The sequence below is a fragment of the Pongo abelii genome, chromosome 3, assembly GCF_028885655.2.
Source record: "Pongo abelii isolate AG06213 chromosome 3, NHGRI_mPonAbe1-v2.0_pri, whole genome shotgun sequence".
NCBI lineage: Eukaryota > Metazoa > Chordata > Mammalia > Primates > Hominidae > Pongo > Pongo abelii.
In genome coordinates, this window is record NC_071988.2 from 22101248 (window position 1) to 22173336 (window position 72089).

General features: G+C 36.2%; 1 long non-coding RNA gene across 1 annotated transcript; it reads left to right on the plus strand.

The window, feature by feature from the left end:
* The first annotated feature begins 5070 nt into the window (after positions 1-5070).
* Positions 5071-48298, plus strand: LOC129058925 (uncharacterized). The gene is made up of 3 exons (XR_008524375.2): positions 5071-5158; positions 10653-10746; positions 48050-48298. It is a non-coding gene; the product is annotated as an uncharacterized LOC129058925 (long non-coding RNA).
* Positions 48299-72089: the final 23791 nt, after the last annotated feature.

A 72089-nucleotide genomic window follows, 5' to 3' on the forward strand; every position in this document is an offset into this window, starting at 1 on the left:
GGTAGACTTCAGAGGCAATGACTTCTAACCTAAGAAACTCCTCTGGATTGAGGTTACCATGGTTTGCCTGAGGGTCCACTTGGCAAAAATCATCAGTCACAGAGATCTTTAGTGTTTAAAGGGATCATTGAGACCATGGGTCCCCAGAGATATTACCATTTCTTTATAGGCAGTTCTTCTCAGTCAGGAGAATCTCCTCAGGCACTGATGGGATGAAGAAGTATAAGCATACAGTACAACACTTTCTCTTACATATTCAAATGAAGAAGCAAAAAAAAAAAAAAACCACTAAATTGGCCCAAAGGCATTATCCACAAGGTCATGTTCACTTTCCTTCCTCACTCTTAACCCAACTCAAATTCAATCATTTGAATCCAGGTAGGCCCTCTTGCCATGGGACTGGATTGGATGGTGAATTTAGCACCTTTAGCCAAAAAAAGCCGTGAAAGTTTGTGACAGTCTTCTCCCCGAAGTTTTACTACATACTCAATGGATATGACTTTCAGTCTCCTTTGGGAACAGGGAGAGCTTTGATCTACCCCAATCATCTTTATGTTTAGAGTAGTTAAGATCAGGGTGGAAGGTGATGGAGGGCTAGGGGTCCATGGAGAGGAAATGCTTCTGTGCCAGCTAACAAGGCTTCGCATTACTTTCAATTTTGAGTGACATAGCAGCAGCTCTTGCTTCAGTTAAACAAATTTTCAATGTTTCCAGCCCATATAGTACTTTAGGTGATGAGGTCAACATTATTGACATCATCTACTTCAGCTTTGGTGACTGCTTTTCTTAGCAGCCACAACCACATTGCTTTCTCAGTGGATCTACCGGTTTGCACACTGTGGCTGACTTGGGCTTGACTCCTACAACCCTTATCTTTTATTTATTTTATTTTATTTATTTATTTATTTAGAGGCGTTCACCTTAATCTGAGGCACTTGCTAACCCATTAGCAAGATAACATCTTGTAAGTTCTTGCCCAGTTTCAACATAAGAACTACAGGGAGCTTTCTAGGGCAGTGATGCTAACTGCAAGAATTTAATCTATGTTTTTTGGGGTCAGTGTCTCATTTTCCAATAGGCCATCTTTATCAGCACTGTAACCCCAGTCTGATCAATAAGAGCCCTACTGTTAGTGCTTCATCTACGGTTTTCCACAGGACTTTGTCTGTTTCATGGAAATCTGCCTGAGAGGGACAAAGCTCTCTTATGCAAGCCAGGATCCATTAAAAAAATCTGAGCATTTTTACTATCAGCTCTGATGGATCTCAGATGGCATGAAGATAAATTGCATCAGGCAATGAACTATAATATTTCCTATCTGTTACCATCCTTCCTTGTCAAGCACTACATACTCTATTCCCTTATCTCCCAAGACAAGCAGCCAAAGTTCTCATGAAATGCCAGTTTTCTGCCTTCAGTGGTGAAGAATTCCCTCTTTTACCCCTCAGTGTAAGTGCATGTCTCTGTAATCCTTGTCTAAAAGGGGACAGAACCTTCTTCCGAGGTAGGGCAAACCTTAGACTGGTTGCTACAGTGTTACAATAGGGTGGACCTGACCCTGATCATCAGATTGGTCCTTCTCAAGCCTAGGGGACAGATGGCAACAACAAAGGCACTTTACAGGAAGTTCCAGGGTTTTTATTTATTCATTCATTCATTTACAAACACTTAGTGTGTATCTACTAATGCTAGGCACTTTTCTATGTGCTAGGAATTTAGCAGGAAACAAAATAGATAAAAATCTATTTGCAGAATAAAAGCTCCAAGTAAGTAAATTACAACATATATTGGAAGGTAGCAAATGCTGTGAAGAAGAAGCAGAAGGAGGAAAGAAAGGGAGAAGGGGAGGAGAAGAAGAAGAAGGACAAGAACAAAAGGAGGAGGAGTAGGGAGGACAGAATGAGATGGAAGAAGAGGAGAAGAAGGAGAAGAGAAAGTGGGAAGAGGAGCGAAAACGAGAATAGTATACTAGAATTCAGGTGTGGAGGGGGGTGGGGGCATGATGTGGTGAGAGCAGGGTGTAGCTTAGTTGAGGTCTGGACAGCTTGGTTGACAAGGCGAGAATTCAGTCAAGAATTGAAGGATTGGTAATTAGGCAAACTGAATTGTATGGAAAGAACATTTCATTTCCTATCATCTACCCACCACCTAGAACAGTGCCTGATACACAGTAGCTCAATGAAAACTCACTGAATGAATGGAAGTGCAGGCACCATCTGTTGAGTCCTGTTCTTTGTTCACAGACTGACGTGAAAATTCCACATTTTATCTTTGTTCAGTTTCCAACTCTCCTGTGAGCAAATCGATAAACACGAACACATAAACCCAATGATCAAATACTTTTTAGTTGTAAGCAGAACATTTAATGGTTCAATCTGGAATATTTTAACTAATCTGGTTTCCCTTAGGAACAAGAAGCAGATTCTCGTCTTGCACCTACATGACTAAAGGAACTCACTAGCGGGATTCTCTCCCTGAACAAAAGGGGGATCTGTTCCAAAAACAAATTTCATTTTGTAACTAGAATGCAAAAATTGCTGGCAGACCCAAATTGCAGATTTCTAATTTCAAAAAAATGTGATTGAGACTCCATCTACTATCTATTACATTAAGCCAACATATGTCTCCCTAAATTTTGCCCATGGTCCCAATCCTACTTTTGGGGCCATAAAAATGAGTAGAATCCCTCTTTTATATATTGATGCTAAAATGTTTGAGGCAGACTGATGTCTTCCCTGCGTTTTCTCTTCTCCTAGAGTAAGTAACTTCATCTTAAAAAAAATGATTTCATTTAAGACATTGGAATTTCTCCACTATCTTATAAAATGTCCTCTAAAAATGTTCTAATTTGCATTAAATTGTGGTACTTACAATTGAATAAGTACACTAGGTGTGTTTTGAGCAGCACAGAGAAAAAATATTTCCATCTCATTTGTTCAAGATATATTTTTATTCATGTAGCTTAAGATCACATTCGCTCTTTTAGGGTAGTTTCATCTCCTCATAAGTAATTATTGAAACTATTTCCAGCTAAAACAATTGTTGTTTTCAGCTGTGCTCTGCTAAGCCAAGTTGTCCCTGTATTCTACTTGTGTAAGTTGTTTATAAGAGAACCCCAATAGTAACTTTACACTATTTCATATTAAATTTTAACTCACTAGATTTAATTACAATGCTTCGTTCTGTCAAAATATTTTTAATTTTGGTTTCATCACCCAATGTATTTGTTATTTTACCCAAGTTTCATCTTATTGTCATATCAGATCACTTGGTCTTTCTAATGATTATTCAAGGTAGTGAATTTAAAATTTACATGAACAGAAAGCTTTTTGAAGTAAACTGTTACACAGTATTGTAATATATAAAGATTGCACTTGTCAGTATAATTTTATTTTGCAAGTTAAATTATTAATATTTATTTATTATGAAGTCCTTCATATTAGCTAAATGAGGCAGTTATTGTTGAACACAAAATTTTCAAATCAGTGTTTATGGATGACAGCTGATATCAGATCAATCTCATTATCTAATGTACTTGAATATTTTATTTTGGTTGCACAGTATTGTGAATATTGTCACTGAAACAGAAGTAGTTGCAGTAGTCTGTTTGGTTGGTTGATTTTTAACTCCATTGTCTTTGCAATCTCAAGATACCTTTTTTAAATGAAATATGATGTTTGAGAGAATATTAGAAATTTTTGTCTAAAGAAAAGTACAAATAATTTTTACAACTGTTCTCAATGACTTATTCAACAAATATTTTTTGAGAATCTCCTATATGACCAGCACTATTTTACCTGCTGTGGGCAGAGTGATGTATAATGGAAAAAAGTAACTGGCTCTTGGTACCTACATTCTAACGATGTGAGACAGAAAATAAACAATGCACATATAGATATGTGTGTATATGTGCACATAAATTGATGTAGTTCAGTGTGTGTATATATATATGCATATTGTATGTGTGTGTATGGGGATGTTATATTATAAAACCCAAACCTGCATCTGTGCAGTAGGATAGGGCTGGAGAAAAAATACACAGTTTATGGACTCTTCTCACTTTATACTCATGTCCACTAACTTGAACAATACTACTTGGTGGTTATACCACATTTCCCCAGTCCACTCTTCTACTTTTCTTGAGGACTATTTTTTGCACCTTCTTTTCTCTTCTCAATTGTGAACTGTTTTCCCATTCTCACTTGTAGCCAAGGACTGTGCTTCCTACTTCTCTGAGAAAATAGAAGTTATCAGATGACAGAATGTGTAGTGTGTCAATATCTGCTCACCTTTCAATTTTTGTTGTCACTATAGCCTGCGTATTTCATAGATGAAGCAGCCATGCTCCTATTTAATGCCAACCTATCTACTTGTTCCCTAGATTCCATCCCCTTTTGCCTATTCAAATACCTGTTTGCAGCAATCCTCCTTTATTTTTCCTGCGTTTGCTTTCTACTGGATTAGTTTCTCCCATCAGTCCTCCTTTTGATATCACTTCCTCAAATAGCTACTGCTTCATTTCTTAGCTCTCCTTTGAAACAGAATTCCTCAGAAGTATTTTCTATTCTCATAATCTCTAGTTCTTCTTCAATTTTTTAATTGCTTGATACCTTAGTCTTTTTCTAATGACTTTGGTTTTTTCGTTATGAAATATAACACAAGCAAAAAATTACCTAAAATAAAAGTTGATATTAATAGCTTAATAAATTATTAAAAACTCATATGAAAACCACCAAAATCAACAAATTGGATATTTCCAGCATCTCAAAAGCCCTACATTGGCTTCTTCCAAATTACTACCTACCTCATCTCTTCCAATAGGTAATCATTCTCTTGATCTTTTATATTATTTCTTCATTATATAGCTTATATACCAGTTATGCATCTGATATGGTTTGGCTGTGTCTCCACCCAAGTCTCACCTTGAATTGTAACTCCCATAACCCCCATGTGTTGTGAGAGGGACTCAGTGGGAGGTAACTGAATCATGGGGGCGGGTTGTTCGTATGCTGTTCTCGTGATAGTGAATAAGTCTCAGGATTTCGTTATAAAAGGCAGTTCCCCTGCACATGCTCTCTTGCCTGCTGCCATGCAACGTGTCTTTGCTCCTCCTTCACCTTCCGCCATGATTGTGAGGCTTCCCCAGCCATGTGGAAACGTGAGTCCATTAAACCTCCTTTCTTTTATGCATAACCCAGTCCCGGGTATTTCTTCATAGCTGTATGAAAAGGGACTAATACAGCATCTCTAAGCAGTTCAGTTTTATGTGTTCCTGAACTTCGTTTAAATGGAATTATGTAGTCTTTGTGTCTGTGCATTCTTTGTATCTGGTTTCTTTTACTCCACATAATGTTTGCGTGATTACCTGTGTTATGTGTACTAGTAGTTTGTTCATTTTCATTGCTGTGCATGGTATAAATGTACTACAGTTTGTTTTTCCATTCTGTCATTGATGGGATTTGGTTTGCTTTTATATTTTATTTTGAAAAATGCTATTATGAATGTTCTTGTACATGTCTCTTGATTTTTATGTATACACAGTTCAATGGCATATATGAGACGTAAAATTGCTGACTTATAGGGACACATATCTTCAGCTGTAATAATGTCACATTATTTTCCAAAATGTATTAATTTACAGTCTCACCCTCAGTACCTGAGAATTCCAGTTGTTCCACATGCTTGAAAAATTCTTAGCATTTTTAACCTTTTTAATTTTTTGTCATTCTGGTGGGCCTGTGGTAGTAATCCATTCATTTTAAGTTTACATTTATTTTATGACAAGGATAAACACTTTTTTTTTTTTTTTTTTTTTTTTTGAGACGGAGTCTGGCTCTGTTACCCAGGCTGGTGTGCAGTGGCGCGATCTCGGCTCACTGCAAGCTCCGCCTCCCGGGTTCACGTCATTTTCCTGCCTCAGCCTCCCGAGTTGCTGAGACTACAGGAGCCCGGCTAATTTTTTTTATTTTTAGTAGAGACGGGGTTTCACTGTGTTAGCCAGGATGGTCTCGATTTCCTGACCTCATGATCCACCCGCCTCGGCCTCCCAAAGTGCTGGGATTACAGGCGTGAGCCACCTCGCCTGGCCGGATAAACACCTTTTCAAATGGCAACTGGCTGTTGGGACACCACTTTTGTGAAGTAGCTGTTCAAGTCTCTTGCTTGTTATTTTTTGGTTGTCACTATTTCTTACTGTTTTGTGGAGGTTCTTTTACGTTATTCTGGATATTAGTTCTATGTCAGCTATATAGATGAAAATATCTTTTTCCAACTCATGCTGTCTTTTAACTTTCTTAATGATAATTTTCGTGAACGAAATATAGTTAAATTTATTAATACTTCTTTTACAAATAGAGCTTCTATATCTTATTAAAAACCTCCCAACTCAATGTTATGAAGTTATTCTCCTATATTATTTTCTACAAACATTATTTATTTTGCATTTTATATTTAGATCTTTATCCAAAAATTTATATTTGTTGATCATGTGAAGCATATGTTAGCTTATATTTTTTTTCTCCATGTAGGCATCCAATAATCTTTCCCCAGATATCCACCTGGCTAACTCCCTCTCTTGTTTCAAGTCTCTGGTCTCATGTCATCTTATCAATAAGGCCTTCCCTGACCACCCTAATCAAAATTGCAGCCTATATCCATCCTTCAAACACTGCCCCAGTCTCTGGCACTGTATTCTCTTATGATAAACTGTACAATTTGTTTATTATCTGTTTCTTCATTCACATGTAAGCTCCATGAAGGAAAAAAATCTGTGTCTGTTTTGTTCACTGATATATGTCAAGTACCTAGATGGTGCCTGGACCGGAAAAGGTGCTTAACTGATACTTGAACTATGTGAGTGAATAAAACAATGCACAAAAATAGGAGAAAATACTTTGTTCAAGTCAGTGCCTACACTTGTTCATGTAACTGTATGATTTATTGTATTGATGGTATCCAATATATGAAATTTTGAAATATGGTGCATTTGAGCATGTGCACTATTTTATTTATTTATTTAAAGCCTTTAAAATAATTAAATATTTTAAATGAATGTTTAATAAAATATTTTGGAAACTCTGAAGCTGCTCTGTGGACATCTAGGTTCCTTTGAAATATCCATTCATTCAACAAATATTCACAGAGCACCCACTAGGTGCCAGGAAATGTATGAAAAGCCCTGTGGAATAAGACTGAAGTTGTCCTTGCCTTCAGGCAACTTGCAATTTCCTAAGAACACAGTTTAAAACCACAAAACTAAGGTATTTAAATTTAATTCCAATCTTTGTGATTCAGGTTAAGTGGCTCCAGCAATGTAAGATTAGTGTCAGAGAAGGCCTAAAGAAATCATCAATGAAAGTTATTTTGACCATGAGATGAGGCCCTGGATCAGGTCAAGATCCACCCAGGACTGGACTTAGTGTCTAGGTCAGCCTGTGACCTACATGGCTTTAAGTAAGTTTCCTGAGGGTGGGTTTTACAGGACTTAAAGGTCTCCTGGGTAACCTTTAAGAGAAGGTCATAGAAGGAGCATTCACATGGAAGCAAAGACTTATTTTGAGTTTTAATTCACTCAATTGTTATATTATTCATTCATTCATCAAATATATATTGCATCTGCATCTTTTCAGGGTGAGGTAGGCTCTATTGTTACTCTCATAAATACTCAGAGATGTTTAAAAAAACTTGCCCAAATCTATAACATTTTTAGGTGGCAGACCTGGGCTTCATTCTTTGGCACTCTGGTCAGAGATCAAAATCTGGGCCCCTCCTTTATTCATTAACTCATTAACTGACCAATTAATTCCTTTGTCTAGCAGCTACTTAGTGAGTGCCTACTATGTTCCAGGAATTATGCTAAGAGCTGGGATAATGGGTGAACAGGGCAAAGGCTTTTCTGATCTTTTATGAGCTGATGGCCAAGCGATTACCCAGATGCAATGTGTTTTATAATTATGCTTGGACTTTCTTTATGACAGGTTTATTTTGAGCATCTAAATGACATACAAATTTGGGAGCATTTTTGTAAGCCACAAAGTTCTCTACAGTCAGCAGTTTATCATAATTATTATTTATTCAAAGGTTATATGATTCAATAATAATATTAAAAATTATTCTCACAATTTGACATTCCTTCTATAATTTTTGTTTGCTCTCTTCCTTTCTCCTTTATGTGAGTAAAAACAAATATTTACAAGGTGACATAATTTAAATGAGCCCCAGCTATAGGAATTTGAATTTCTAAAATTTATTTAGAAAAGTAAATTTAACAATAGTTCTCTTAGTTTACTTAAAACATCATTTAATGTATAAAAGTATTGGATTTGCACATATGTTTTCAAGGATATACTGTATATGTTTGCACTAACTGGTTGCGGTGCTTATATTGAAGCCATTTTTAAAAAATGAAACAACAGACCAAAAATACCACTTTATCCCAAAAGACTCAGGCATTTCTGTCCTGAGTTTTGATTTCTTGATTGCTGCCACATTAAAAATTTTTGAAAAAATTAGGAATATGTATTTTAGTAAATTATGTATCAAGTACATAAAATCTGGAAACAGATGGTAAGGCTTATTAGCTATATGACCTTGGGTGGGTCATTCAACTTCCCTGTTGTTGATTCTCCTTATTTGTAAAGTGGGAATGATCATAACAAACTATTTCTCAGTGTTGTTGTGAAGCTCAAGTGAGTCAGTATAAATCAACTGCTTATAACTAGGTCTGCTGTCTGGTAAGTTGTTGTTTCTATTTCTGCTAAAAAGAAACCTTAAATCTTTTTGAAAAAGAAAGAAAGGAGGGAAAGGAGGAAGGGAGGAAGGGAGGGAGGAAGGGAGGGAGGGAGGGAGGAAGAAAAGAATCATTATTAGATTTGGAAAACCTGACTGTAGTCAATTCTTTTCTCAGAGTTTTGATTGTTAAATGTCATTTCTGTTGTCAGAAAAAGAGCGAGCGAGAGAAAGAATAGCTACATGTGATTATCCAAAGCTGAAAGCCAAGCGTAAGTTAGATAGCAGCCATAAATGCAATGCCCAGTTTTGAAGAGGAGCTTAAAACATAAGTCAGTGTCTGGACACATTTGTTAAATTGTCCTCAGCATTTCCATGTAGATCCTATTATTTCTACAAATTCCTTCATAATATTGCACTTTTTGTCATGATGAACACAAACCTCTCTTATCTCAGAAGTGGGGTTTTCCAGCTGTTGGACTGAGGAAGCTCTATTCTTATGAGTTTCATATGGAAGCAGTGATAAGAAAGACAACACTGTGGTATTTTAACTAGCTGCTCTGATGAAAAGCTTCCATTGTCAGGTGGTGTAACACCAATTGTTAATTTTAATCAAAGGGAATCTAATAGCTTAATGAAATCATTGACATTAGATGTTCCTGGCCCTCCAGCAAATTGCTGACCATATTATGGAAGTTTATTTTTCACATATTAAAGTAATTTTACTGCAGAACCCAGCAAACTTATTTATCAATTTTTTTGTTTTGTATTAAAGAAGCCCTTAATTCCTATTTCATTATGCTCTATGTAGCTGCTTTGTAGGTGAGAGAAATACCATGTTTTTAACCTCTTAATTGATGTAAATCTTTGGCAAAATTCTATGGTCATACTGTTTCCTGCATTTTCCATCTGAGGGGACAAAATGTATTTTTGTTTCCTAATATTTAGATATTTGTGAAGAGTCTTGATCAAACCACCTTTTGTTTTACATGATAATTATATAAAATTATTGGTTATTGATTGATCACTCTATCAGCTCTCATCCTGTGTGGTATCTTACAAATCACTCCTAGGATAGTTTCCATAACCTCAAAATGTAAAGTGGTTACTAATGAGCCTTCTAGCAGTCAAACAATAGGAGATTTTGAAATTCTGCTGTAAGAATTAAAGACCATAAAATGTAATTCTTAATTTTTAAACATAATTTAAAACATATTTATATTCATCTGCTTCTATATTCTATGCATGTGTGTGTGTATATATATATATATATATCACAATTTTCAGTTATAGGAAATTGTGGGCAGCTGATCAACTGTTATTAATCATAGCTATTTCTTGAACCAGATAATTTAGCCTCTGTTAATAGCATATAGTGTATTGATCTCTTAGTTAATTAATGATACATTTTGAGTGACAACTATATTAAAGGAAATGTGTTTGCTTTATTTGTGTTATTATTATCTTTCCAATAAAATTATGAAGTCTTTGTAACCGGGAAAATGGCATTTATTATTTTTATATTCCTCCTCCTAAGAACTACATGCTTATGAAATCCCTGATGATTGTATTAGTTATTTATTGATGTGTAGCAACTTACCTCAAAACTTAGTAGCTTAAAACAACTATAATTGTTTATTATGTCTGTGGTTCAGAATTCAGGAATGGTTTCACTGGTGTTTCTAACTCAGGATTCTCACAAGGTTGCGGTCACAAGTAGCGGGGGGGTTTCAGTCTAAAGGCTTGACTGGGACTAGAATTTGCTTCCAAGGTAGGTTAATTATATTACTGACAAGTTAATACTGGGTTAGTGGCCGGACTCAGTTCTTCATGTAAGGCAGTCCATAGGGATGTTTAAATCTTCATGGTGAAGGTAAAGAATCCCAAGAGACTGAAGTTGAACTTTTATGTCTTTTATGACCTAGCCTTGGAAATCACATGCTGTCATTTCTGCGATTGGTCATAACCAGTTCTGATTCCATGTTAGAGGAGACTACATAAGGACACAGGTACCAGAAGGTAAGGACCACTGGGGGTTCCCTGAAAGGATGGCTACCTTACTGATTGATAGAGTTGTCTCCACTACTCAGAAGTCAACAATCTGTACTTGCTAACTCTTACCTGACATCCATTACCATAAAAATGATTCAGATAAAGATATCAGAAAAACTGATTATTTTAACATAGATGACTTAAGGTTTCATAACTCTCAACCATATTTGTTGTCTGTAAGAGAAAATTCAAATTATATTGGCTTAAACAAGGAGGGAAGTTGTTGATTTACACAATGCAAAAGATTAGAAATAAAGTGGACTTAATGTAGGTACTCAACAATGCCATGAAATACCTACTACATGTTTTGTCTCCTTGTTACACCCTCATCCTAAAATGGATTCCTTTCATGGTAGTGAAATGGCTGCCAAATACTCCTGGTAGTTTCTTTTGTATCCATGTTATTAGTTTAACAGTAGTTTTCTGACTGAACCATCCTTATGGCCATGGCAAAGGAACTATCCTGAATGCATAGGTCATTTGAGACCCACCCAAAAAGCAACGGTGCTACAAGATAGGGAAAGGATGAAAAAAAGAAAATACTGGGAGGAACTACAGTGTCTTCTACAGGGACAGATATTCATATTTGTTAAAATTGGTAGCCCTGATTAAGCTAACCAGATATATATGCTGTACCAAAATAAGGATATTTTATACTGCCCTTCTCTTCTTTCTGTAAAAACAAAGCAAATTCTTCAAAATTTTGATGTCTCTCCTAAATATCTCCTAAAGGATACATTGTTCTTTTTAGTCACTTTATTAAAATTCAGATATAACTTTATATATTTGCAATGCTAATACCTCGCTTTCAAAGTAAGTCACCACTTAAATAAGGTTTCAGTTATTTGAGATTTGCATATTTGGGCAGCAGTGATTCTGGTTACTTGCCAATGAACAAGAAAGTTTGAAAATAGACTCAATATTTGGGCCATAATTGTAATTAATTAATTCACTTGTCGTTCTCTACCAATAGACTATAAGCTTCTTAAAGTCCTGTACTATACCTTTTCTTTTTCTCTTCCCAGTATCTATTGTGTGCCTGGAACACAGATGAAAGTCAATAAATAATTAAAGAGTAGATGGGTGAAATTTGAGGCTACATTAATACTATTCTAGCACCCAGTCCAGTGTTTGATGCTTCAGGTAGTCAGTAAATGATGTCCATCTGCTTTAGAGAATTTCATACACATCACATTAAAGACTAACAATTGCAATTTCAACCTGCATCACTTTTCATTTTCTAGGCCATATGAGAATCTCTGTCAACAGCTTGCAGATTTCTCTGATTGAAAATCCCATATGTTAGAATAAAATAGACCTGAGTTCAAATCTTTACTTTGCTCCTTAGTAGCTGTATGACTTTTTGACTAATTTGATAACCTCCATAACTCAGAGTTTTCTCTAGAACAGATAATGATTATAGTGTCTACCTCATAGAAGTGCCAAAAAGTTAAATGAGATAATGGACTGTGTTAGTTTGTTTTTGCATTTCTATAAAGAAATACCTGAGACTGAATAATTCATAAAGAGAAAAGGTTTAATTGGCTCATGGTACCACAGGCTGTACAGGAAGCAAGATGCTGGCCATCTGCTCAGCTTCTGGGGAGGCCTCAGGAAACTTTCAGTCATGGCAGAAAGCAAAGGGGAAGCAGGTATGTTTTACTTGGCAGGAGCAGGAGGAAGACAGAAAGGGGGAGAGGTGCTACATACTTTTAAACAAAAGTAAAGATCTCATGAGAATTCTATTACTAGAACAGCACTAGGGGGATGTTCTAAACCATTAGAAACTGCCTCTATGATCCAATCACCTCTCACTAGGCCCTGCCTTCAGCATTGAGAATGACAGTTCAGCAAGAGATTTGGGTAGGGACACAGATCCAAACCATAGTATGGACATAAATCTCCAAGAGCAAAGTTCCTCATACATAGTATGCTAATTAAGCATCAGCTATTGTTATTCATATGTGGAGATTTTGCCCCTATCTCCCATAAAATACAAGGAGATTTCACATCAAAATTCAAAGTTTCGTGAAACTTAGAATCGCATTGGAAACCTTCTTGGCATCACCAGTATTTTACTCATGGGAAATTGGGTACTGCAGAGCAGAGGAGTGGAATGTAGTATAAAATATTAGTAAAGAGCAAGCACTTTGAATTCAAATAGGTCTGATTTGGTTACTGATGTTGCCACTTCTTACCTGTGTGACCTTGAGCAACTTACCTTACCTCTTGTGTTGGTTATCTATTGTCACATAACAAATAAACAAATTTAGTGGCTTAAGAAAACATACATTTATTATCTTGCAGTTTCTCTGGGTCAAAGAGTTGGGGCATTTTTACTGGGTCCTCCGCCTAGTGCCTCAGAAAGCTGCAACTCACGTTTAAATCAAGTTTGGGTTCTCATGAGAGGCTCAGCTGGGAAACACTCCATTTCCAAGCTCCCTCAGGTTGTTGGCAAAATTAATTTTCTCATGCCTGTAGTATTTATGGCAACTTGCATCTACAAAGCCACCAGTAGAGAAATTGAGTATGTTAGCAAGATGGAGCATTATGTAATAAATTGTAATCATGGGAATGATTCATTACGTTTGACGTGTTCTGTTGGTTAAAAACAAGTCACAGGTCTCGATCACAATGAAAAGGAGGGGATTATACAAGATACAGGCACCAGGAAGCAGGGAAGGAATGTAAGGGCCACCCTAAGATTTATCCACTGCTCCCTAAGCTTTCATTTCTTCTTTTGTATAATGAGTAAAAATAGTACCAACCATGTACAGTAATCCATACAAAGTGCTTAGCATTCTGCTTGGCACTTGATGACAGCTTATATATTGGTACAATCTATTAGTTGCTTATTAGGTAAGGGTAAAAATGAATAATTAGCCAGAGTGAGCTATCGAAAATCAGGACTACTTGCAGGTAATTCATCCTCATTGCTCCTACAAGCGCCTAAATTTAAGGTATTTCTGTTTCTGTTACGTGACACTTCTCAACATTGCTGTTATTTTTGATGCCACAAAGCCCTTTTCTTCACACTTCAGTGATACAGGCTTGACTTTTATTCCCTCAGAATCAGATTTTCTAGGCTAATAACTATATTGATAAATTAATTTTTGATAATAGGTAAAAGCCAGAGAAATACTTTGTCTTTTCTCCATCCCTTCCTCTCAAATGTAAAGCATACTTTAAACAGTGCCGTATATGAAACAAACACTTTTAGGGTAGAATTTGACAATTCACAAATTGCTGTAGCATACTTTACTGAGCTTTTGAGACGCTAAGTAGTCTTCTCTCTTTTCTGCAACTATACTACTGTAACACTCACTTGGAGATTCTCAAAAATATATGCCAAATTAAATTTTAACTAATGTCTATTTCAGAGTTTGTCCCTATGCTAACTTTAACATTTAAATAAATTAGTATAATAAGAATTTTGAACCAAGGGGGAAAATATCAAGAAGTTTCATTCATCACAGTTGGGTAAAAGATTATTTAGAGATAAGCATTTGGGCTAATTCGAATCATACTAAGTAGGTAGAATCATTACATTGACTCCCAAGTTTAGCCTGGTTTGTGGTATAAAGGAGGTTCACAGCCTTATTCACAAGCATGAATAATCTACATTGGAATTTATTTATTTAAAAGCCAGACTAAAAATATAATGAAGTACTAGACTACATCATTACACCATAATCAACCACAAACAATAATAAAACTGAACAAAACATATAAATTACTGGGTTTGAGGCTTTGCACAATAGGCAGCACAAGACAATGATCCCTGAAAAGTAAAAATGTATAAAGGGAACTGCATGATTTCTGTGGTTATTTGCCGGAAACAAATCCCCAACAATGGTATGAGGAGGGAGAATCCAAGAAAAGAAGAACAGTTTCTGCTGAGCTAAAGAAGCTAAGATCTAAGTATAGGAACCCTCCCTGAAGCAGTTGAAGTCTGAAAGAAAAGACATTGGGGCAAAGAGGCTGTTTATGATAAATACAAATCTGTGAAGGCAAGGGCTCCTCATGAGTTCCTGATTGAGGCTCATTTGCACATACACAGAAGAAAACTACCCAGGTCTACCAGGGAGCAGCTGCTATGGATTTTATAGCAAAACAGAGATATCAAAGTTTGAATAGTGCTAAGGAATATTAGAGTTCTGGCCTATGTAGAGTAGAAAAATCTCATTAACACTTTTGAATATAACTGAGATACCAAAGTAAGGCCCCTTAGGAGAGACTTCCCCTCAAAAATAAAGTCCACACATTAGAGTTAGTTCTACTCTGTAGCAGCCTTAAACAACCCCAAATCAAGTTCTGATGACAACTTTAGAATTGATAGTTTGGAGGTAGGATCTAATTTAGAAGGACTAAATAAATGTCTTTAGTTTTTTACAGATCCATCTAAAAACACACAAAATCAAGCCTACACAGTTTACAGGGGGGGGAAAGCCTATACAATTTCAGCCTCTAATTGAAATGCTTATTAAAACAAAAACAAAACAAAAATAAATACCCTTCAGAGGAAAGTAATAGAAACCAGAATCTCTACAGCATTACTGACAATGTCTAGTATGCAATAAAAATAGCTAGACATGCAAAGAAACAGAAAAATGCAGCTCAGCTTTAAGTAAAGAAAAACAAACAAGACATTAGAAATCAAATTCAAGATGTCCAGGCCGGGCACAGTGGCTCACGCCTGTAATCCCAGTGCTTTGGGAGGCTAAGGTGGGCGGATCATGAGGTCAGGAGTTCAAGACCATCCTGGCCAACATGGTAAAACCCCGTCTCTACTAAAAATACAAAAATTAACTGGGCATGGTGGCGCGTGTCTCTAATCCCAGCTCCTCGGGAGACTGAAGCAGGAGAATTATTTGAACCAGGACCCAGGAGGCAGAGATTGCAGTGAGCCGAAATGGTGCCACTGCACTCCAGCCTGGGCTACAGAGTGAGACTCCATCTCAAAAAAAAAAAAAAAAAAAAATCAAATTCAAGATGTCTTGATATTGGAGTTAGCAGACAAATACTGTAAAGCAACTAATATATTTTCAAAGAATTAATGAAATATGTTCAAATAAGTAATAGAAAATATGCCTAAATGCATAAATATATAGGCAATCTTAGCAGAGAATTGAAACTACGCAAAAAACAAAACCAAAATTCTGGAACAAAAAAATACATTAACTGAAGTGAAAAATTAACTGGATGGGTTGATAGCAAATAGGATATGGAAGAATACACAGTCAATAAATTTGGAGACAATTAAATAGAAGTTGTTTAATTTGGAAAAGAAAGGGGAAAATTTAAAGAACGTTGAAAGATGTACAAGGATCTGATGGACAATATTAATTGGAGTCACAAGCATTACAGTTTTCTAAATATGATGAAAGACCTCACTGAGGCACATCAGATTTACTAAAATCCAAACAGAAAGAAAAAGTTTTGAAATCAGCTAGAGATCAAAGATGTATAACACACAGGGAACAATTATAAAAATAATTATTAGCTTTTCACAGGAAACAACAGACTCTAGAAGACCATGAATGACATATTTAAAATGTTAAAAAATGCAAAAACAAAAATAGACTCTTAATGTATACTTGAATTGGCAAAAATACACTTTAAAAATAAGGATAAAATAAAGACATTTTCAGATTAATAAAAACCTGAGACTGTGTATCACCAGCAGACTAACACTACAAGAAATGCTAGAGAATATTCTTCAGGGAGAAGAAAATAATATCAAATGTAAAAATTACCTCTAGAGGTAGGAAAGAGAACCAAAATGGGAAAATATAAAAGAAAATATTATTTTTCTTGTCATAAGTTAATGTAAAAATAATATTAAAGGCAGAGTTAAAATGCACATCAAGGTAAATAAATGACAGCAATGGTACAAGGAAGCAAGGGTTACATTTGTGAAGTAGAAACTGTGAAGTGTAAAATGCAAAATGGGAAGTTTATTAGTTATTAGTAGTAATTAGTGATGTAATGAAGGGTGTGAAGTATGTGGGAAGTGTGAGGTGTGAAGTGAGAAAATATTAACTCTAAATACATTTTGATATGTAAAGAATGGATACTATAAATACATTAACTAAAAATAAAATAATTGTAGCTAATAAGCCAAAGAGGTCATGAAACATAACCAAATAATTCAAAAGAAGGCACACAGGAAGAAAATAGAATCAAAGGTCAGGTGAGAGAAACAGAAAAATAATAGCATGAATGTATAGACTTAAACCTAACCGTATTTATGAATACACTAAATCAAATTATTTAAATATTCTAATTAAAAGCAAAGTTTATCAGAGGGGATAAAAAATAAGTCTCAGCCAGAGTTTATCTGTCGGAAATGTACTTTAAATACAAAGATGTACATAGATTAAAAATCAAAAGACAGAAAAAATATACTCTGGGAACACAAATCAAAAGAAAGCTATGCTGGGTATATTAACATCAGACAATAAAGGCTTAAGGACTATAAATATTAATAGAGATAAAGAGGAACATTTTACATTAATGAAAGGGGCAGATGTACATCAGGAAGACATAATACTAAAGATGTATACACCAAATAATAGAACTTTAAAATTAATGAAGCAAAAATTGACAGAAGCAAATGGAAAAATAAGAAATACATAATAATAGTTGGAAATGTAAACAACACTCTCTCATGATGATGAAACAAGTAGAAAAAGTTTTGGAAGAATATAGAAAATTTGAGCAACACTGTTCACCAAGTTAATTGACATTTACCGAGCACTATACACACAACTGCAGAATAAACATTCTTTTCATATTGATATATAATGTTCATAAAAATGTACCACACAATGAGCCACAAACTGCTTCTCAATACATTTCAAACAATTGAAATCTTATGATATTTGATGTTAGACAACAGTAAAATTAAATTCAATACCAGTAAAAAGAATATATCAAAAAATCTTGAAATATCTGAAAATTAAATAGCAAACTTCTAAATATCTCATGGAGAGCAGAAGAAATCAGAAGATAAATCAGAACATATTTTAAACTGAATGATAATAAAACAAATCAAAACTTGAGGGAATGCTCTAAGCAGAGCTTAGAGTAGAACTTTAAGTATTAAATGTGTAGTTGAATGAAGAAAATTTTAAGTTAATGATCTAATTTTCTACTTTGAAAAGTTAGAAACAACAATAAATTCAACACAATAAGCAAATTAAAAAAATCAATGAATTAGAACAGGCAAACAATAGAGAAGATTAATAGCCAAGCATTAGTTCTTTGAAAAGGTTCCTAAAATTGAGAAATACCTGACTGGAATTATCAAGACAAAAAGGAATAAAATACAAGTCATCAATGTTATAAATGAAAAACGAGATATTATTACGCATCATACAGACATTAAAAGGAATATGGGAAATAAATAATATGAAGAATTTTATGCTGATAAATTCAATAACTTGGTTGAAATGGTCACATACCTTAAAAAATACATTTTACCTTAACTGATATAAGATGAACTAAAAAATCTGAGTAATTGTATATCTGAATGTATAATAAGATATATTATATATGTAATAAGATATATAAAATTTGAATCTATAATAAGAAATATAAACCCAAGGAAAATTTAGGGTCCAAGTAATTTTACTGGTAAATAGTATAAACTGTTTATAGAATAAATAATACCAATTTTATGGAACAATAATAACAAAACTTTCAGAAAACAGAGATAAGTAGAATGCTTTTCAACAAATTTTATAAGGTGAGCATAAGCGTGATATCCCAATTTGACAATATATTACTAAAAAAGAAAAGTACATATTAATATCACTCATGAACATAGGCACAAATATTCTCAACAAAATATTATCAAATTGAAAATAGCAATCTTTTAAAAAAGGATAATATATCATGACCAAGCGGAGGCAAGTTTGGTTTAAGCATTAAAAAGAATATCAATCAATGCAATCCCCCATAACAGATAAAAAAGAAAAAAATATAATTATATCAGATGTTTATGTTATATAAATACAGATATATAAATGTGTAATTATAACGATGCAAAAATAATAGTTAATAAAATTCAACACCTATTCAAGTTTAAATATATCAGTCAACTAAGGATAGAAGAAAATTTTCTGAGTTAATAAGAAGCACTTCAAAATTCTAAAACTGCTGTCATGCATAATGGTACAACACAAAAAAAATTTCTCTCTACAAATGAGAACAAGACAAGAATGTCTGTTCCGTTAAATATAATGCTGGAAGTCCTTGCCAGTATGACAAGAAAAAGCTAAAGTGACATACGTGTACCAGTTTGGAAGGAGAAATGTAAAATTGCCTTCATTTACAGACTATGTAAGCAAAAGAAAATATTAGGGAATCTTAAGCAATCTATAAAAAATTTTCTGGACTTGACAAATGAATTTAGCAAGGTTTAGGATACAAAATTTATAACAAAATCAATTAAATGTCTATTATATTTAAAAAATAAAATAATGACATAACAACAATAGCAACAGCATGAAAATACCTAGAAATGAATGTAACAAAAGGCTTGAAAGATGACAATATTGAAACTGACAAAGAAATTAGAAAATGGAGAGGGACATCATATTAATGAATTGGAAGATTCTGTATTTTTAAGATGTCAGTTCTTCCCAAATTGAACTCTAGTTTGAATGCAATCCCCATCAAAATCCCAGAAAAATTTTTTAAAAATAGGCATTGTTAGGTTGATTCTGCAATTTATTTCAAGAAGTCAAACGCTAATACTTCTAGAAGAAAATATAGAAGAGAATGTTCATAACCTTGGGAAAGGCAAAGATTTCGTGGATAGTAAATAAAAAGCACTCACTATAAAGCATGTTGCATGAAGCTTAATCTAAAGTAAAACTTGTTTTTAAAAATACAGTATTAAGAATAAAAATTAAGCTACAGACTGGGAGAATAATTAAAATGAATAATTCTGACAAAAACTTCTATCCAGGATATATGAAAGCCTTTTACAACTTATTAATAAGAAGCTAGCAAATTAATTAAAAATGAGTAAAAGGACTTGAATAAGCTTTTTATATAAACTCTTTAAACACCTTTGTATACAAAGGTATCCAAATAGCCAGTAAGTCATGAAAAGTTGCCCAGTATTACCAGGCATCATAAAACACAAATTAAACCATTATAAGAGAACATTTCACTTAGTAGTGTGGCTAAAATTCAAATGAACATGAATATCAAGTATTGGCAAGAATGTGAAGCAAATGGAATTCTCATTCTTTGTTGATTAGATTGTAAGATATTATTGAGAAATAATTATTCAGTTTTTATAATAGAAAGCAAACATTACCTTGTGACCTACCAATTTCACCCTTAGGTGTTTATTTTTGAAAGCATAGGCCCACAAAAAGACTTGTACACCAATGTTCACAGTAATTTTATTCATAGTTGTCAAAACTGGAAGGTAATATTCATTAATAGGTAAATATATAAACAAGTTGTGGTATTTTAATACAATGAAATTTTGCCCAGACACATACAGGAACAGGTTACAGATGTAACAAATCTGAGAAATGACACACCACCACCTCTCTCCTGTTCCACTGGTCACAGAGATTGAACTTGTTGTGTGGGAGCAAACTACAAACAAAAGAATGAAGGCTGTGAATACCAGGAGGTTGTGATGATTTTGTCGGTTGGTTGCCATAGACATTTTTAAGAGGCAGTTATCTGATGAATATCTGGCGGTGAATTGGACTATGGGATGTCTGGAGTGAGATAGGCAGGAAACTTAACTTGCATGTGGCAGAAATCAAACTATCATTTTATCCAAAATAAATTGTAAAGCAACTCATCTGCAGCAATGAAACTGAAAATAATGTTGGATAAAACTCCTTCAAAAGGACTCAGTTTTGGAATCAAGACTAGGAAATACATGGTCCTCTTGTGTCCAAAGGTATCCAATTGGCTTGGCTCATTGCTGTATGTCTGTTGATGTTGATAGATAATTTGCAAATTGTGTTGTCAACACAACATTTAATCTGCTCTGAGCAGCTCATAAACAACAGTTTGATTAATTCTTTCAGTCCATGTCTTCTGGACAAGATTTACAGGGCTCTGCTCATTTGGATGAAAAATAGAGAAAGACAAGCTGTCAGTAGAAGGGGAGGGGAAAATGAGAAGATTTCCTTTTCTCTTATTTTGGTTGAAGTTTAGAAGTGTTTTGAAATCATGATTCTTTAAATGTTTGGTTTTTGAAAGGAAGGATTTCAAAGTGAAATGCAGCAATTGGCATGAGACAAGACTCGGTGTCGAGGTGGCAAAAGTTAGGACAGACAGAGGCAGGTTGGCTGTGGAATATTGTAGGGAGGGAAGAGTAAGTCAAGCCTAAGGCAGGAGATGACTTTCTGAATTACCCAATTAATTCCAGAAACCTGTTGGATGATTATAACTCAGAGAGCTTGCCATCTATGCTCTCTATGGAATAATAAAGTATTGTGATGAGAATTTTGTTCAACAAGCACATCTTGGAAAAAATAGAATTAAAAAGAGGCTATCAATCAGTGACATGAATATAAAGGTAAATGTTGTATTATTAATAGTACTGAACAGTAATGAGAGACAGAGAGAAAGAGATTGAGTCCGTTGTCTTTTTCTTGTATTATTACATGCCAGTTTTGTTCCTAAGTCCCCAAATCTGTTTAGTTGAGTGGTTTCTATTAATTTTGGCTTTGAAATAACTTTCCATTGAAGCATGGCTTTTAATCAGCACCTCTCTACCTGTGTTGATTTATCCTAGCCAAGATAAGTGAATAGAGTTCTAAAACGCTGTTTATGAATACCCTTATATCACTTTGAAACATGAGGATCATCCAGGAGCTTAGGCATAAAAACCTGGAAATAAATGTCATTTGGAATAAGGTCCTTTCATAGCAATTATGACACAAGATGTACAGACAGTCTGTGGCTGATAGGGAAAAAAGATCCAAGAAAATAGCTATCTAATAATTTCAGGACTATCAGAAATGTAAATAACCCAACACCACAATTCCTCCTTGTATTTGTCCCCTTTTATGCCTGTCTCCTCTCAAAGGGATAAATATGATTTTTATGAGCTGTATTTTGGAATGCACACATTTGCAGTGATCATGCCAAGTGTTTCTTTTGTTGTTCACATCTGCATCTTTCGATATGATGAAGAGTCAACAAGAAAGTAGATTTGGTTTTGTTCCTTTGACAAATAAAGTTCACTTTGGGACACCATTGGAGACAAGGGAGAGAAAACAACATTGCATCCATACCAGAAAAACCAAAGCTGAATTTTCTATTAGTGGCGGTTATAAGTTGTAACTTATATGTGACGGTCTTTGGAAATATTAACCCAGATTCAGAAATGAGTAATTATATTGACCTTGACATCTGTCCTCATTACCTTGTTCCCAGCTCACACAATTAGTTTAGCTGAGAATGTCATCAAAACCCTGCGTTTTAGATCTATTTCTAGCAAGAAACTCCTTCAAATCATTGCCCCATGAAAATTACAATATTAAGGACACAAAGGTATATGTGTATCTAATTGCAGTAATTGTGTTGAGAAAGAATTCACATAAATCTCCTTTAGGGGCTTCATTCTGTTTGATGGACTTCATGTACTCTCTTAAAACTGAAATAATTTCAAAGCATTGTTCCACAAAAGATTATCAGCAATTATTGTATGTGAAAAGAGAAAGGGCAAAAGAGAACACTTGGAGAGGTTCATATTGTGAAATAAACTTCAGGCTTTTAACTTGAGGATGGCAGAGGCTGACTAAACCCTTGTAATTCTGGAACTCCCTGTTCACTGTGCTCACTCCCACTCCCACCCCTCAGACCTCAATTTCTTGGGAGCATTGTTGTTGTACAAGCAATATGCTGACAGAGTTTAAATGTAACACTACCCTCCTGAAAAATGAGGGAACCACGTACTCATACAAAGAAGAAAATACCTAGTAATTTTCAATCTCCTAAAAATAGTAATAATAGTCTATTGGGTTTATTTCATGATTATAAAAGCCTAATAATCTATAATAGCTGAAAGCAAGCGTGATTTATTAGGGTCTCTCACAGACAGAAGATAAACCCATAATGTGCAGGCAAACATTTTTTTAAAGGATTGTGCTAAAAAGAAAATAGACAACAGCTTGCTTACTCTGTAGCTCCAGAAAGTGATGATTTGAGGCTCCGAAATATCAGAGTTGATGAATGGGAGAAGCAAAATTATAACTGTTGTTCCATGGTGAGATAAACTTTCACCTCCGTGAAGAAAATATAGATTGCTGAAACGGATTGCAAGCAATCAGCACTGTAGATTCTTCTTCCCTAACTGAGCAATGTTTGAATTTGCGCCTTTCAGACAAATACATTAATAACATTTAGCCACTAGGTATTTGTGGAAGACATTGGAAATTGTTTTTAATTTGTTGGTTTGGTGAAGCGATAATATATTGAGCCATAAGGGAGGGGGTTAAAAAAAAAACAAACTATTGGTATTTGATTTCTATTTGCATATGTAAATATATAAATGCAAACAAAGCCATGTTGTTCTTATATACTCTCTCACACAAAGAAAAGGGTTAATAGACAGGAAGATTTTTTTTAAAAAAATGCATGACCATGTTGTGAAATATGAATTTAACACATAACTCATTGGAGGTTCCAATGAGTTATGGGCCTCATTTACTGCATATTACAGACATTTTTTTCATACTCCTTTTCAGCAAGGCATATGGTTTAAATTAGTTTCATCTTGGATTTTCTAGGGTCTTTTGTGGACTATTTCCTGCAACAAACTGTAATACTCTTGCTCTTTTAATTCTATAGTAAGATGCTATTAAATGCAGTTCTTTAATTACCATGTAAGGCAGTGCCTCAGGAACATATTCTGTAATAGCCACAAGCAGAGTAAGAGTTTAAATTACAAATTTATACTCAGTTGATTAACTTAAAGAAGCTGCAAATTCTTTATGGATGCCGGTGAATGGGTAAAAGGTCAGTGTTAGTTGAGGGTAGCAGTAGGGGCCATTTGGGATGAAAGTGTTCAGCCCCACCTTCAGTTGAATCAGGCAAGGAGACTGTGATAGGTAACAACATCCTGAAGGGTTAAGAATATTAAAGGACCCCATTTCCCATAACTTAGCTCATAAATCATATTTTCAGGTACTTTACATGATTTATGAGAGGCTGGCTGTCTGCATGATTAGGAAGTTGCATTAAAATGGCAATTGGTGCTTCCAAAACAGAGCCTTATGATAAGAATCCAAATCTCAGCAGAGATGTCTCCATGTCTAACACTCAGAATGTGAAATCGAAATATTAAGTGGGAGAAACACTGACTGAAGTGATGATGCTTGGGTTTTTGATTTTTTCCTCGCTGTGACCTTAAGCCATTTATTTTCTTTGGATCTCAGTTGCTTCTTTAGCAAAATAAAGGATTGAGGGCACTCCTATCCCTGAATATGCATGCCTTGCACATAGCTTCCTTTTTGGGGCATATATTTATATTCTGTTTATTATCTATGTGCATATTATATGTTGTGTGATATGTATGTATGTATGCATATATATATTATGTATAGGATGGTGTTTCCTTAAAAATAAAATATGTGAAAGGAGCTAGAATGAATATATACATCTTTACATATACATACATATAAAAGAATTCTATATTTGCATGCATTCATATGCATATATGTATAAAGTATATATTATAAAATGATGCATACATATGATACATGAGACAACTGGTCACTATTCAGCACTATCAGCTTAAGGGTCTTGTTACCTAGTTTTACCTATTGTTCTGAAAATAATAAATGCTGACTCCTAAAAATATAAAATTTATGAATGGGATTATAAAATATAATCAAGCACTCTATTCAATATTATAATTAGATAAGGATAGTATGTTGTTATCCTTTAGAAATGAAAACTTATAGGAAATTGGTATTTGACATTGATAGTAGGTAAATAAAAGATCAAAATAGAAGCTTCTAACGGATGTCTTGTCACTTTATGTTAGTGAGAATAAATTCCATTTCAAGGGTGAATTAAAATTCATAGCTTCGTTATTAGACCTTTATTTGAATGCAACTCATCCATATTTGGATTTTATAATGGAGGACTGGTACATCTTTTGAAGCTTTCTTAACAGGATCAAATTCAGTATACATTGATCTCTTTGCAAAAGACATTTTATCCCATTAGGTTATCTGGAAGTTGTATTTTCAAACACACCAGCCATGAGTAAGGCTCAACAGGTCACTGAGAAGCCAATAAGTAGAATGTGTTTGAGTTCAGAATTATTTGACATATTGAATCAGTTCAGACCTATGAAACCTAAACTTTTCATTATTAACAGGAATTTAGATAAAGGTTTTTTTCCCTAATAAACTATCCATAGTCACTGTACTCAAAAACACCACTGACCTCTGGTGTTTGCGCTCATTACTTAGAGCCATTACCTCTATCTCAAGCTCTTAATCAGCCACAGAAGAAATCAACAGTCCTTCAGATTTGGTCATTTGGGCTGCTGGCCCCTTTTTCAGTGAGACAAATTCTACTGTTCCATTTAGTTTCCCATGGCTTCCTTCCCCACTGCTCCTGGATCCAGTTACTTTCAGTTAAGAATCTTCAATGTGCTTTGGACCAAGGATCCTGTTGGTCATGATGCTAATCATATCTGTGTCTCTGACTCAAACATGCATCACTTTCTTCCCTTGAAGCCTGGGCAGCACATATGGGAGCCAAATTTGAGTTTTCTACATGAAACCAGCAGCTTTTTTTTTTTTTTCCACACCCAGCTAATCTTTTGTATTTGTAGTAGAGACGGGGTTTCACCGTGTTAGCCAGGATGGTCTCGATCTCCTAATCTCGTGATCCGCCCTCCTCAGCCTCTCAAAGTGCTGGGATTACAGGCGTGAGCCGCCTCACCCGACCCCAGCAGCTTTTAACATTAAAATTTTGGAAATATTTTTCAAAAAGTTCATTTGATTATTTTCTCTCTCTCTCAGTAAAATTGAGACTCTGCTAGGTCAACAAGTTATTTTGTTCACTGCCGTATTTCCAGAGGCTTGAACAGAGACCAGCATGTAATAACCATTCAATAAATATTTCTGAATAAATGAAAGTGAGGATGCACAAGAGTTCTTTGATTTAATTTCAGTGATTTGCAAATAAAGCTGTATAGAAATAATATGTAAAAATGTTTTTAAAATAACAATTCTGGATGCCATCCCTGAAGATGATAAATCAGGTTTAGATAAGGCCCAAGAAAGTAGGTGTACACATATATACATACAAGCATGCATACATGTGAATGTATATAATAGATTTTGTAATATTTAAAAACAGTTATTAGCATTTGAAATATACTAGTATTTCTGTAGAATAGCTCTTAGAAAGTGAATTGCTGATTAAAAGGTAATGAATTTTATATATTTGTAAAATAAGATATTGTCAAATTTCCCTCCAAAAGAATCCTATACTAATGAGAATTTTTATTCTCAATACTCTAACCTACATTGAATATTAACAATTAATTTTTGTGTCACGTTATTCTAATTATTCTAAGATTCAGCTTTTTCTGTTTTTTAATCATGTATGTTTCCTGTTCTATAAATTTTTTATCCAAATATTTTGCTCATTTTTCTATCGAATTATTTGGTTTTATTTATTTAAAGACAGATTCTTTAAAATTATTTCAACTTTATTTATTTAATAATGTTGAACTGTATTTCAAGTATATCAGGTTTAACATAGCACATTCACATATGTACATGAGTTTATTTCTCTAGACTATTTATAATTTTCCCTCAATCTACTGAGGTATGGTATTGGCCCACACCGATACCGTATTATTTTAATTTCTGTAAATGTATAATATATTTTGTTACCTGGTAAAACAAGTCGCCATCATTGTTCTGCCTTTATAAAATTATCCTGGCAAGTCTTGCATATTTTCTTTTATAGAAATAGTTAAGATTACCTTATCAAGTTCTATGAAAAAATCTTGTTGGGATTTTGATAGGTATTTAACCAGAATTCCAGATTAATGTTGGTGAAATGAATATCATTTTTGTTGTTGTTGTTGTTTTTGTTTTGTTTCTGTGTTTGTTTTTTGAGACAAGGTCTAGCTCTGTCGCCCAAGCTGGAGTGCAGTGGCATGATCATGGTTCACTACAACCTCGGCCTCCTGGGCTTAAGCGACTCTCCCACCTCAGACTCCTGAGTGGCTGAAACTACAGGTGTGCACCACCATGCCCAGCTAATTTTTTTTTTTCAAGAAATGAGTATCTTCACAATATTATGTCTTCTTTTTGAGGAACATGGCATATCTTTGCCTTTATTCAGATATTTTATGTCTCATCTAGTACTCGAAGATATAGTGACAATTAGATCCAATTTGACTTTTGATTTATTGGAAAAAAAAAAGTGTCCATATCTTCATCTTGCTATTTGTAAATTGCTTGCAAAAAGCAACTTGGAACACTTATATCCTATCATATAGTCAAAAAACACAAACATATTAAAAAATAAATCAATGGTTTCTTTAAAATGCAGTTTTTAAAGATCCCAAATTATAAGCGCCAAAAAGTTTTTTGTCTTATGTTTTGATGGTACGAGCTACACTTAAAATTTAATCTACATTTTAATACTCATTAGTTCTACAAACAAAAAACAATATATGTTATTTTTGAATTTGTTTGTTAACAATTCATGCTTTTATTACATAATTAATTTAAAGTCAGTGAAACAGTATGCATCACTTGTTAAATGGGAAAAGTAAAAATTTGTCTTTATATTGTATGAATAATATTAATGGTTCTATTAGCATCTTTATAATATGATATTTAATAATGTATGAATCCAAAACCACTTTTTTCTTAAATCACTTATTATACCCACAGAAAATGATAAAATGATACAAAATAATAAGAGGGGGCTCTCAAGGTTCTATGTGACAGGAATGGCTGTTTTTAAAGACAAGCAAGATTGCAGTATATTTCAGGATATGTGATACGGTTTGGCTGCGTCCCCATCCAAATCTCGTCTTGAATTCCCACGTGCTGTGGGAGGGCTCTGGTGGGAGGTAGTTGAATCATGGGGCAGGTCTTTCCCATGCTGTTCTTGTGATAGTGAATAAGTCTCACAAGATCTGATGGTTTTAAAAAGGGGAGTTTCCCTGCCCAGGCTCTCTTCTCTTGTCTGCTGCCATGTGAGACAAGCTTTTAACCTTCTGCCATGATTTTGAAGCCTCCTCAGCCACGTGGAACTGTAAGTCCATTAAACCTCTTTCTTTTGTAAGTTACCCACTCTTGGGTATGCCTTTATCAGCAGTGTGAAAACGGACTAATACAATATGTTTCTATGAATGTGGTTCCTATTCCCTAATTTGGAGTAAGTGCCCTGTGTGCTTTGTTTTTTGCCCTGGCTTGTCTTTTGCTTTTCATCCAAGATCTCCAATCATAACCAGACTGCTGAGACAGTGGATAGGGGCTGGAGAGAAGTTGAGGAACATAGCAGTCAAATACTTGCTCTTCATTTTACGATCATTGCTGTTTTTCTTTCAGAGCTTAAAACTATCGGGCTAAACATAATAATAATAACTTGGGTAACTTTGCATTCCTGTCTAGGACTTAATTTGAGGAACATTAATATTTTATCAGGAAATCAGCATTTGTCTTTTAAATATGTATTTTAAAAGGTTTATTGTACCCTAAGGTGTGATTTATGATATCTCGAGGCTCAGATATTTTCTATTGGAATGCTCTTCCCACTCATTCACAAAAGTCAACTGGCCAATGGAATTCAATATATAGAGCTTGCTTTTAGAGGTATTCGGGTCACGGTTGCTGTTTAGAGATTCAGAAACTATTCCCTGGATACAATGGTATGAAAAACCTGTTATTTCCATGAAACCTTCCTTATTTTATTTTTTGAGACAGAGTCTTGCTCTGTCACCCAGGCTAGAGTGCAGTGGTGTGATAATAGCTCACTGCAGCCTTGATTTCTGGGGCTTAAGCAATTCTGCCACCTCAGCCTCTCGAGTAGCTGGGACCACAGGCACACACTGCCACGCCTGGCTAATTTTTAAATTTTTTGTAGAGACAAGGTCTTGCTATGTTGCCCAGGCTGGTCTCAAACTCCTGGGCTCAAGCAATCCTCCTGCCTTGGCTTCCCAAAGTTCTGGGAATTATAGGCATGAGCCACCACACCTGGCCCTGAAACCTTCCTTTATTATTCTGTGTTAGGTCACAAAGAAGTCTTGATTTGAATTATTTAAGTTTCACACAGAAATTTTAGTATGTAGCTTTAACATTTTTATGTAATATCCCACAAGCATTGGAGTTCTTTTTCAAAGAAAAATCAGAGAACAGGTACAGGAGGGTGGGCACCCCCCACCTCACGCCACCAATCCTGCATTAAAGCAGCTAGTATGCTCTGTGTTAAAGCCCAGGAGGAAGAATGTGGTAAATCAGAAAAGGCAGAAACCTGCAAGACTTCCTGGTTTTGGGTTCTAAAAGGCTAAGTGCATTAAAACAAACAGAGTGCTGGCTCCAATCTAGAAAATGACTTCCTGCTGCTGCAAGATACATGAGTCCCATGGCAGTATTGTCTTGAGAATGTGGCACACCCAGTAGCTGGAATCTTAGTCCTAGGGCTCCCAGCCTTTTGAGATTCTTGAGTAGCAGACTAGCATCATAGTGACAAACTTGAAAAGAATGCATTAACAAGGCTGATAAACATTTCATTCATAACCACTGTGGGCCAATGATGAAGAATGCAATGACCTTCCCACCACCAGCCACTTCAATTGACCCTAGAATGTCAGTGTAACACTGAGGAAGCCCCAAGATAAACTAACATCTTCCCACCAGTAGATGGTTGGCCTCTCACCTGCTCTCTCTCTCTCTCTCTTTTAATCCCTTCTTTCTATCTCTTTCATAAGTTCTTTCTGCTTTTTCATCCCCATTGCAGAATTGTGCCCTACATCTTTTCATTGTTAGTGATGCAGCTGACTAAAGGAATCTCAGCTTCAAATTTTTAGGAGATAAATTTGATGGGACAGGAGATGGTTCTCAGAGTCTAGCACTTACGAGGTCTCATGTTTTTCTTCTCATTATAATCCTGAGTTCATACAAACAAAATACCAGCGATCTAGCTCTTTATCCTTTTTGACACGGCCCAAAGTGCCTGATTTAGCTGTCCATATTTACCTAAGGCTCTTAAGTAAGTATCCATATTACATACAAGTAAAACCTTTGTGGCAGAAGATACACCTATGAAAATCACGTAAAATCGCACATGCAAAAAGCATATAAAGTAATCAACGATAACATATTATGCACAAGGAACACAGTCCTTTTTAAAATTTCTCTTCCTTTTCCAAATTTTCTTCTATTTAGTACTTTATGCCATGCCTTAACTTTATTTTTTTCTTCTTTCTTCTTCAAAACTAATTCCCAAACATATTTCCTCCTGGTTCCTTTCTTTAAAAGCTATTATATTTTCCTTGCAATCTCACTTTGCGAAATTTCTGCAATGCATTATTCCAACAGGGTGATGTAATGATGGTTGATGTAAATTTCTGACCACTTTGCTCCTTTGTCTTCTCAGAACTCTTTACGATGCACAGGAGGCCAAGGTAGCCTTATTTGCTAAATCACTGCTTCATTAATCTCATTCCTTTACCCCAAATTTCAGCCCCTTAACAATTTTAAATGGATCCTGAGTTTTTCACTTCCAACTGATTTGCATTTTTCTTGGTTGTGTGCTGTTGAACAGCTGCTGTTTTCTCCCCAGAAGGGGGTGGGGGATGGTTTCCATGGAGATGGTGATGACTCTGCTAGATGTGGACACCTCCAATATTCCCACTGCATTTGTAATTTCTAGCATCCATTCCATGTGGAGTGTCTAAGTAGTTTCATTTCCTTGTGGCAATAAACCTCTTGGAATTAGGACTCCAGAACTCCTTACTTGGCCCTGGTTTGTGACTACAAATTTATTTAATTGACATCTAGATATATTTATTTATCATTAAGTCCTTAAGTGGGTATGTGCTACAGAAGGCAATTAAAACAGGTACAATGCCTTTTACAAATAGGACACCTTGCTGTAGTGCTAAAGTCATAGTAGACATAGAACAAATGCTTATTGATTGATTTGTGGCACTATAAAGGAAACGTTTAAGTCTATTATGTTACTGCAGAAGGAAAAAAGAGAGACTAAATTAGAATCAGTTCAAAAGCAGTATTACCAAATTCATTAGTTACATTCTATCTTAGTCATCTTTAGTGTTACAAAATGCTAATTTTAGAGATAATCTTGCCTAACCTCATCATGAAAAATAATTTAATAACTTAGGCGATATAGCTGGCATTGTAGGGTAAGGTTGAGTCATGGGAGGGCAGATTGTTGAAGCACTGTTTAAAGAAGAAAAAAATTGTAGAAAGTAAAAAAAAAAATTAAGGCCTGTAATACAACCATTCATTTATTCTTTCCTTTAGTGATCCAACAAATGTTTATTGAGGACTACTATGTGCCAGCCACTGCCAAGCAGCACAAATAAAATTCTGAGCAAAATATATTCTTTTCCTTACAGAACTTAGAATCTAATAGAGAATATAAATATTAAACTAATAAACTCAGAAATATATAATTACTAGCAGTAATACTATTTTTTCCAGAAAGGTACAGAGTGGTATAAAAGCACTGTGTAACAAGAAGATAGAATCTAGACTGAGGTACATATGGCCAGAAGAAATCCAAAACTTGGGTAGGATTTAATTGGATATGGTCAAGGTGAAGTATTAAGCAGCATTAATGTTCTAAGCAGTGTTTAACAATGGCTAATACTTGTTGTTCAATTAGGATAATTGAGTCACATCTAAGTACTTTGCCATGAGCCTGGTTTTTTATTACTTCTACATATAAAGAAATGAAATGTAAAGAAGTTAAGACCAAGGTAAGAGAAAGGCAAGGCAAGGCCAGGACTGGGGCCCAGGCAATCTGAAACCAGGGCACACACACACTTGATCATTACTATATATTTTCTTATGTGGTGAGCAGAGGCAATACTAGAAGTTTTTGTTCCAGTAATCCAGTGATTTTGTAAGACCACAAATATTAGGTCTGGGTCTAATGCCCAAAATGTTATCATATTAGTTAGGCGTAAAATGCGCCGAATCTATTTATGACTGCAGACAATGTACATACTAAAGACATCATGAGACTGGTGAAGGATGTGAAGGGCTCTCACTAGAAGTCTGTGCAAAGTGTTGATCTCACACCACAATTTCCAAATGTCTTATGTCTTGCTCCCTTTTTGCCCTTCCTTAATAAGTGATGCAGACAGAATAATATATTTAGCTATAGTCCTCTATATGTAAGGACTGGCAATCAGAAATATATACCAATTTTATTTTTTGTCATTAAGGAAGAGATTCCTTAAGTCATCAAAAGCCAGAAAACACTAACAATTGTTTTGCTTAGTTTCGTTTTCCCCAGGAGTCAAGATGGTAGAATGGGATGTTGCAGTTTAAATTTGGGCTCACTCATGCTACGAGTAAATGGTTTTTAAAATTTAATAGCAATAAGATATATAAATGAAAAAGCTAAAGTATATGTGGTAATTCCCTATCACATATAAACTGAGTTTTTGGTGCAAAATAAAATAAAGCAAAGTAAAAATATGGAAGTTGGGTTTATTCAGGCAAATAGAGATAGAATAATATTTACACAGATTTCACTGGAAAGAGTCAATTTGGAAAACTCAAGTCCTCCCATCTTTTTTTTTTTTTTTCTGTTTCCACAGTTGTTTCAGGCCATTATGTACTAAATATCTGGACGTTTCCCAACACTCCCCACTCATTTGGCCCAAGAATAGACATAGCCTAAAGTTGCTATTGGTCTCTTTTGAATACACTAATAGCTTAATTGTGTTTTAAAATGACTGCTAATGCCTAAAGCCTCCATAAGCGAATTTTTAAAACCTAGAAAATAAATAGAGGTCTACATTGTTGCAGGGAGAAGTTCTCCTTCATAACACTGCTGGGTCAGAGGGCTGCTAAGAAGTCTAATCATTTAATGTTTGTAAAGAACTTTAAAAAACATTACAGACCAAAAGAAACAAATAATAACACCTATTTTAAAAAACATTCATTACTTTTGAATATCACGCCAAATATATAATTTGGTATGCTTTTATATTAAAAATATTGAGAAAGTAATTTAAATTGACATTTGGTAAACTGCTGACATCTTGCCTTTCATTTTGTACAACATAGATCTTTTACACATTATGCAGATTTTAAATAAGAACCTCATACTAACCTTGTAAAAAAGTCAAGATTAGTAATGTTAATTTATTGATTAGTAAAGAAATGAAGTTCAGAATAAGAGAATGAGTTCTATAAAGGGGGCAGCTACAAAGTTGGATGTCTTAGTGCTCTTCCTACCACAAAACAAAAAGTTACAACTCATTTGGAAAACTTTGTATTGTATCAATTCTTTACAAGTATCAACTTGAACACCATCAAGAATTATCTAGAATAAGGGATTGAATCTCTAGCTAATGTACCAAGTTAGTGAGAACCATGCCTTTTGGGTAACAAATAAGCACAAAACTAATTATTTATATAACTTTGGTGGAACTCTGTTTTATTGGCTGTAAGTGGTAGAAATCTAATACAAACTAACTTAGGCAGAAAGATAATTGACTTGATACCATATCTAATTATTCCAAAGGATGGGACTGTTTTTGGTCTTGGTTGAGTTCATGGGTTCACAGTGTGCCATTAGGACCCTCTGATCTTCTCTTGGTTCAGGCTTTATATCTGGCTTTATTTTCAGGCTGGCTGTCTCTATATAACAGCTAAGATAACTATTGACAAGTCTAAGGCTTTCGTTATCTTCTTAGCTTGCCATTCCAGAAGAAAGTAGCACATATTTTGAAGACTCAGAGGGGCCCAGTTTGGATCATGCGATTGCCCATGAGCCAATCAATGTGGCTAGGGAGATAGAGTGCTCTAATTGGACAGGTTTGGGATATGTGATGATTCCAGGAGCAAGGTGTAGTGGGGTCATCCCCACATGGTCTTAATGAGATTACTAAAGATTGCAGCAACCAAAGCTGCTCTACTTTTATCTTTTCAATTTGTTGAAACGCTTTAGATATTTTTGAAGAAAGGGTTCTATCGCCTCAAAAAATCATAAATGACTGCTGTAGTGTAGAATGTTGATTAAAGCTAAGGAAAATGGCCGGGCGTGGTGGCTCATGCCTCTAATCCCAGCACTTTGGGAGGCCGAGGCAGTCGGATCATGAGGTCAGGAGATCGAGACCATCCTGGCTAACATGGTGAAAACCCATCTCTACTAGAAAAATACAAAAAATTAGCCGGGCGTGGTGGTGGGCCCCTGTAGTCCCAGCTACTGGGGAGGCTGAGGCAGGAGAATGGCATGAACCCGGGAGGCAGAGCTTGTAGGGAGATTCCGTCTCAAAAATAAATAAATAAATAAATAAGTAAAAAATAAAGCTAAGGAAAATGTAATCCTTCTGGTGAGTTGATTATATTGGAGATTAGGATATGGAGTTGAACGACCTGGGCTTGATTTCTGGCTTTTCCACTTAGTAACCATGTGCCTTTGTGCAGAAAACCTGAGCCTCAGTTTCTCCATTAAATGGCTTAAACATAAAGCCTATTATGTTTTAAACAACATATGTAAAAGTGTTTTATAAAAGTTAGTTGTTGCTGCTCCAGTTGTTATTTATTTTATTTCTTTAATTTGCATATAAGTCCAGGTCCTGACAGAAAATAGATGGTACACTCAAAAGAAAAAACACCCTGAGACTAGCAACCATGAGAAACCACTATGGCCTCCATGCCTGAAGAGGAAAAAGAAAGGAAGAGTTGCCAGGATTATATGAGAACTAGAACTCTAGGAAAGGCTACTAGACAAAATCTGTGGCTTTATGGAGAGAAACATAGCCACTGGCAAACCACAACTGCAGAAAGGGATGAAATGATGAAGACCTCTGCCTCTCCTTACCCTTTCCCTTGTGTCTCCTGCTTATGCTTTCCATTGCCCAAATACATCTGGAGTCTGGAGCTCAGGGACCCTGGTGGTGATGCACTCCTTCCTTATGGAGCTCCTGGGTCATAGAGCTCAGTATGGAAGATGGAGAGAGGGCTGGAGGGAGAAATAAAGAACATCATGGGCTGAACACGGTGGCTCCCAGCACTTTGAGAGGCAGGTGCATGGATCACTTGAGAAGTTCAACAGCTGCCTGGCCAACTTGATGAAACCCTGTCTCTACCAAAAATACAGAAAGTTAGTGAGGCATGGTGGCCGTGCCTGTAATCCCAGTTGCTCGGGAGGCTGAGGCATGAGAATCGCTTGAACCCAGTAGGCGGAGGTTGCAGTGAGCTGAGATGGTGCCACTGCACTCCAGCCTGGGCGACCTTTCACTTTAATTAGTTTTATCTTATTTAAGAACATCAATTGTTTCACTATTTCATTTTGTTTAGTTTTTAGCTTATTAAAATTTAATGATTGTTAAAACATTTAAATGTGGGCTTCATAAAAAATGTTGCTTGCATTAATATTTCGTTTTATTTTATGATCTGTACACGTGGACTTACAGAGTACCCTAAACATCCTTCAATGTCATATGAAATTCTGCCTCAGATTGCAAGGCCATCTCTCATTTTGCTTGTGAAAGCAATACACAGAAGCTATGTAATTTTTCTATAGCAGTATTTTCAGTTGTACTTTAAATTAAGTATTTCAAATAAGGATTTAATTTAAGTTTAATGAGGGAGTTATATGTTAATTAAATATCAACTGATTATTATGAGTATCTATTGGGGCATAACAACCTTTTTTATTAAGATGAATATCTCTTAAACAGTTGAAGCTTAGTAAATATGTTACAAATAATTAGCTTTAAACTAACATTCAATAGAAGGAATACATTTAAATGTACTACCTTGAATATAATGTGGTTATTACCTATTAAATATCAATAGATTATTGGAACTATGGTTATCGAGTTTCAACTCATACATCTTAATAAACTTCTAGTTGCACCTAAATAAACCACCATAAGTCATCTAGTATTTAATTAGCAGAAATATTTATAGCATCACATTTATATTAGCATATTTATAATGAAATAAATAATATAATAACTATTTTATTAAATCTAAATTAAATCCTTGCCAGAGGCATTTAAAGAGCAATGAAACTACATTGGCTACGTGGTCTTTAATATTTAACTCATTACATGATTTTTAAACTTTACTAATATGTTAAACAATAAATTAATATACTCTATATATTCTAGGGATATTGCACATATATATTTAGGACTTAAAATATTTAGGTTAAACTGGACAAGAAAATCCTTGAGTTCTTTTATTTTGTGCCTAGAACTAGGCACGAATGTGGAACATGAGTAAAATATGTCATTATAATTGGCTGTATTTATTGTTGCTAAAGAGATTTAACCAACGTAAGTGGTGGACAGGGTTGACACTGCGGCATGTGAGGTGGCCACAAAAGCTTCTGTAAGCAGGAGTTTGAATGCCAAATTGCACCCATAAGAAGAGAAGCCCTAAGGAGGCCCTGTATATAGTTAGTTATATGTTTATAAAAATAGCCTTGCTTATCACTCCACAGATGAATCAGCAGTTGTCTTGCACAGTTAAAAATGGAGCATAATTTCCTTTCAAGAGTGAGGACTAAAATCTAAACTAATTTTATTTCAATATTGAAATGTCATAATTAAGTTTCTTTTCACACAAAGCAGCCGAGAATGCAAAGAAAGCATATGAGTTGAGATCCATCTCTTCTGAAGAGCCTAGTTAACTATTCCCTCATCCTTGCTCCAGGTAGATAGCTTATTTCAGTAAACCTGTTCATTTCATGTTCTGCTGGGGGGAAAAAAACAAAACAAAACAATAAAAACACATTTTACTCTGCAGACATTAATTTCTAGGAAATAATTCCTAGGAATTAATTCTGTGAGGAAGCTGACAATGTGACACTAACTTGTGTATACATGTTTACACTGGCCAAGGAAATCAAGGAAAGGCTGCTACTAATAAGTGGGCCCAGAGCATGAGTGAAGAATTCCACACTTTCCTTAGTGCTAGTGAAATTCCCAGCTTCTTTTCCATAGATTGTTGTCAAGTGAAGGGGACATGGATATTGATAATAGTAATGGTGGTTTACATTTATGGACTGCTAGGCAGACTTGCTGTGTGCAAGGCAATGCTCTCATTGTCTCTATGTGGATTATTTTATTTAATGCTTGGATCTCCTTTGATATGATACTGAGGATATCTCTTAATTTCTCTCAGTGATCAGTAATAGAAATCAGTGGCCATCAGGTGATTCTTTACAAATCACTATGAGTTTCCCAACTTTATCCAAGTTATTTTACATGGACAAAATGCAGAGAGGATGCACTAGGGCAAGTCTTGTACTAAAAATTTGCTGTTTTGATTGCTACTCTCACTTCTGTGGCTAACTAGCTGCGATTTCAACAGGTTCTTCATATATGAAATAAGGGGTTTAGACTTGAGGATCTCAAATCCCTTCTGGCACTAGGCTTTCATCCTTGAGGAAATTAAGAGTTTAGGGAATCACATATATTGCAAGAATTTGGAATATAAAATACCTTTATTTTAATGTTAGTCTAACAATACATTATTATTTTGATGGGAGCTGGTTATATTAGTCTTAATATTAAAACTTAATCTTTATGCATGTCTTGAAAGGAGAAGTAAATATGATAATTATTGAATCTGTACACCGACTGTCTCAGAGGTGTTTAATTACTTTCCATTCCATGAATACCAAAGGGAAAAACTTATAAAAAAAAAGAAGGCTATGTATTTTGAAGGAGGCTTAAATGTAGCAATTCTTCTACTCTATTTTTATATCATATTTCTTTCTAAGATATACTGATAGAATCTTTCAAAATTTGGCTCCTGTAGAAACAGAAGTTTTAATTCTTTGATTTAGCATTTTAGATAGTGACTTAATTTTGCCCCTGATAATGATTTGCTAAACCTGGTTCTTTAAAAAGGCAGGGAACCAACGGTGCTTTTCTACGTAGTTAAACTACCTGGATCAAATTTTCTAATGTCAGGATTGGCTTCCTTAGATAGAAAGAAGGTAAAAGATAACAGTGAATAGAAAGCCCTGAGATCCTCACTACCCAGAAGCTGGAAGTTTCAATTCCAGACTGTAGGGCTAAGGAAATCAGTAGAGAAAGAGAGAGCTTAGTTGGGGTCTAATTGTGAAAAGGAGAATTCAGACTGGAATCAAAGTTTCTACTTTGAAATTTGATTTTTGTATTTGTATTTCTTTCCATATCTCTGTTGGATAACATCTTTAAGGGACTCTTTGGGTATTGCTGTATTTTGCATTCTGATTTCATCTAGTGGTATACAAATAATACCATCAATTATGATATCTTATTTAGAAGTCAGATTAGGCAGCCACATATACATTAATAACACTAGTGCAGGGGCAGGTGTGGTGGCTCATGCCTATAATCCCAGCACTTTGGGAGGCCGAGGTGGGCGGATCATGAGGTCAAGAGATTGAGACTATCCCAGCCAACATGGTGAAACCCCATCTCTACGAAAAATACAAAAATTAGCCGGGTCTGGTGGCACGTGCTTGTAGTCACAGCTACTTGGGAGGCTGAGGCAGGAGAATTGCTTGAACCCAGGAGGCGGAGGTTGCAGTGAGCCGAGATCGTGCCACTACACTCCAGCCTGGCGACGGAGCAAGACTCCAACTCAAAAGAAAAAAAAAAAATACTGGTGCTTCTCTTTGGCTGCTTCTTTTTCTAGTACAAATTAGGTATGCTTTTCCAACATTACAAATCATGGATGAGATTGATTTTGCCATTTATATCCAATTTTAGGGCATGGTACTTTTTTTAAGTTTAGATGAGTTTTGCCAGAACCATTGAACAAAGAAATCTAAGGTATAATAATCAATTTTAAAATATATCATGTGTGAATATAATGTTTCTACAGCTACCATCTTAGTTGTAAAAAACATCTAAAATTAACTTGCTGCTTTTAAGAAAATAAATTGCATGGCTTGGATCTCTTTGTAACTATTGTGGTTTAAATGTACGTGCAATTTTTACATATGTTATTTTTCAAGGTGCACATTTGTTTTTGTTGATTGCATGGAATCTGCTGAAATATTCTTGAAAGTACAACTAGAAATAGGTGTAAAAACCACCTTTCCATTGAAATCCCAAAGAAAATAGGACATTGCATTTTTTTAGAGGTCAGTCAACAACTACATATTCATTTCAAGTGCAAAGCTCTGCTTCATCACAATAACTCATATTGCCTGTATCCAAAATATGTGATATTAAATGACTTGATCAAACAGCTTGTCTGGCAAAAAGCAGATAAACCACTCTCTAAGTGGTGAAGATGAACCTACTTTGAAAACACATTTAGAAATCAACTCACAAGATCAAGGTTATTCCAATGTAGCTTGAGTATAGGAAACAGATAAAGAGAGACTTGAGGAAGAGAGACAAGAAAGCTCTTGGAGTGATTGAGAAGAAAATTAAAACGCCCAAAGTAAAGTACAATCTTATGTTACATGACTTTGCCTTTGTTACAAAGGCCTTTTCTTAAAACTATTGCATCTAGATTTCTTTATTTTTTCTAACATGTTATTTCTAGGATGTGTGTGTGTGTATATCTATATCTATATATATTTTTATCCATAGCTTTTGTATTTCTCCTGAGGCTACCAGTTATTCTACACTTCCTTTTCTTTTCTGAAGTGAGAACACACTTTGATTAACCTCTCTTAACCCATTTAGATCTTGTCTCTCCTCTGTGTTACTATATTTAATTCTTGTTGTCTCTATCTACTTGGATTACAGACACTTTCCTCCATTTGCTATAAACCAGCCCTTCTATTTTACATCTATGAATCATTCACATGCAAGGTTGATTTATAAGATCTTAATGCAATAATTCAAAAGGCATATTTCTATCAGACATCTGATTTTCAAAAGAATAACAAATAAGTTCCCCTCCTTTTAAAATAAAATGATAAATGTAGGTTTAATCATGATTTTAAGCTATTTGTTTCATTGTCACTTTCACAATTACTTTAAGATTAGTTCAATGGTCATCTGAGTTTAGAGAGTGGATTTGGGTATCTTATGTTTACATCAATATTTGACTTTAATTGTACAACTTGCCAAATGTATAGATAGGATTTGTTTATTTTTCAGAGATAAATGGGATCAGCCCCAGACTCAATTTCTCTGTATCTTTTTTTTTCTAATACATTTCAGCTGGATCCACTGACCTGGAATGCCTGTACTGAAGCAGGTAGAATATAAAGAGTTCAATACCCTTAATGTGGGGCTTAGAATTTAGCTACTCATCCAGACAGACCCAGGGTACAGTGACCCCTACAAAGATGCCATGCTCTCCCAATTCTTTATGCTACTTCCCTGCAAATGGTTATTCGCCAGTTTCTAATTTTCTCCATGCTTACTGCCAGACTTAGCCAAAATCACCATCTCTCAACCTATTGTCACATTTTTTTTCCATATATTTATCATCCAGTTCGTTATTTGAGTGTTTAGCTTTGAGATTGCTAGGACCCGCTCTGCCTTTGTTTTCCACTGTATCCTCAATGCCTAGAACCATGCCACCACTTCAGACTTCTAACTCCATCACTCTGCCTTTTCTAGACATTAATTCCTTAAATGCTGAGGCTGTATCTGGACAAACATATTTACTCTCCCTTCTTTCTGCAACATTCCTCATCCTCTTCCTATTCTTTTTATATTTAATTTAAAAACTTGATTTTAAAAAATTTTAAAATAATTTCAAATTACATTTTGGATTCAGGGATACATATGCAGGTTTGTTACATGGATAAACTGCGTGATGCTAAGGTTTAGGGTACCGTTAATCCTGTCACCCAGGTAGTAAGGATAGTATACAATAATTAGTTTTTCAACGCTTCCTCTCGCTTTTTCCTCCCACCTCAATTAGTTCCCAGTGTCTATGGTTGTAATCTTTATGTACATGAGTCAATGCAGTATTTGGTTTTTGTTCTTGCATTAATTCACTTAGGATAATGGCCTCTAGCTGCATCCCTGTTGCTGCAAAGGACATAGCTTCATTCTTTTTTATGACTGCATAGTATTCTGTGGTATATATGTACCACATTTTCTTTACTCAGTCCACCATTGATGGGACCCTAGGTTGATTCCATGTCTTTGCTATTGTGAATAGTAAGGAAATGAGCATCCAAGTGCATATATCTTTTTGGTATAATCATCTGTTTTCCTGTAGGTATTCCCAGTAATGGAATTGCTGGGTCTAATGGTAGTTCTGTTTTAAGTTATCTGAGAAATCACCAAAATGCTTCCCACAGTGGCTGAACTGGTTTGCATTCCCACCAACAGTGTATAAGCATTCCATTTGCTCCTCAGCCTTGCCAGCATCTGTTGTTCTTTGACTTTCTAATTATAGCCATTCTGACTGGTGTGAGATAGTATCTCACTGTGGTTTTCATTTGCATTTCTCAGATAATCCCTAGCAAAATTAAGACAAAATATCTTTAGTGATTTCCTTAAATATATTTTCCAGGTTGTTTGCTTTTTCTTCTTCTCTCTCAGAAATGTGAATAATTTATACATTTGGTTGCAATTTACATAATCCCATGTTTCTCGAAGACTTTGCTCATTTTTAAAATTCTTTAATCTTTATTTTTGTCTGGCTGAGTTAGTTTGTAAGACTGGTCTTCAAGCTGTGAAATCTTTTTTTTTTTTTTTTCTTTTTTTTTGGCTTGACCTTGTCTATCGATAACATTTTCAATTGTATTTTGATATTTCTTAAGTGAGTTTATTTTAATTCCATAAACTATAAATTTTTTAATGATGGTTATCTCTTTCTTCATTTCTTGGATTGCCTTAGAAGTTTCTTTGTGTCAATTTTCAACCTTGTCTTGGATCTTGTTGAGCTTCCTTGCAGTCCGTTCTTTGAATTCTTTATCTGTCATTTCTGAGTTTCACTTTTGTTAGTGATCATTGTTGGAAAACTAATGTGAACCATTGGTAGTGTCACTACATTAAGATTTTTCATGGTACTGTAATTCTTGTGCTGGTTTATTTTCATCTGAATAAGTTGGCACTTCTAATTTTTTTAATTATTTTCATGTGGGTGGGATTTTTTTCTTTCTTTTCTATGTATATATATTTTATTTTCCTTTCCTTTCTGCCTTCCTAGGAATTGTGACTATAGAGGATGTTGAGTAGGGTCTTTTGACTTTGCTTTTACAGCCTTAGGCACCTCTGTTGGCAGGTTTTATATTATGCTGTGCAATTCAACCCACAAGGCAATAGTTGGAAGTTACGGGGAAGAGCTGGCTGTGGCCCAGACAGCTGGGTATGTACTCGATTCTTGTTTACTGGGAGAAGCTCTCTGTTGCCTCAGGCAGTGGGCTGATCTATAAAGTGCACAGTGGTCTCAGCTCCCTTCTCAGCCCTGGTAAAGTTGTGGGGCAAGATGGGCCAGATTGAACAGGGCTTATCTACCTGTTCCCTGATGGCAGACCTATTGATCTTCTCCCTCAAACGTCAGCGTTGAGGAAGAATCAAGTGGGTGGCCACCAAGCATGCAGAGGTGTGCCAAGGCATGGAGCTGGGAAACCTCCTTGGCCCCAAGTTCTCTGCACAGAGAGAGAGTGTGGCCTAGATTTCTAATCCAAGAGAGTGGGTGCTCCAGATGTCTGGAGATCTGCCTGAGCATGAAATAGGGAGGAACCCACTTCATCACAATCTGCACTGGAAGGATATAGTGGCTCAGGCTGCTAATCCACATGTGAAGGTGTCCAACTCTCTAGAGATATACCTAAGTGTGGGGCAGCCAGGACCTCGCTTCACTACCATCTCTGTACAGGAAGAGTGGGCAGGCCCAGGCTGCTGATTTAGGTGAGCAAATGCTTCAAATGCCTGAAAATCTGCCTGGGCGGGAGCAGAGAGGGGCCTCGTATACTTGGATCTCTGCACAGTAAGGGTGGAGCAACTCAGGCTGCTAGTCTGTGTGAGCAGGTGCTTTGAATGCCTGGAAATCTGATCTGCCTTGGTGCAGAACAGAGATGGTCCCCCTGTACCATGATTTATGCCCAGGAAGGGTGGGGTGGGTCAGTCTGCTGGCAGGTGAGTGAGTGCTCTGAGTGCCTGGAGATCTGCCTGGATGGATCAGGCAATGGGTTGCCTGAGGATCTGCCTGGATCTGCCTGGGGCCCCACCTGCACCGAGGTCTCTGCACAGAAAGGGTGGGGCAACTCAGGATGTCAGTCCATGCCTCTGGGTGCTCTGAATGCCTGGAGATTAATGCCTGGAGTTCTGCCTGGGGCCGGAGCAGAGGGTGCACTACTGTACCATGATCTCAGGAGAGCACCCATAGACTCATTCCAGGTCACCAAGCTGTCCCTGACTGCAAGCCTTGTCACCCAGGAGAAATCACAGCTGTAGCAGCTCTCCTTCCACCTCAGGCCTCAGGGAGAGTACAATTCCATCACCTACTACTGCGGCACTTACCACCACTCTGGCTGTGGAGCCCCCTGCTCCACTCCAGAGCAAATGCTGCAGCCTCTGGCCCTAGACCAATATGCCTGCATGGCCACAGTACCAGGTCACCAAAGAATGACTGATTTTGTATGTGCTTGGATTAAATATGGCATCCTGTTTTCGTCCTAGGTCTGAGAAAATGCCTGCAACCTATCCCAGTGTCTTTCTCTTTCAGTGACCTCAAGCCTCTTCCCAAATTAGCTCCCTGGCTTAGAGAAGCAAAGTGTTTTATGTTTGCTTGGGTTGCTAGGGTCCCCACTGGAAAGGTGAGTCACAAAAGGAGGCTCCCCTTTTTCCTCATGTACTGGGGCTTCACTCGTATCAGCTAGCCACCATCAGGAGGGCTGTTTGCTCATATTTTCCTGCCTGGGATCTGGGGTGTCCTTCACAATTCTGGAGGATTCCAATTTTCCATCTTGAATTAAAGTGAACAGAGCTGATCTTGATGAACTATCTTGCTATTTCCAAGTGGCTGAGGCACACTGAAAGCCTCTAATCCACCATCTAGGAAGGAAACAAGCAAACAAAAAAACCAACTTAAACGTTTGTCAACTTTTACTCATCTTTCGGGTTTTAGCTTGAAGCTAACTTTCATCATCTCGTGACCGAGTTAGACATTCTTTCAATGTTTACCCATAGCAACCCTACTCTTCTGTATTGCAATGTTTAGTGTATTTCTCTTTCACACTTCAGTGTAAGTTTCTGGAGGGCAGAAACCATATCAGGTCACTGGTGTGTCCCCAGGCCCTAGTAGATGCTCAGTAAATATCTGTAGAGGGTGGAATAAATGTTCTCAGATTTACCTTCATCCTATACATCACGTTGGACCAGTGCATTGAGCCAAGTTTTTGCCTTAATCCTCTTTCCTAGGTTTGGGCTATTCTGCTTTGTTCTTAACAGTATTCTTTTTGGGGACCTCGTGTCATACCCAGAAGAATAATTAGGCACCTGCTCCCTGAGGGTAGATCTTTAGGATAAGAAAAAATATGTCTGCTTGACCTTTGTGCTCTATCCACGTAATCGGAGATCCCTGTGCCGAAGTTTTCTTGTAATTGCATCTAAGGCTGATATGATTCTTATTCTAACTAAGCAAAGCTTGTGGCTGTAACTCAACCATCCTGGAAGCTTGCTCAAGTCCTAGATAACAACATTTAACAGAAAGGAATCTTTACAGGTGATATGACTCAATAGCTCTCAAACATGGTTGTGCAGTTGAATCAGCTGGGGAATGTTTGAAACGTACAAATTCTGGTTCTTCCACAGACCCACAGAATAAAAATTTTCCAAGGGTAGGGCCCAGGAATTTTGAGTTTTAAAAATATTCCCTGGTGATTTTTATATACAGCCAGTTTAGAAACCACTGTTTTTTTTATGTTCATATTCTGTCTCAAGGATCAGTACTATGAATCCTGAACTTGGAAAATATATTTCTTCATAAAGTAAGGAAAAGAGATAGTTTTAAACAGTATCAAATAACTGCCTAATTTTTCTTCAGAAAGTGAGATAAAAAGTATGTATCAGACAAAATTAATGAAGGTATCCTAGAAAATGAACCAAAATTCAAATAGCTAAGGTAAAAGGCTACTTTCATTTTTTTTTCTAAAGACAATTACCAAAGTTTCCAGTGCCTTCCCCATTTCACCTCGTTTGTTCATTGTATCATTAACAATTATTCATTCAGGGACTGTTACTGAGCAGACATTATTCTAGGTGTTAAGAATGTAAGAATGAGTCAAATTTGATCAAGTCTTGTACTTATAAGCCTTAATTTTTAGTAAGAACAAAAGACCAATAAATGAATAAACATATAAATGATGAGTTTATCTTAAAATATTAGGTTCTATAAAGAAGAATAAGGCAAAATGAAAGCATAAAGTATTGCTGTTTTATCTAGGGTAGTCGGAGAAGGCATCTCTAAGAAGGTGGCAAATGAGCGGAGAGACCCAAACAAAGTGCTTAAGAGAGAGTTGCAGGCCACCTAGAGAAAAGTAAGCCCTAAAGGACTGAGGCAGCAGTGCATGCTTTTATGAGAGAGCAACATTTGGTCAGTCATTTACCCCTTCTGAACCTCAATTTTCTCATTTGTCAAACGGAATGATAATTCTGCTTTGCCTAGTTTTAAGAGGAAGGCTGTGTATTGAATTAAGCAATCAATGTACGTAAATATTCTTAGTAAAAGCAAAAGCACCATACAAAGGGAATCTGTCAAGTATTAATATGCTAATGCTGGTCAATGTTGCTTTCACCCAGAATAAAAAGCACAATTTTAGATACACCAGAGCTGAAAGGAATCTCAGGAAACCTACTTACCTCCTCTAGGCTTTGAAGTTGAAGCGATATTATTAACCTACTTTTCAGGTCACAAAATTTCATCCCAGAAAAATTAAGTGACTTGCCCAAGGTGACATGGCCAGTTAGGACTGGAGGGGATCTGGTAACTTAGTTTTCTGCTTTCTGAGATAGGGTTCTTTCTACTAGAGACTTTTTTGGGGTACCATCTTATTCAGTCATTTTGGCTCTCAAAGTCCCTCTAATGTGTTTAAACATCAAGCACTGGTGAAGAAAATGCAATCCAGTCTCTCCGCAGGCACTGTCCAGGCTCAGAAGTGGGGACAGAGAACCTTCTGGTCCCATTGCTAAGATCTAAATATGTCTCTTGCTGAATTAGCCCTGGGGCTGCAATCCTTGACTCCAGAAAATGACTTCTGCAGCTGGGCCTTCCATCACTGTTAACTGATATACATCATCATCTGTTATGGATTGGTCAACGTAAAAAAGCTCCTGTGTGCACAAATATTTAGTCATTTTACGGAGAAATGGGACTTGAGAAATTGCCCAATGTCATCCTTACTGTAGCCCCTCCCCGAGAAATGGATATACATGGCTTGGTCTGAGAATGCTGTAGTTTAGAAAAACTCCATTGGCCTGGAACTAAGAGAGCTGACTTCATGATTTTGGGGTGATGAAGTCTGTCATTGAATTCCTTGCAGGAAAAAGTCCTAGAGGGCAGATATCATATTGGTTTATCCTGCATAGAGCCTTGGTGAGCAAATTACGTAGAAAGGGTAGCATAATAATGCAATCTCTTTGTGCAAGAACTGGTCAATTTGGAAAGCTGCCTTAACTCATGCTTAACTCAACACTTTGGGACCTTTGAGTAAATTATTGCCTCACTGGGAGCAGCTGGCTCATTAGGCTGCCACATATACAGCAACCATGGCTTTATATTTCCATTCCTAGGAATGTTTGATAGATATTAATGGACTCTATTAAAGACTAGAGGCAGGAAGGATGTCTATTAGAAAGATAGCCCTCCATTTTATTTTACTGGCTGTGCTTTCAATCTCTCAGGTCTCAGGGGGAAAAGACATATTCACTGAATGCCTACTATGTGTCAGTTGTTTTGCATAGGATTTTACTCACCGACTCTTACTGACAATCTCTATTTTCTAAATTAGGGTACTAGTGCTGTCTGTATTAATCAGGGTTCTTCAGATAAACAGAAACAACAGGAGGTCAATTTCTGTATCTATATCATCTGTATCTATCTATATCATCTATCTATATCTGTATCTAGCTATTTTAAGGAATTGGCTCTTGTGAGTATGGAGATTAACAAGTTTCAAGATCTGCAGTGCAGAGAACCAAGAGAGCCCATGGTGTAGCTCTAGTCTGAGTCTGAAGGCTTGAGTACCAGGAGAGTCAATAGCTTAAGTTCCAGTTTAAAGGTGGGCAGGCTGGAGACCCAAGAAGAGTCCCTGTTTTAGTCTGAGCCTGAAGGCTGGAAAAGACAAAAGTCTCAGCTCAGCTGCCAGGCAGAAGGGGTTTTCCCTCCTACTCAGCCTTTTTTTCTCTCCTATTCAGGTTTTCAATTGATTGCAATGAGGCCCACCCATATTAGGGAGGGCAATCTGCTGTACTCAGTCTACTGATTCAAATGTTAATCTCATCCAGAAACACCCTGACAGACACACCCAGAATAATGTTTGACTAAATGTCTAGGCATCTCATAGCCTAGTAAAATTGACACATAAAATTAACCATTACAGACTCAGAGAAAAAAGGAACTTGCTCAATGTCACACAGATCTGGGTGAACATATTTCTTTGTCTCAAAGCTTGAATCTTTTCTTGTACCTCACTACCCCTAACTACTTCCTAACTTGTCTCTCTGTGTGGAACAGTATGTGTTTTAATAATGTGACTTGTTTTCTAACAACTTCAGGAGCTACCCCTACAAGTTTATCTTTCACTATTCTCCAACATTAAAATTCCAACTCATTTAAACTCATGTCATTTTCAATGATGTATTTATGATCGATTGTATATATGTGACTATAACTTACATTGTATCAACATCCTATAGCAACTCCTATCCTGCTTCTGTACCTGTCCTCCTCTACTCATTACTTGAATGTTTTTAATTTCCTACCAAATGCTGGAAATTGTGCTGAACACTAATAACATAGAAGTAATACGAATACTAGTGATAGTTATTATGTATTGGGTATTACTCTGTGCCAGACATGTTTTAACTATTTATACATATTAGTTCATGATGGTCCTTACAGAGCTACCATTCTGCCCTTTGTTCCAGGAGACTAACCAGCATGGGCTACATCAAAAAGGCTGTCATCTACTTTCTGCTGGGTAGGGGCACCAGAGAGACTTGTCAGAAACTAGAAGGAAGGTAGAGTGCGAAATCTGAGTGTTAATTCCCTGGCTTCATCAAAGGACACTGGTCTTCACAAGGAAACAGACTACATGATTCTCCTTTTGGGCTTCAGTAAAAACCCCCTCCTTTCATCCCTTAGTCTAGGGATGGTAAGAGGTCAGCAGCTAAGAATTCCAGGTTCTTTGTGGTTTTCCCGTATACATGTCTTTGATGATAGCCCCTTTGGAAATAAATTCTCCTAGACTTTTTTTTTTAGGGTGATTGGGTCATTGTTTTTTCTCCTGGAACCCTGAGTCCTCAAATCAACCCTATCTGAAATGTACCATTATTGCTACATTTTATAATAGAGGAAGACAGATGGCTTATATAATTTGATGAAGATCACACATTTTGTAAGAAGAGCTGGGATTGGAACTGTAGCAGTCTAGCTTTTCAGATCATGCTCTTGATCACCACAATAAGTATCAATAAGTGTCAATAATCACTATAATAAGTGCCATTGTAGCATAATGACACTCTACTTAGAGCAATAGCTAAGTTCAAGTCATCTTTTCCTATGAAACTTTCCATTTATTTGACTATTATTGTTTCATAGACCCTACCCCTCAAGTTTATTGAGGGTCATACTTAAATTTTCTATGCTTGTGCTCTTTTTTAATAATCACAGAAAGAGTGTACCTATCTAGGGGGCAGAGACTACAGGTTCAGTTTTTTCACCCACGGCAAGTAGTCCTATCCTGAGAACATGGTACAAATTTAATAAATGTTTGCTGATTTATTTAAAAGTTTACTTGCACTTAATAAGTAGCTCAACAAGGAATATCTTCTTGAATGTGTCAGGAATATGGAAAGAATTAGGCTGCCATAGAGTGGAAAATCTTGGGTCTGGCAGCAACTCCAACTATTCTTTCTTCTTAGCTGTGTGACCTTGGATGAGTCACTTAACTTCTCTGTATCACCATTATCTCCATGAGAGTAGTTACCATGTTTGTGCCCCATGTATCTTGTGTGGACCTTGGAATCTATTAGACATTTGAAAAATATGTGTTAAATACATAAATAAATGTGTATTTCAAAAATAAACTTTACTTTTAGAAGAGTTTTAGGTGTACAGAAGATAGTACAAAACATTCCCACATATCCTATACCCAGTTTTCCCTGTTATTAACATCTTGCATTAACATGGTACATTTGTTACAATTAACGAATCAATACATTATTGGTTTATTATTTTATTAACTCAAATCATACTTCATTTCAATTTTCTTAGCTTTTACCTAATGTCCTTTTTCTGTTCCAGATTCCTATCCAGGATACCACATTACTTCAGTTGTCATGTCTCAGGCTTTCTTGGCTGTTGGTGGTCTTGATAGTTTTATGTATTCTGGTCAGGGTTTTGTGGGCTGCCCCTCTATTGGGATTTGTCTGTTGTTTTGTCATTATTATACTAGGGTTGTAGATTTCTTGGAGGGAGATAACAGAGGTAAAGTTCTGTTAGATATGAGTTCTAAATTTTCTCTTCAAAGAATCAGTATGTTAGTATGTTCAATTCTTTGCCTTCTACTTTTAAACTTAACTTCCTCATAGAGCAACCTTTTTCCATTACCTACTCCACCCTGACTCATTCCGATTACCTGCTCTATCGTAACCATTTTTCCTGCCAAACCACTCACCCCATCACTCTCTTTAAATTAGCCAATCGGAATTAGTTTAACCTGTGCGGTCTAACCCTAGCCAATAGGGGAATGACACAGCAGCAGGGGCCACCTGCGTCAGGGATAAGAACCCCTTCCCCTCCCTTGTCCAAGTGTGTGCTCACCATTGCTTCATCTATGAGGGCGCACCCTTCTGTAGAAATAAATTGTCTTCCTGAGGATTAAAAAGAAAATTTTATATTCAAGTGCTATTTCTTTTGCGGCACCAAAACTTTATTTATAACAGTTCATTCTCATCACATTCTATCAAGGGTATATACTATCCTCCTAACTTAATGCTGTTGTCTCTCTGTTGCTGAGGTAATGCTTGTCAGATTCCTCCACTGTACAGTTTTCCCACTTTTCATACTGTGGAATAAGGTCACTATGTTTAGCCCACACTTAAGGAGTGGTGAGTTATGCCTCACCTTCCTGAGGGTGAAGTATTTACGTCAATTATTTGGAATTCTCCTGCATGGGAGATCTATCTCTTTTAACCTATTTACTTGATCATTTATTTTAACCAGTATGGACTCATAGATATTTATTTCATTCTATGGGGTATAATCCCGTACTACTTTATTTTGTTGTTCAAATTGTTCCAGGTTTGACCATTGGAAGCTCTTTCAGTTGGCTCTTCTGTCACGTTAATATACCCCATCATTGTGTTTTGGTTTGCTCTGTGTGTGTGTGTGTGTGTGTTTGTGTTTTGTAAAGAACTTCTTTACTTTCTTCCACTACGAGATGCTCCAGAGTCACATGGTACATCTCCCATCCTGGTCTTGGAATCAGCCATTTCTTCAAGGAACCTTGGTTCTTTTTATTGGAGAATAGAATTAGAAATAAAGATCTGGATACAAGATACACTCAATAAGTTTGTCTTTAATGAGGGGAAAGGAAGAGGAAATGTTTCCCAAACAAGGACCCGTTGCTACTAAAAATAACAAAATGACTTGTGGTGCATCGCAGGCACTGTCCATTTGGATAACATGTAAAAGGTGTTTATGTCTTTACAACTTTCTTCTAATTCTTCTGGTTCAAGGAGAAAACTTCAGTTTGATCCTGGTAATCTCAAGCTTCAGAATCTCCTTTCTAACAATGTGAAGAAACCTCAGGCTCCACGCCTCTGGCAAGCAAAAACATTGAGCTAGAATTTAGCAATATCGTTTTGTTTCATTAGTAATATTGTTTTGTTTCAGTGTATTCATTTGTATTATCACCAACAATTTATGGCAAATTCAACTAATTTTCCACTGCAATAGCAATACATACTTTTTCTCTTAAAATATATTAAGTAAAAACTGTAAGTCAATTTATAGGAAAAAGGTATTAGTGGTTGGTGCAACATACAGAAAGTGGTGAGTGAATGATTGAGTTTGGAAAAAATTGGAGAGTCAGGCACAGTGGCTCACACCTATAATCCCAGCATTTTGGGTGGCTGAGGCTAGAGAATCACTTGGACCCAGGAGTTCAAGTTCAGCATTGGCAACACAAGGAGACTCCTGTTTCTACAAAAAATTTAAAAATTAGCATGGAGTAGTGGCTTGTGCCTGTGGTCCCAGCTACTCAGGAGGCTGAGGTGGAAGGACCACTTGAGCCCAGGAGGTCAAGGCTGCAGTGAGCTGTGATTGTGCCACTGTACTCCAGCATGAGTGACAGAGTAAGACCCTGTCTCAAACAAACAAACAAACAGACAAACAAACAACTGGAGAGAGTAATCTCAAAAATCTCTTGGATCTCTAGAATTTGATATTCTATGTCAACCAGCATCTATTATCTCACACCCATGGCCGTGTACAATATTTGGGATAGAAAATATTTTGAAATCTGAAGATCAGAGAGAAAGACGTCCTTGTTGAGAGCACTAAAATCTTTACAGTTATTTTCTTGTAGCTATTCTCAGCCCCAAAACAGATCTAAGAGCCAGGCGTTGGCAGAGAGGTGAGAAATGCCGCGTAGTGCCTCAAGAGAGCTGTGGCGTTGGGATCACAGAACTACAAACCAAGGGGAAGGTTGATCCTAATAGCATCAATGGATAGCTTCAAAATATTCATAAAAATGAAAATATAAAGCAAATAATTGTGACAAGCATATTTTCTAATTAAGATGAATGGGACATGGTTCTTATGCATTTTAATCTGTTAAATAAACAGCATATTAATAAGGCTTAATTATATCACCACATACTTAAAGTGACTTTCTAAAATAAAGTTTATTTTGATTTAACATATGCTTTTTTTGTATGTTTTTGTAGCACTTTTACAAGCACCATACATAAATAACATCTTGAAATAAATCTCTTGGATGTGATCCCCATCTTGATAGAAAATTTTTCCTTTTAATTTATTGGCTAATTCAGGATATGTAAAATAATTTTTTATTTTTGTGATATGAGTTCTTTCAGCCCTTTCATCTGAATATTGGAGAAATGACCTTCTTATCTTCGATAGTGTTTCTTTGCAAATCTATTTGTTCTTATCCATTCCACATTTAGATGGTCAACATATACTTCTTATTCCATCTCAGAAATAGCTCCCTAGTCTGTCCCTACCTGCCCTTTATATCCATGGAGAATAGCTGCAGATTCTTTGACCCTCTCCCGTCAAGAGTTAGGGTTAATTTCTTCTCCCTTTGCATTTAGGTTGGCTTGTGACCCCATTTTTCACCAACAGAATATAATGGACACTATGACCTTCAGAGGACTGATGATTTCTACCTTGATCTCTTGAAGCCCCGAGCATCAATAAGTCTGACCACTACTCACCCTGCTGGAGGAACCACATGGAGAGACTCTGAGACTATAGGGAGAGGGAGAGAAGCTCAGCTGAATCTAACCTTTAGGCCATTTCTGCTAAGAAATCTATCAAGTGAATGAAGCCACTCGTTTACTCCAAACTAGCCCTAGGTGAACACCTGAGATTCATGAGCATAAGAAATTTTTAAGCTGCTGTTTCAGGGAATATGTATATAATAGATAACCAAGATAATAGATTTTTCAAAATAATGTTTGCTCTTCCCCATAAGAGATTTATAGCTCCCTACTCACCTGAAGTCCGATTTTGCCACCACCTGATTTCTGGCATTCTTCCCTTTGAGGGGATTAGACTTCCTTATCTCATTGACATCAGACTTGACCATATCATTCATTTTAGCCGATAAAATGTGAGCAGAAATGAAATGCCACCATGGCACGGAAGTTTTAGGAGCCATCATGTAGTTCTGTCCCCTACCTTTGCCCTCTACTGAGGGAATAAGAATGCCCCAAATGAGGGATATTCATTTGGCCTGGCTACTAGAATGAGGAAGGCAAGGAATGGAGGTGCAGCAGACTTACAGCTAACATGTAATGCAGTGAGAAATATTTCTTTGTTGAAAGCCACTGAGGTTTTAGGGTCTTCTATAGAGACAGCAGGGTCATCATCCTAGAAAATAAATTATGTTATTCACCTACATAAAAGACACCACATCCGTGTGGTTTCTTACTATTTTGTTCTATCTTACCTCTTCAGTCTCACCATGCATGTACCTCACAATTCAGCAGGGCTTGTCCTGATTCTTTACTTTTGGATGTGTGTGGTCCACTCTACTTGGCACATACTTTTCAATTTCTCCACCTGCAAAGCTGATACTTTGAGACCCACTTTCGATGCCATTTACTTTGTGAAGCTTTTTCTATTTTTTCTGGACAAGATTAGTTCCTCCAATTTCAGTGTTTCCATAGCAATGATGATGAAGCAGCACAGGAGGAGGTTAGTGAAGAGGATGGTGGTAACACAGTCCTCTTTATGCACCAGGAATTGTCTTAAGTAGTTTGAATTTTCAATTTATGTAATCCTTGTAATAACCCCAGAAGGCAATTCTGGCATTTCCATTTTATAACACAGCAGACAAGCACTGAAATGTTAGGTAATTCACTCAATATCAAACAGTTATTTATTACTGAAGCCAGAATTTGAACTCAGGTGGTCTAGCTTCTGAGTCAGTGCTCTTTATTGCCATACTTCACTGTATTTACAGCTCACATTTTTAAGGTAGCATTTATAAGCTGTAATAAAGTCGTCTGTTTTCATGTTTACCCCGGTAGACCGTGAGTTTCTGCAGGACAGTGACCAGGTTAGTTGTGTTTATACTCTTGCATATAATCCAAACTCAGACATATAGACATGCAATAAATAACTTTCAATAACTAAGTAAGGGTTTGAATTTAAATCCTGAAACTTTAAGTCCAGTTTTTATTTTCTCCCTATCACATTAGTCACCTTCATTTTATGTGGTTTTTCATCTTACTATTATAAATGAGTTCTGGAAATGCATCTGCTCTATTAGTTGAAATAGTAGCTGAGACATTTATTGAAGAAGACTACTATTTCATTTCAATTATTTCCTTTAATGTTACAATAATTATGATTCAAAAAGGAATGCTAATTTTATGAGATCTTGTTGTGCATGTTAAAATGTAGTCTAATCTCATAGCATCTTCTTCAAGGTCTCACATTTCTTTTCTGGAATGTTCCCCACTCTTCTATCCCAAATTATGTTTTCTATTATAAATGATCTGTAATTTTTTGGTTCAAAGTTTTTACTAACTACATTGGTTGAAAGGCTCTTCTTTTTAATTAATATTCCTTTTCTATCACTGAGGGCTTACTGATCCTTCTCTTTCCTTAGTGACACATTTCTATGGAAGTACAAACTATCTTGATACCAATGCCACTCATGACCACTATGACTGTGATCATAATCATGATCATCATCCTTGTCCTCATTCAAATATCAGGTGGGGTTGGTAACCTGGCCCATATCATCTCAGATGATTAGGTTCAGACCTGAATCCAAAGTAAATTTAACACCTATCCTAAGATTTTCATGCTCTAAGTTATTTCATGTTATCCTGTGGTTTTGAGGTCCTACTTTCTCTGAATTATTTCAGTTTAGAGATTATCTTGTTTCTGGACTTCATTATCTTTTGGCTATAATGCATGCACCGAAACACAGAATTCAGCCATTTTCCACAATTTCTGCTATGAAAACCTACTCACATCAGGATTCCATATGTGAAGCAGGCTTTCTAACATACAGGTGTGAAGGACTTGTATTCAAGTCAAAGTGAGAAGTACAAATTTAGTTGAGGCTTCTGATGTTCATCATGCTGTTTGGCCATACTTCTTTCATTCTTTTTCTCCCCTCCTCTGCTTGACCCTCCCCATAGGTGACATTTTTGTTCAAGTCTGACTTAGCTAACAAAATTCTAGCGACCTTTTTTTGTTGTCTTGGTTTCTCCAAACATATGCCTACCTCACCCTCCTCCAACAGGCAGCCTCTCAGGGTATGTTTTTCTGACCACATATGTCTTTGCTTCTGCCTAACAGACATTTATGTGCCATTATGTTTTTTGTTTTGCTTTCCATAATAACTGTTTTCTCCTATAGATGATATTTTATAGATCTTTAAAGTACTTTGATTTTTTTTGATATTTTTCTCATAATAGACCTGTCAGATAGGAGAGGACCAGATACATTAAACTTGTTAACTAAATAACATAGTTGAAGCATGTAGTCCCATGTTTGAAACATGAAGTTTATATTAGATAAGGCTTAAATTCTATTGTGTGTGTGTGTGTGTGTGTGTGTGTGTGTGTGTGTCTTAAAGTTGAAAGAGAACTCAGGGACCATTTAATATTAGAAAGATAAGATATTACAATTTCTGCTTTACAGATGCTTTACATGATGTCCAGAGAGTTTCAGTGATTTGCTAAAAGTGAGGACAAATGGTGACATGTAGTTGCAGAATCCACCCTCTTCTACTTCTTGGGCAACGTTCTTCCTCATTTCTCTAGGAAGTGTATCCTTTAGTGAAAGTTTGTGAAAACTGGGGAATAAGACAGTAGGGGAGCAGCTGGGCATGCATGTGGTTCTCAGATAGGTCACTGGGGGAGAGGATGCATTGCAAAAGGTTTAGAAATAATACCAAGGAAACGAATTGTTCACTTAAGTGTAGATTCAGCATAGGGAGAGTCTGTGAGAATGAAGATTTGTAGAGATGTATTATTAATGTTTTTATTCAACTTGCTACTCCTTGCATCATTGCTAGCATCTTTGGATGGTTAAAGTTTCATCAGAGAGAAAATTATGCTCTCATATTAAGATATTAGACCTTATAAAGACACGCAGCTACTTGTTTCACCAAGAGGTATAATCACCTCCAACAACGTATATTTATACATTGATTTTTTAAAAATTTCTGTAAAGGACTAGGTCAACAAGTTTAGTTTATCAAAGGGAATTTCATTTCCTCGTTGACTTTAAACAATGAAGCCCTTGAAACATTCAGTCAATACACATCTCAGGGAAGAACAAAGGCAGCATCTGAAAGGAGGATTAGTAAATTACCTGCCTTCAAAACTCAAATAAACTGCACAAAAGCAGTTCTGTAGTTTGGCTGGTAATTCAATAAAGAAAGTCAAATGAAGCCAATAGATCCTGGTTATGTAGAAATATGCAGCAAGCTGAAGGTTGTGATGAAAAGATGTTCAAATAAAGATCATTCCAATGAATATAATTAATAGAGGGCTGATATACATAATGAAAAATTTAAAAAAACATTGTTTCTGAATGGTTGACACACAATTGCAACATCACACAATTTGGGATTATAGAAAAATAATTGAGCTGAATCTTTTATGGGAGTGTACCAAAGTCAGGGTGGGGGGACCTTAAAATTCACTGAGCACCTACTATGCTATTAGTATACTGAGATATTTTTGTTTGGTTGATTGGTTGGTTTTTGAGATGGAGTCTTGCTCTGTCGCCAGGCTGGAGTACAGTGGCACCATCTTGGCTCACTGCAACCTCCGCCTCTGGGTTCAAGCAATTCTCCTGCCTCAGCCTCCTGGGTAGTTGGGACTACAGGCGTGCGGCGCCATGCCTGGCTAATTTTTGTATTTTTAGTAGAGACGGGGTATTGCCACGTTGGCCAGGATGGTCTCGAACTCCTGACCTCAGGTCATCCACCCGCGTTGGTCTCCCAAAGTGCTGAGAATACAGGCATGAGCCACTGCATATGGCCATTATTATTTTTGATTCTTAGCTAACCTGAGAACAACAAAAATAAGGAAATTTTGACTCAGTGGCTAATGAGAAAGCTTCCTACAGGTTCACACTCTGCTTTTCTACATTTCTCTCCATTTTGTGCTATATTAGCACAGTTAACAATTAGAAAACCCATAATTGAAAAAGTAGTGACAGTAGCGGGAATAGTAAGAAGAGAAGAAAGCCAGTTATTTTCTTTCTCCTTTTCTCGCCCCTCTAGCATGATGGAGACTGTTAGAACAGTGATCTTCAGGGGATACAACTTAAACAGAAATAACTATCTAAAGGGTAGAGTCAAACATCAGTTTATAAGACAAACACCTTTATGAGAATCATGCAAGGTTTTTGTTGAGGTAAGGATTATTGAAAAAAAAATAAAAGATTATGGGGAGAGTATGGAAATGTATTTGAAGCATAAAGTTAATTTTGGTATGGAAAGTAAATAGTGAGTAACCGTGTCCAGTTGACCTTTCTCTGGCTCTGTCACTGTGTTTTTCAGAAGGCAATAATAAAATCTTTCTTTACCACCTCTCTTAAGATAAGCAGGTTCTTGGATACTTGATGATACATAAGTCACATTTCCCTGTTTATATTATCATCATCTCTAGGAATAGAAACTGATGAATTGCAGGGGTGGTCATGATCTTATTAAATATATTAAGATATTATTAAGTTATAAACAATAGAATTGGGACAATTTATAATATGGCTTTGAAAGATTAGACTTTAAGAATAATAAAAAAAGACATAGAGGTGCAAATTGAGCAAAGAAAGTAGTCAGCAGAAGGTTAGAATGAAAAGCAACATCAAAGACTAGGAACAGGTAGAGGATATTGATGTGTTGTAGGGTAGATAAGCGGGCCCGATACAGATTGCTCCATCATAGGCACTTGAAAGGAAGGGATAAAATGAGAGTGGGGTTGGAGTAGAGAGGGTACCAATCTAGGTTCACAATGAGAGCATTGTTTCGGGATGGCAAGTAGACTGGCTGAATAAAAAAAGAGTCAATCCAATTACAATGAACAGGTAAAGGTGTAGTCCAGAACCCAGAGCCATGTTTCAAACCCAGATGGTAGCCACCTGCTTATCCTCTCCAAAACCATAGCAAGGTAATAATGTTGTTGACACAGTGGACACTGAAGTTTGTATTGGATTCAATAAAAAAGAATCACATTGCACTTTTTTTTTTTTGAGGCGGAGTCTGGCTCTGTCGTCCAGGCTGGAATGTAGTGGTATGATTTTGTCTCACTGCAACCTCCGTCTCGTGGGTTCAAGCAATTCTCCTGGCTCCGCCTCCCGAGTAGCTGGGACTACAAGTGTGTGCCACCACACCCAGCTAATTTTTGTATTTTTAGTAGAGATGTGGTTTCACCATGTTGCGCACGCTGGTCTTGAACTCCTGACCTCAGGCGATCCACCCACCTCAGCCTCCCAAAGTGCTGGGATTACAGGTGTGAACCAACGCACCGGGCCCACATTGCATTTTTCAAAGACAAGAATCTATTAGTGTTTGCTTTAACTTGGACTTATCCACTGTAGTTGCCTTCTTAATAAAATAACTTGAACCTCAGAGAAACTAATCCTACTCAACACTTCCTTCTCTGAATTGCTCTCAAAGGTGTAATGCAGACAGGAAACTCTTTTTATCTCCAAGAATCACTTTCACAAACTGAAATGTCTCTTGAATTGAACATTTCCAGCCAAAGCTTTGATTCTCATCATCTGTTACCTGTCTTGTATTTCAATGACCACTAAATGGGTATCCCTGCTATGATGGCTCACTCCCACCTATTATCCATGTTGTCACCAAAGTATCTTCCTAAAATGTGTACCTGATAATGTCATTTTCCATTTAGAAACCATCACTGGTTTCTTTTCTTCTGAGTTGTTCCTTATTTGACCTTAATATTTCTCCAAACACTCCTCCTACCTTCCAGGATGCGCACCTGACCCTCCAGCCCTGATGAAGGCTTCACCAGTGCCCCAAAATGTTGTGTTCCACTATGACTGTGTCTTTGCACATGTGTATATTTTCTGTCCCATTGACTTATAAACTCTTAAGCATATTTCAAACTTTACATCTCCAAAGAAGCCACTCCTATATGTGGTAACATTTCCCCCTTGGTACACCCAGGTGATTTTAAGACTAATATAAACTCTTGACACCTCTTTCTTTTGGAGACCCCACCTCATATTATATCAGACATATAAAAATGCATCCAAATCCCCCAATAAATATATTTTCCTGTTAAGATTTTTGTGGAAATTTTTGTAATGGACTTTGAAATTGTTTGGCTGCATATAACTTATTTAAAGTTGTTATGATTTCTCAGCAGTCATTGTGCATCCTCAATAATTTTTGTAAACTAAGAGAATCCTTCAAATTGTTTTCAAGTGTAATGAAATGTTTATGAGTGTTGAAGTTGACAATGAATGAAATTGACATAATATGTTTATAGACATCTAATTGAACCTTTGTAAATTTTGACTTAGCAGTTTTAATTTAATATTTTACAGCAGCAATTAGATTTCTTTTTGTCATGACTCAGGTATTTTTTTGGGCTTTCAAATGGTTCGTTGGCCTCAGCCACTGTGTTTGTAATAATGAGAGAGCTTCCTGTCTCTCATATTGCTAGGTATTGTATAACATTATCTGCCTGTTCAACTAGATTGAGTTTCTCAACATTTTACCCAGTACCATTACCTGACACGTAGAAGTGGTTGTATATATCTACATATATATGTAAATGAATATAGATGCCTTAGACATGGATATAGACGTATAGACATAGGTATAGACAGAGACATATATCTTGTTTGAAAAAAATTCACTGAAGCTAGACAGTTTAGTCTATTTGAGTCTAATGGAACTCAGAGGTTCCCGATTGTGAGTTCCAGATCTTGAGCCTAAAATGTTCATTTTCCATTTATGCAAGAAGTCTTCATTTGCTGTTTGTGCTGTATAGATAATTTGCACAATGTCAATTAAAACTTTTTTTGATCAGTGATTTGGCACTTTGTATCAGGCAGTGAACTCTATGGACTGGAATGAATTGTCTTTTCACATATTATTCACTCAAAGATTTTATGAGAAGGCATACATTGGTGTGTTATGCTTGGCGAATGATATATTCCTTCCATCTTATCATCTTCGTACTTTGAAAACATTTCCAAGAAATACTTTTCTAGGTACTGTGTGAAACTGACACATGACATAAGCATTATCAAATTGATTTGCCTTATTGCAAAGCGATTCTGTATCACCACACTGTAAGCCTTTCAGCAACCAGTGAAGTATCAAAGCTTTTACCATTAAGTGGTTAGTTTACTAACCATTAGATTTTACCATTAGGTGGCTACTTTATATGGCGTTACATAAAAATTTGTCAAATATTCCCTGCTATTAATGAAATCTTAATGACAGAGCTCATACTTTGACATCATTTTTGGCAATGAAAAGTAATTGCAGGTTGTTTGGCATAGATACTAATTGAGGTACTACTTTTTTCTCTATCATTTAAGTATAATATTTACAGTTTTTATGTGGTTCACTTACATACATTTGTCTACTAACATGCAGTGGGCTTTGCAAACTTAAATTCATTTTCATTGAACCATGCTAAAAATATTTCTGAGGTTGTATACTAACCCTCTGAAAGGATCAGGTGAGAATTTGAGGGGATTAGAGAATTCAGCATACATCTTGGTATATAGAATAGGTTGTGGGCAGTTGCGTGATAACTTCTGCTAATAATATTGAGAACTGAACATCTAAATTTTTATAATCAGTACTAATATGATGTTCAGACTTGCCTAGAGTATATTACTTAAGAGTTAGCAAGCAGGGTCCCTTATTTTCCAGCACCTCAAGTTAGTCCATTATGGGCAGGCTTTGGCATGTTATTGACTGTTTTTATTACATTTATCAGAACACTCATATCTATTAAGTGCAAAAAGCAAAGGCTGAATAACATTAAGGTTCTGACACAAATGAACAAAAGAAATTTGAGATGCAAGCCAATGGCTTCTCTCCTTCTCTCTGTCTTTTTTTTCCCACTTGCTAGCATAGGCAGAGAGTGAATGAATGAGAAGGTAGCTAGAATTAAGGTAGAATTTCTACTTCACTTGGTATTTCTGCTATGCATTATTGTTCTTTTCAAGGTGGAAATTAGATGTGTAAATTCCATCCTTCTGTATTAAAGATATTTGAGAGTCGAGGCTTTGGACAATTTCCTATAGACATTTGACTATACATGTGTGGACCCCTCAAGATCTATGAGCACAGGAGATGGGTCTGACTTATGCACCACTGTATCCCCAGCACCTAGTACATAGTAGACACTCAATAAGTATTGGTGGATTTGTAAATAAGTCTATAAACATATTCTTAGCCACAACTTAACTACTAAAACATATATTTGGGCATGAAATGTATACAGCATTAAGCATTAGATGTGAGAAATGCAGTGGCATACCTTATTCAAAGAATAATTATTTTTGCCCTTCTCTGGTTTACAATCTAGTGAGATAAGTAGTCAAAAATTAAACAAATAATCACATGTTAGGTAATTACAAATTATGAGCAGTGTGCTGCAGGAAATACATCAAAACCTTGAGAGATCATTCCAAGGGGTTTTTATTTTTATTGATGAATAAAAAAAGAGGTCCCTGAGAAAGTGTCATTTAAGCTCAGTTGTCCTTTGACAACTAGGAATTCACTCATTGAATGATAGAGATAAGAACATTCCCAACCTAGGGAAAAGCATGTGTAAATGTTCTGTGGCTGGAAAGAACATGGTGTCTTCAAGGAATTGAAGGAAGGCGAGGTATTCTGTGTAGACTAGAGATGGGGAGGGTGGCATGAATTGAAGAGGGAGGGGAGGGAAAATGCTTGGAATTTGAGTGTCATGCTAAAGCTTTGGGATTGGATTCTAAGATTTATGAGTAAATATTGAATGAATTTATGCACATACATAGGAGTTATGTCACCTATTTTGGATTTAATAGGGAGCCTTGTAGCAGCTTAAATAAGATATCATTGAGGAAGCAATCACAGTACTCTAGGAAAGAGATGACAGTGGCTTGGACCAAGAGAGTGATCTTAGAAGTAGAGAGAAGTTGGCAGACTTGAGTCACAATTTGAAGATAGAACCAATACAATTTTCTGTTATTGATAGAGAAATATTGGAGGAGAGGAAGGTATCAAGGACAACTGCTGGATTTATATGAACATCTGAGTGAAAAGAAATGTTTTATTTAATAAGAGGTAAGAGGAATATATCTTGGGGAGACATCTAAAGTTTGAGATTATTATGAGATTTTTTTTTTCTCAAGTGTATACATCCTGCAGGCAATGGAGGTTAGAAAAAAGTCTAGATTGGAGATAAAAATTTGGGAAAAGCCAACATTGGAAACATGGGATTGGTATAATTCCTTAGGGAAAGACTGTGGCATAAAAAGATAAGGAATCACAGAATTGTGTACTGACTTAACTCAAGGTTAACAGAGAAAGAGGAAACTGGAAAGAAAAAAAAAAGATTGCCAAAAATGTTTATGCCTTCATGGAATGGATGGAACTTAGGGACCCCAATTCAATGACTCTTAACCTGGGGCTCATGGTGTACTTGAGGATGTCCTCAAATAGGATTCAGGGAGTCTTCACCATGTGACAGTCATATGAAAAGTTCTGTAGATTTGTACTTGGATCCTTTCCTAATACTAATATTAACCCATGAAAACTCTCTAGGTGTCTGTTGCCTTGAGTTCCTTGACTTCTTCTATTTTTCCAAATCTTACTTAATTTTTTTCATCCTTCAGAATAGAGGAAGCTCTCAATTTATGTATTCCTGTCTAGAGAGATAATTTGCAAAACACGCTTGTGAATAAACAAATATATTCTTATGCAAGTGATGGACCAGTAATTTATTAGGAAAACCACCCAGGCTCCAGGGCTTCTGCTTTTTGGAAAATTACTGAACTATACTACTTATGCAATTTTATAAACACCATTTTTAAAAACTCCCAGAACTGTGTTTCCCTCACAGATTGAAGCATATCAAATGCTTAGAATATATGCTTTATATGCTGTGGAGAGGCATATAAAGCTTTATGTGTCTCTATAAGCATATTACATTCTAAGTATGTGATATGTTTCTAACTATGTGACTTACATATACTTAGAATGTGATGGGGTGTGTGTGTATAAAAGGGATGGAGATATATATATTTCTCCATCCATTTTTTTTGCAGAAACTTCTAAATGCTGCTGTATTTCACCAAGCTCCAGTTAATATCCAAATTGGACAACTCCTGTGTGCCAGGATAATGTGCTAGGCTTGCTTTAAAATGATGCATACAAATAAGATAAAGCAAAGAGACTCGGCTTTAACATTCAGTAAAACAATAATGTGTTTCTTAATAATAAACATTTGCACATAAATGCATCCCATTTTAAGAAAATGATACTTTACCTATGCTGTTTGTAAGTTATGTTTCCTTATAAATTCTATTTTCTTAGCAACTCTCTCTAGTTTCAGAGATGTCTTTCTACTTCCCCTTTGTTTCTCGTGGTGAAAGCAATAAATCAGCTTCGTGCTTATTGCCATGATGATAAATCTGCATGAGTATAAAAGGAATTGAGGACATGTACATTATAGAATTGTACTGATACATACTTTTTAAAATTTTTATTTATTTATTTTTTGAGACATAGTCTCACTCTGTCACCCAGGCTGGAGTTCAGTGGCATGATATTGGCTCACCGCAACCTCTACCTCCCGGGTTCAAGCAATTCTCCCTCAGCCTTCCAAGTAGCTGGGATTACAGCATCCACCACCATGCCTGGCTAATTTTTGTATTTTTAGTAGAGACAGGGTTTCACTATGTTGGCCAGGCTGGTCTTGAACACCTGACCTCAGGTGATCCGCCCACCTTGGCCTCCCAAAGTGCTAGGATTACAGGCATGAGCCACCGCATCCAGCCCTGATACGTACTTTATATGAACATGTTCATTCATTTAAAAATTATTATTGAATACCCACTAGGTGCTTATCATTTTAATAAAGTATAGGAAATAGCACCTGCCATCAGTGAACTTCTAATCGTGGGAAATGCAGACAATAAACAAAGATGCAAAATTTATGTTTAACTTATAAATATAAAAAATGTATGTTTTAGTGTATATAATGTGTCAGTTTTTGAGTGTTGAATTTGACAGTGAATGAAATTGACATAGCATACTTATAGACATCTAATTGAACCTTTGTAAATTTTGACTTAGGAGTTTTGATTTAATATTTTACAGCAGCAATTAGATTTTTTTAAAATCACAACTCAGATGTTTTCTTGGACTTTCAAAAAGTTCATTGGCCTCAGCCACTGTGTTTATAATAATGAGAGAGCTTCCTATGTCATATTGCTGGGTATTGTATGACATTATCTGCCTGTTCAATTAGACTGAGTTTCTCAACATTTTATATTATTATTATATTTATATATTGTATTTATATACCAAGAGCACCAGACCTGTGAGAGAGGCCATCCTAGATCAGCCAGGTCCAGCCCAGCTGTGCCAGACCAGAAGATCCATCCAGCCAACCCATAGAATTATGAGAAATAGTAAATATTTGTTCTTTTTAAGACCCTAAGTTTTGGTATAATTTGTTACATACTAACCTTTACAGCAGACATTATTTCAGATATTGGATTTCTGTCCCTCTTAGCTTGCCTTAGCTTCCTAGATAGATGTCATATTTCATACCAAAGAACAGACAAATTACATCACTTATGTATTATGTATTTATGATGATGACAAAAGGGAAAAAGAGTAAAATGTTTCCCTCACTTCATTCCTATATTTGCTCAAATGTTACTCTCTCCAATAACCTAACCTAAAAAATAATATGCTTAGCCCACCATCACTCCCTAACTCTTATCCTGTCATTTTCTTTTATGGTATATATCACTACCTACTATTATTATGATGTACATTTCCATCATAACACACACACACACACACACACACACAAACATATATACATACCATATGGTATGTGGTGCTTAATTTTATGTGTCAACTTGGCTATGCTATGGTGCTCAGTTGTCATTGTATTAAGCCATGACAACTTTGGAGCTCTTTCTTACTGCACCAAAGTTGATGAATAAATTAGGACTGGGAGTAAAGTGCTGCTGTGTCAACATCAACAGTAAGAACTTAAATTATATGGCATTGACTTTAGGGTTGGGCAGCAGAAGGCCAGCAGATTGTTATTGGAGGCTAGAAAAAATGGTAGCTTGTATTGTGAAGTGGCAAAACATTTAGTATAACTGTCATTTGTTATAACTTGGTAGGCAAGTCATCTGCCCAATGACTCTGTGACTTTTAGAAAATATACTTAAAGACACAATACACAAGTTTCCTTTAGTTGTAATTAACTGGATTTGACAAGATATTACCAGAAAGAGATGAGTTCAGAAAATGATTATCTGTTTGCCACAGCAGTGAAAGGAAAAAGTGGATTTTAGGAACTAAAGGATGCACCTGTCTCTCACTTTCAACCAGTAAAAGGTAAAGTTGAAAAATGATTTGAACAACAAAGGCAAATTAAAAGCCCTCCCTGGAGCAAAGATTGAATCAAGAGTATGGCTGTTATCCTTCTGTTAAAACCTATGAATCAGTTAAGAGGTAAGTGAGCAAGTCCTTTCAAGGCACAAAATGACTCAGGAAGAAAGAAACTAAGGGCATCATCCCATGGAGACTTGATTAGCTCTCTAGAGAGAGGAAGGCCTGGAATAGAATTAGAAGTGTGGTTATTGACATATGAAGATGGCTGGAGTCAAACAAAGAAACAAAACCAACAGGAGCAAAGCTTTTCAGAGAGTTGCACTGTCAAAAGCACTGGCAGCTTGAATGCAGTCTTTGAACAGATTATTGCTGTTCAAAATGTAAAATGACCTTTCAGTGCATGCTTCTCTACAGGGTGGAGTGAGGGTTGAGGGTGGACTCTTATTCAGCTATGCCCAGGGAGGATAATGCAACAAGGACCTCCCAGACTTCAGAATTGCTTTGGACCAGTGTAATGTGTGGCTCAAGTTTTTCCCCCTTCCAAAAGGGAGTAAATTTGTTTATGGTCTTTTTGGCAAATATGCATCAGGTGTATGGTGAACAATCTGTTTTTTGTTTTTAGTTCACAGAACACTGAATTAAGTGGACTGTATTAGTTTGTTCTCACACTGCTATGAAGAAATACCCCAGACAGTAATTTATAAAGAAAAGAGGTTTAATTGACTCACAGTCCTGCATGGCTGGGGAGGCTTCAGGAAACTTACGATCATGGGGGAAGGGGAAGCAAACAGGTCCTTTTTTACAAGACAGCAGGAGAGAGAAGTGCCAAGCAAAGAAGGAAAAGCCCCTTATAAAACCATCAGATCTCGTGAGAACTCACCATCACGAAAACAGCATGGGGGTGTTGGGGGGGGGCGGGTAACCTCCCCCATGATTCAGTTACCTCCCAATGTGTCCCTCTCACGACACATGGGGATTATGGGAACTACAATTCAAGATAAGATTTGGGTGGGGACACACCAAACAATATCACGGAGCCACAGCTATTCATGTTATAAATCAGGAGATCCAAGAATTCATCCCAATGCCAATTGGTTACTTTTAGAGTGTATTCCATGGATGGAGGTTGAGTGAATTTTGCTTTCATTAAGGGTGTAGGTATTTGTGACTGTGTCAGTAGACTGCAACAGATTGTATTATTTTCCCGGTGATGTGCTTCTCTCCTCCCTGGAAAGTGATTATACATCCTCAGCATTGCTGTTTCTGTGGGAAAGTGTACATCCTGCCCCACTGCTGTTGGGATTGATCATGGGATGTGTTTTGGCCAATCAGTATATGCAAGCTTAGTTTAGGCCACATCCTAGCAGAAGTTTTAGAGATATCATAAGTTTCCTCTAATTCTCTTTCTTACTCTTTTCCCTTTGCCATAAGAAATGTATGTCTCAGCAAGGGCCTGATGATCCACCTGGGCAACAGAATCCAAGAACACAGGCCACAGAGGCATAGTAGCTGATGCACAGCCTCTAACATGTAAAGTGAGTGAGAAGTAAATATTATTATAAGCTACTGAAATTTGGTGTGGTATGTTACTCTCTAAAGCTGACACTGTGGGAATGAATTATTTTTAGAGAACTAGGACTCAGGACAACCATTTTGAGCCTGAAAAACTCTACATGTATTTTAAATAATAAGAGTAGTAGTTTTTCCCAGGACAAATACCGTTTTTCTCTGTATGATATTTCAACCTTGCTCTTTTTTTTCAGATAAGAGGTTTTATTTATTTATTAATTTTTGTTTCTTTCCTGACATATTTGTTTCCCCAGCTTCTTATGTAAGCTGTCTCGTTTTCCCCGAAGCCATGTGCTTGTTTTACAGTATCATGTGGAAGAAATATTTGAAAGATTTAGACTAATTTTAAATCCTGCTTCTGCTGCTTGGCAGGAGCATGTCAACAGGGCCACCAAGATGACACTGAGGCCCCCACCCAGCATCCCAAAGGCAGTATCACAGCAAAAGGTGGTTGCCCAATATGTGTAATTGCTATTTTTTTTCCTCTAGAGACAACTTTGTATGCTTTGTAATCTGTGTGAATGTTTAAGACTATCTCAAACTCCTTACTTTCCCACTATCAGCCTCATTATGAATATTATATAAGGAACATTTCAAAACTTCCTTTCTTCCTGAAATAACCTTTTAAAAGGGTATCTCTTCACCTCTATTCTCAGTGTGCAGATCTGTTCAGTTTTGAAAGCCTTAAAATGTTTCAAAGGGTTCATTTGTTTTGAGATAGAGGGATGTAGAACATTTCCTGTCTCCACATTGTTCAAGCTACCTGCTTTCATTTATCACAGTCTGCTTGAGAGGGTCTATCTTTTTATATATATATATATATATACACACACACACACACACACACGTATCTGTACACATATGTATATATGTATCTATACATATGTATATACATATATGTATATATATAAATCCTACATATTTATATATATAAAACAAGATATACATATATATAAAACAAGATATATATATATATGTCTCTGTTGTTTTCATCAGTCCAGTTTCGTTATAAGAAATAGTGTAGTGGTGGCTTCTAGCTATTTGGTGTGTTTGGTTCTAGAGTTTAGAGTCATTTTATTTCTTCCTGATGAAGGCGTTTGTTCTGGGGTAAATCTTAGTCTATTGAGTCCTTGTATCCATGTTTGTTTCTTTTTTTCTTGCTTGCTTTATTAGCTCTGGAGTCCTCATGACTCATCCCTGTCAATACGCTCAGAAGATTTCTGGTGAGATGCCCAGTCCCTCAGTACCAATGCCTCTTTCTACTGTGAGGCAGTGGGGAAAAGTGTAGTTGGGGCCAGAGGAGAGTAAAACCTCAAGTTTTATAGCAGGATTTTTGGTTTTAACTGAGAGTACCACTGTGCTCCTTTCAACAAGTCACTTCCCTTCCTCAGTGTGTTTTGTCTTTTGTACCATAGGTGAATCCCAGGAATTTATGAGACTGCAAAAAAAAGTAATTTTCTAATAGTTCACTTAAATATGTCATTATACGCACACACACGCACACACACACACATATGAAGGTTTATATTTTGACCCAGTTAATGACTGTTTTTTCTTTTCTTAATGAGGAAACCATATAATGGTTTGGTCCCCACTTCTTTGCCTATTTAGACTTAGATTATATTTTCATGTAACAAGTGAATTCAGCTATACTCCTTTAGCAGAAATAGACATAAAGAGAGACATGAGATAAGTAGACAAAGATGGATACATCTTCATCAATAGAAGCAATGATAATATACTTCAATACTTAAATGTTTGACTTGCTGAGAGATGATATATCAGCCACTTCCTAAAGAAAGTTAAAGGGTAGATTTTAACCTTGTGAGATGTTTACCTGCTCAGGGCGGGCCCTAATCCTATGTGGGATTTAGGTCCTCTGCACTGCATTTGGCACTGGTTTAATGTTGGGCACACGTGCATCCTTTATGTCTCCACTCAGGCTGCCCGTAATGTGTTTTGCAAGAATAATGATCTTTGTGGAATGTCTGCTAGGTATCATGCACTTTACACACACATCACTGCCTGCTCTGTAATGTATATTTTACTTGTCCTGTTTCCCCCTAATGAAATCAGAGATACTTAGTCACATGCTCAGGGTCAAACACAGCAAAATTATTGCTCAGATGATGTGTTTCAAACCCACATATGTTTATTTTTGAGTCCAACAGGACAAAGTCCAAGTTCATCAGCATGGCATACAAAATATTTTTGTGATCTCACCGTTCCGTGCCCCTCCACACTTATCACCTCCTCCTGCTACACTCTGCTGCACCACTGCTGAGAAATGCTGACCTCTTCCCCAATACCATGTTGTCCCCCTCATCTTTGTTTTGTGCCTATGTTATCCTCTCTGTGCAGAAACATGCCTCACTTTGCCTGAGTAACTGCCATATGTCCTTTAAGATTTAAGACACTGAAGATACAATTATGTGATTAAGAATGTAGCCATGTAGCTCTCTGTCACTTTCTACCTATCTGCACTTGGGCAAGTTATTTAATTTCCCCATGCCTCAGCTTCCCTATTTGTAAAATAGCCATAAAAGTACATCACAGTATTGTTGAAAGAACTACATGAATTAAGTTATGCATGTATCCAGCACAGGGTAAAACATTACATGTTAGTGTTTGCCCCTTAGATTTGCCTCAGAAATCACTTCTTCCAGGAATCTTTGCTTGATTCCTACTCTCCTTTCTACCAAACAAGATTGAGTGTTCTCTTTTATAATCATCTACAATATTAATTTCTTTTAGTATTACCTGTTTAGATGTTTGTCTTTGCTACTATACATGTTTCCCCCAAAAAAACTCATAAAATAGAAACAGATATCTAAACACATAAGGCTAAAACACATGTATTTTTGAACACCTAACAGCTAGCACATTGGCTGCTACATAGTAGAACTCCACAATAATTGCCAAATGAATGAATGAATGAAATATTTACTTTATTATTGTTGTTATTATTGTATTATTGTTCTAACTAACCTTTATCGGTTACTTATTGTGTGCTAGGCACTGTTTTATGCACTTGGTATGCATTCTATAATTTAACCTTCACACAAATCCCATAACGTAGGTATGATTAACCCCATTTGATGGATGAAGAAACAGAGATACAGAGAGATTAAATAACATGTCCAGGGTCAATCACTAGTATCTATGTGAATATGAATTTAAACCAAGCAGTCTGATCCAAGAGTTCACATTCTTAGCTATTTTCTGTTGCAGCCTCCAAATGGATTTAAAGGGAAAATAAGAAAAAAGGAAAGGAAGGAATAGGAATAAATGAGAGAAAGCGGGGAAAAAGAGAATAACTGGAGTACCACAGTCTTGATTGGCATCACCTGAAGGCTTATGGGATTGCCTTCACTGGCTTCTGGATTTATGTTAAATCTTTGACTTTTCACAAAAGTCACTGCAAAAAATAGCCCTGTGGAATTTCCTTCTTCATTTGCTGTGAAAAATTACTAGTGAGCATCACCCATCATATTATTTGATTCTTCTTATATTATCCCCCGCCACACACACACACACAAACACACACATACAGAGTCATACACAGAGTTTCTTCCTTGTAAAACTGTTGTGTCCCTGAAGGCACTGGCCTACTTCCTTCTATATGATCACCACAGTTGCCCACTTAATGGAACTGCTTTGCATTGGCTGCTGTGAAACACAGAGCCAAGCTTCATGCTTGGTCACAGAAATTGTATTGCCCTTTGATTGGAATGTTAGTTTTTCTCTTTTGACTATCTTTCCATCCTAAACTTTGATTCCTATATAATTAATTGTATAATATTAGTATTTCTGTCTTCTGCCAGCAAAGTATAATTTTTTTTAAAGAGGTGGGTGTCAATATATACATTGAGTTGACTATCTGTATGGGATAACCTCCACCCTTAATGATTAATGTCATTCTAGAAGGGTATATTCAACCAACTCATGGTAACCATTTTAAATAATAATAATTTAATGATAATAATCTTTTGTAAATAAGGTTCAGAGGGGTTAGGACTTTGCCCCAAATCACAAAACTAATTAATGGCAAAGTCCAGGGACAAACAGAATTTTCACCTCTGTGTTGGTGCCCTGTTTTGCATATAATGGCCATCAATATTGATCTTTCGAGGTAATATCAAAATAGATGGCAATGCCTCCTAACACACATGAAAGCATTAATTGTTGAAGATGAAGTGTTAGGTTTGACAGAGCAATATTATGACTTATTATTGAGAAATTTAGGCTCTTGTACCATCTAAATATATTCTTTATGTCATTTATCTCCTGTTTTCAGCTTTAAAAAATAAATTTATATTTCCTTCTTCACAAATGTTATGAATACCAATTATAGAAAATGTAGAAATCCAATAAATTAGAAAGAAGAGAGAAAAAATTACTCAAAGCCTACCACTCAGAGTAAGTCACTTAACATATGTATTTTAAGTCTTTTTGTTTGTATAATTATTTTTTAAAACTTTTCATAATTGTAATAATACTATTTTATACTCTCATTTGTTACTGAAGTTACCATAGGTATTTCTCCATGTTATTATCAGCACTTAGCAATAGAATTTTAAATAGCTGTAAACTAATTAGAAAAGTAATTCCTGATAATTCCCTTAACCTTTCCTCTATTACTGGGCTTTGAGTTTATCTTGGATATTATTCACAGTGTTTCAGTGAATGTCATGATGTGTGTAGCCTGTTTGTATTCAAATTACTGTGTTAGGTCATATTAGCAAAGATCTAATTGTTTGCCCAAAGCTTAGGTGATGGAGTGTGCTGGACAAAGCACAGGCTCTGGTGCTAGAGAGACCTGGATTGGAATCTTGTTGCCGCGTCCCACTAGCTCTATGGCTTGGAGGAAATAGCCTCACAGATCCTTTGGGTCTTCTTTTATGAAATGGGGACATTCAGATCTGTCTCATAGGGTTGTTGTACATTAAATTAGATATTGTATGTAAGCTCAGCAGTAATGTTTTAAGGCTTTGATGCCTTTTGCCAAATTATTTTCGTGATGGTTGATCCAAGTTACTTTCTCATAT